The sequence below is a fragment of the Ursus arctos genome, unplaced genomic scaffold (assembly GCF_023065955.2).
Source record: "Ursus arctos isolate Adak ecotype North America unplaced genomic scaffold, UrsArc2.0 scaffold_24, whole genome shotgun sequence".
In the NCBI taxonomy this organism is placed as follows: Eukaryota; Metazoa; Chordata; class Mammalia; order Carnivora; family Ursidae; genus Ursus; species Ursus arctos.
This window is the reverse complement of record NW_026622919.1, coordinates 24970713-25024061: the sequence shown is the minus strand read 5'-3', so window position 1 is coordinate 25024061 and position 53349 is coordinate 24970713. Positions and strand designations below refer to the sequence as shown.

The 53349-nt window shown below is 54.2% G+C and overlaps 2 protein-coding genes across 3 annotated transcripts in view; one reads left to right on the top strand and one right to left on the bottom strand.

Moving 5' to 3' along the window:
- The window catches only part of ANKRD40 (ankyrin repeat domain 40), a 10535-nt gene extending 3033 nt beyond the window's left edge, over positions 1–7502 (top strand). Inside the window, exons 2-5 of one of the 2 annotated variants that reach the window (XM_026513157.4) lie at positions 1951–2099; positions 2479–2961; positions 4014–4195; positions 5045–7502. In XM_026513157.4, the coding sequence (XP_026368942.1) occupies positions 1951–2099; positions 2479–2961; positions 4014–4195; positions 5045–5191 (961 nt within the window). In that variant the 3' untranslated portion in view covers positions 5192–7502. The remainder of the gene's footprint in view (positions 1–1950; positions 2100–2478; positions 2962–4013; positions 4196–5044) is intronic. The other variant, XM_026513158.4, reaches the window with a different exon arrangement.
- Positions 7503–9006: 1504 nt separating this feature from the next.
- On the bottom strand, positions 9007–52680 carry ABCC3 (ATP binding cassette subfamily C member 3). Its single transcript, XM_026513154.4, is given in 32 exon segments — positions 9007–9632; positions 12193–12387; positions 15121–15287; positions 15884–16042; positions 16184–16330; positions 19205–19306; positions 20571–20697; positions 20860–21059; positions 22540–22850; positions 23143–23350; positions 23450–23597; positions 23772–23886; positions 24925–25117; positions 25430–25597; positions 29127–29231; positions 29233–29304; positions 29385–29511; positions 29754–29820; positions 30167–30254; positions 30632–30778; positions 30885–31088; positions 32134–32226; positions 32775–32936; positions 33035–33212; positions 36245–36436; positions 37660–37791; positions 38486–38547; positions 38756–38881; positions 40293–40430; positions 40647–40772; positions 41139–41315; positions 52595–52680. Coding segments are annotated over 32 exon segments (4575 nt in total). The 5' UTR covers positions 52625–52680; the 3' UTR covers positions 9007–9523.
- Between the last annotated feature and the right edge of the window lie 669 nt (positions 52681–53349).

The following is a 53349-nucleotide window of genomic DNA, read 5'->3' as shown; positions in this document are numbered from 1 at the left end:
TTCCCACGTCCATTGTAATTCAAGTGTGTGCATACCCCTTGCCTTTAAGGAACAAGTATAATGGCTCGTGAAGAAGTTGAAAACGCTCCGTGGCAGAGTTACCGCCGCCCAGAGCCACACAGGTCTGGGCTCTAAATGATGATCACTCAGGGCACAGGGTTGTGGCGATCGTGCCGTGTTGACTTAACCCCACTTTACATGGTAACGCTTTAGCTAGTTGGTTTTCCCAGAGCGTCTCAGACCCACTGGCAGTAAATTACCTTCTTCAGTCGCAAGCTTGTCACGAACAAGTGATTTACTACCAGCAAGTGAGTACTTTATTTCCAAAAGGGAACCTATTTTTCTCATCATGCGCCATTCATTTTTGAATGCTCACTTATCATTATAATTATTCACTTTTCAAGCCTATGGCACAGACAGACACACACACACACACACACACACACACACACACACACACACAGAGTCAGCTGCAGGTTGCCCACAATCAAGGATGTATTGGATCCTTCCACTCCGAGCAATGTCCACCTTGTTCTTGGTTCATTAGTCCAGTGATTAAGTACCTGTAAGTCCAAGCAGACACTTGCATATTTTCATGAGCTTCTGTTTCAGAAGTTGAGATCAAGCCTCTTCCCTTATTTCTCCCAAACTGGCAATCTTTTCTTCATAGTGTATGTCTTAAAGGTACCCAGATAATGAGTAATAGTGCGGTATCACTCTGAAATATCAGTGGATTGGCTCCCAGCCAGCCAGACAAGCTCGCTTTTTGTAAATCAGAAATGTTTAGGAGGCCAGGGCCAATCAACGTCTCCCTGGAACCAAAGGAACTTTCTGGATCGTTATACTTCCGGTTTAGTGATCTACCCCTCACTGCTGAACATGTCGTTCTGTTCTTTACCATATCGTATTTGGCTGTAAGCTCTGAGGATATTTACCTCCGTTCAGTTAGAGGATTGATGAGTGAGGACATTTCAGAATGGAGGGGAAAAAATATTTTCCTTCTTTAATATCACTCAGCTTTGGCAACTGGGGATGAATTTAGTAACTCTGAATCCTTTCATTTCTGTTAAGATGGAGTTTTTAACCAGCATGCTAATTATATTTCTAGGCGGTGTTAAAATAATAGCCCTTTAGAGTATGCGTAATCCCTTCCTATGTGTACAATAGTAAATAATTAGTTTTACTTAAATGAGTCTGATATGTTAGAAGAGTTTGTTCTTGAAAATTTTGGTCGTTGATGTACATTTTTAAAGTACCTTAGTAATTAGTCTGTGTGCAGCACCGTACGTTGGAGCAGATGAGCCTTCTGGAGAGAACTAGAGAAGCCAGCTTTTTCAAAAATGGAAATTTTAAAACCTTGTGTGTGTGTGTGTGTTTGTGTGTGTGTGTGTGTGTGTGTGTGTGAAGGAAAGAAAAGGAAAAGGAAAAGAGTGAGCAACTGAGATTCAGCTGGGAATATCTCCTATAGCAATAATAATTTTAGCAGCAGAGCAAGCCGTAGGTGATTATTAGCCTGCTAATATTTAATCTTCATGTGTCATTTGGTGCATATGAAGCAAGTTGTCATTGTCCCTAAAAAGGAATGTGGCACTATCAAAACATTTTGAAGAGACTGGGGCAGTCTAATGAGCGTTACTGAGGGGAGACCACTCAGCAGTACCATTAAGAGTTAGCTGCCCAGCCGGCCTCGTGGAAACCACTGAAATGAAAACTAGGATGAATTGGTTTTTCCCAAGGGCCCGGAATGAGATGTAGAAATAAATTTCAAGCATACTAAATATTTTGATCACCTGCTCTCTGAGAAGAAAAGTTGAGGTTGCCAGCCTGGCTCCCTGGTTCTAGCTGAACTCTTAATGGGCTTGCATTTATTTCCTGACCAGCACGTGGAATTTGAGATCCCGAATCCCCTCTTCTCTTGTAACTCACTCTTTTTTCCTTTTCTTCGGACAGGACCTGTTTACACTGGGCGTGTAAACGTAATCACGGTCAGGTGGTCTCTTACTTATTACAATCAGGAGCTGACAAAGAGATTCTTACGACAAAAGGAGAAATGCCAGTGCAACTGACATCAAGGAGAGAAATCAGGAAGATCATGGGAGGTGAGTCTGTGTGTGGGGGCAACCTTCGATTTTGTCAAACTAATTTAAGACTCGCAGTGTTATTGGCCGCATTCTTGATGCCAGTCAAACCACGAATCTGTTTTCAAAAGCAAAGATAATATTACTGTGCCAAGATAGTAATTCCACGTGCTTTCCAGACAAGTTGCTATTATCAGGTTTTATTTTTTTAATCTGTAAAATTTAAAGTGATAAAAATGGTGATCATAAACCTAACGAAATGCTTTGCTCTTCTGATTAATGCGGCAGTAAACACTGAACAAAATATGTCACATACCAAAGGACAGTAGCTTTCACAAGACTCTTTTCCTGGTGATTTTTAAAGGGCTGTGTAAATGTTATGCGTTTTCTTCTTTGTAAGTGGAGGAAGATGATGGTGCCGACAGCCTCCCCCAGCTGAAGAAGGAGTCAGAACTGCCCTTCGTTCCCAACTATTTGGCCAACCCAGCCTTCCCTTTCATCTACACCCCAGCGGCAGAGGATCCAGGCCAGCTACAGAACGGGGGCACCTCCACACCTCCACCATCGCCCCCTGCAGATGGCTCTCCTCCCCTGCTCCCCACCGGGGAGCCTCCCCTGGCTGGGGCCTTTCCACGGGACCACACCTCTTTGGCACTGGTTCAGAACCGGGACGTGTCTGCCCCCTCTGCCATACTCAGAACACCAGAAAGCACAAAACCGGGTCCTGTCTGCCAGCCACCGGTGAGTCAGAGCCGCTCACTGTTCTCTTCTGTCCCGACCAAGCCACCAGTGTCTCTGGAGTCTCAAAATGGGACATATGCAGGACCGACGCCAGCATTCCAGCCGTTCTTCTTCACGGGGGCATTTCCATTTAACATGCAAGGTAAGCCTGAGGCGGGAAGCAGCCGGCACTGCGGGGCAGCCGGTGTCCAGAGGTCTAGTGATGCACTTCCTCGTTGTTGGGGGGTGGAGGGGTGCATGGGGGGTGGAATTTATATATGTATCGAGAATCTGATCACAGACTCACACAAAGTTTGCTAGACTGGTATAAGGAGCTGTCTCTACTCAGATTCACAAATGGTTTACCTTTTGCCCTTTTACCTTGACATAGGTGTGTATTTTCTAAGAACAAGGATGGTCTCTTACGTAACCACAGTCCGGCGATCAAGTTTAGGAAATGTAACCTTGCTATAATACCATTCTCTAACCTAGGCCATATTTAGGTATTGTCAGTTGTCTCCATGGGGCCCTCTGCAGCTCTGTGCGCTCCCTCCACCCCTGCCCCCTGCCCCCTGCCTGGGGTCAACCGTTGCGTTTGGATATCCTATTGTTCCATTTTCCTTTCACCCGGAAGATTCCTCAGCCTTTCTCTATCATGTTGGACCTCAACATTTTTGAAGAGTCCAGGCCAGGTATTGTGTAGAATATGACCCCCAGCTGACCTTTCAGCTGTCTTACTGTGTTTATTGCAAGGGATTTCATCATTCATAGATACCTTTGGAGTCACAATTATTAAGTCCTTTTAGAGTCATTCCTATCCCATATCTTGCCTATGCCTTCCTTTCAGCTCTCTTCCCCTGACCTGCTCACGTGTGGTTTGATACCCAAACCCATTCGTCCACTTTACCTCCCCAGCTCCAGCAGCAGAAGTAAATTGTCCTTCTGCACACTGGATGGTTTTCTCCCCCGACACACCTCCCTTTTACTTTGTGAACCACAGTCTTGGATGTCAGGAGGACAGTGCAGGAAGTGCCAGCAGAGCCAGGAGTGGGGCTGAGCTAACCCTGCTGACGGGGCTGGGTTTTCTCATGGGGTGGTGCAGGCCTTCAGCCCAGGGCATGGGGAGGTATAACAGTCTTCTGGAAAAGATCTTAAATTTTATCGGCTGACTGTGCACGCACCATCCGTTAACATTTCTCCCTCTTTTTTTTCTAGAGCTGGTACTCAAGGTGAGGATTCAGAACCCATCTCTTCGAGAAAACGATTTCATTGAAATTGAACTGGACCGACAGGAGCTCACCTATCAAGAATTGCTCCGAGTGAGTTGCTGTGAGCTGGGTGTTAATCCAGATCAAGTGGAGAAGATCAGAAAGTTACCCAATACTCTGGTAAGAAAGGTAAGAAAGGTCTGTTAAGCACGAGTAGTTGGTGGTTGGTTTTTTGCATTTGGAAAATACCCAGCTTCCTCCTTGGCTGTATGAATCATAGTTCAGAACTGAAAAGAGACTAGAAAAGGAGCAAAGGGTGGTTTTCCAGAAGTTGTCACTGAGCTTTCTTTCCCTCTACTGGGTCTACAGGGACATGACATTTTTGAAAGTTGTAGGATACCAGAGAGAATTTTCTGAATTACCACTCACATGTACCTATTTTTGGTTGTTTGTGTAGTGATATGTAAGGATCACTTTAGCGCACTATCAGATATGGCCTGTGTTAAGAACCAGGTTAAATGATAGGGCAAATCCACATGGATACGTGTGTGGTCCTCCCAGCATCCGTGGCTTCTCAGGGCACCTGGGGAAAACGGATCTGAGTGGCCTCTCGCTTCAGGGGGTGCTCGTCCTGGAGCAGCTGCTGTTAAGGGCTTCTGCCTCTCTGCCAACCCAGCTCACGCCCCCGGGGACTTTCCTGCACTGTCACCCATAGCCTGCCACCGGGATCTTCCTCTTCTCTTTCCCCTCCAATTCCTTCCCCTCCTCCCTGTCCTCCTCCTCCTCTTCATCCTCCTCTTCTTCATCCTCCTCCTCTTCTTCCTCCTCCTCTTTTTCTTCTTCTTCCTCTTCTCCTTCCCCTCCAACTCCTCCCACTCCTCCTCCTCTTCTTCTTCCTCCCCTCCTTCCTCCTGCTTCTCCTCCTCCTTCTTTTTCTTCTTCACTTGAAAATGAGCTGAGATACTGGTATCAACACAACACACCAACCATACAGAGACAAGTGACTCCTCTGAATGTGTTCACCCTATTTTGTTTTAGGACAAAGATGTTGCTCGACTCCAAGACTTCCAGGAGCTGGAACTGGTTCTAATGATAAGTGAGAACAATTTTCTGTTCAGAAATGCTGCATCCACACTGACTGAAAGACCTTGCTACAACAGGAGAGCTTCCAAACTGACTTACTAATGCAGCAGGGACTTTTATCGAGGAGTATTGTGACAGTGCGCATGCCCTCTGGGCCAAGGACAAGCCATGGACTGTCATGCCTTGGGCGCCACTGGGTAGCATACACTAACATTCTGCCAAGGTAGGCAGCCCCTGACCTCCCCTCCCAGCAGCGGTGCCACTCTTCCAAGCCTCTTGGTGCACAAAAAACCTAGTGCTTGAAGCTGTGAACAGCTGAGAAGTGGTCTGGAGAGGCAGAAGCCGGCCATTCTCAATCCATGGTTGCGTGTCCGGGTCAGTGCGCTGTCTACGCAGACGCGGAGAGAGCGCCGAGCCTGTGTGCAGCCACTCCTGCGGGCGGTGCACATGCAGGGCGGACATGCTCCCTTGGTGTCGTGCGCTCCCGCCTCTCCTGAATCAGGAGCCAGCGACAGAGGAAATTGGGGAAAGCACAGGTACTGGGCAAAGAATTTTAGTGTGACTGGTGGCTGTGAGGTTTCACATACCATATTTATAAATGTTACTCAGGTTCAAAGTATTTAAGAATACAGTTACCTAGTTGTAAGTATGCTGTTAACCAAAAGAGCTGCCCCTCCTCCCCCCGCCCCCTTTCTCCTCTGTGAGCACTCAAGACTGCTGCTCTGGCTCCAGTCCGCCATGGCCTGGATGGTCGTCGCTGCATTAACGCTGTGGCCACTAGAGGGCTCTCCGATGCTTTCCAAAAGAGCAACCGCTATTCCCCCCCACCCCCCTTTTAAATCTCTGAGGCCATTCCTGTCCTCTCCATGTTTAATTGCACCGTCTGAGAAGAGCACAAACATTGCTGGCCCGTGTTCTCCACTTTCACTTCCCACTAGAAATGAAAAGCAATTTTTGAAACTGAATCTGTTGCTATTTTAAAGGTTATTGTGGGAAACCGAGCTAAAGGAGTTAGCATCTTTATTTTTGTATCAAAGATAAAGGTTATTTTGAAATTATTAGGATTTTTACACAACTCTGAAATCTGTTGCTTTTGTAAACAAATTGTTTGATCTTAGGGCTCCCCCACTACCACCACCAAGTCCACTTAACCAAGTCAGCTGTGAGTTTGCCAGGCTTTGCTCTGGAAGACACCTGATTGAACTCTTGAGCGTGGCGTACGAATGTTTTCCAAGAGCGCATTCAAGAATTCTTTTCCTTTCCTTCAGTGTCATTAATGTTCAAAGAGCCACTGTCTTGTTGAGACAAACAGCCTAACTTTAGAAATAGGAGCGGGCACACCTAGACACACCGGAGGGCAGGGGTTCGAAGCCGGCTGTTAAAGAGCGTCCCTGCTGTCTTAAGAAGCTTCTTCCCCATAGTGCCTATAGTTTCCAAAGAAACTGAACTTCCCAACTGTGTTAATTTTATTGGAACGCTGCGACTGATTGAGCGAGGACGTGCAGAAGATGTCAGTGGCGGGAGAATGTTGTGCTAAGCTTGTGGCCTCCTGCTGTGGCCTCAGGGCTGAGCTGAGGTTGAGGTATTTTCAAGGCCAGCTTCACGGAGTCACTGTGCTCGCTGACTTAACCGTATTCCACCAACTACTGATGGTGACTCACTCACCCTTGTACAATGTTTGCACCACTGAGTAAAGGTTACTTATTATCCCTTCTCTGAAGTGCTTTAAAGAGGAAACCTCCCTTGTGTTTCAACCAATCAGAAGCTAGTTTACCTAGACCTACTAACCTTTTTTCCTTCCCTTTGGGAAAAGTTACAATTTACTGATAACATGAAGGCTAGTTCTGTCCCAGAGGAAATAAGTCCAGTATTAATTTATGTCGAAATCACTGGGGTAACAACTCTTCTAGCCATCTAGATCCATTAGAGACTCAGAGGCCGCGGAGGTCCCTGCCCCGTCCCCCAAGGCGGTGGGTGGAGGAGTCGCTCCAGGGCATCCTCCCCCCCCCCCCCCCCGGCTTAGAGACCGAGGTTAGAGACGGAGGTGAGGGTGAGGGAGGGTCTTGGTGTCTCCGTGAGGGCTGAGCCCTCCACTGGCTTCTCTCCTCCTTTATCAAGTCTGTAGTCAACTGACTCCTGCGTCTGGCGGTGGGATGAGGCTGCACAGTTGATGGTAGGTGAGTTTAAAGTCTTAATCTATGCATTCAGAGAAATATTTTTATATGCTTTGTGTAATTTATAACAAGGACTTTTTTTTTTTTTAGCTTTGTTAACTGTGAATTCACCCCTCCTCCACCGCATATTTAAAGCATGTGTTCACACCGTGTGTAAACATTCACTGAAGACTTTTTTCTTTGTGCATTGCCAACTGTTCAAACATAACAAGTATTATTAAAATCAAATATTAACGGACTGAGCCCGTCTTCTTTCCTTTTGGCTTCCTAAGTAGCACAGCCCTTCTAATCCCAGGGGTTCAAATTCCTGGACAGTCCCAGGGACACAGTGCTCTAGAGGAAGACTAGAAGGGAGCGTTCCCCCTGAGCTGAGCTGCTCCCCTCCTGCGGCTGCTGCGGAGCTCGTGGCCTGTCAGTGGCACCTGGAGACAGCTATTTTGTGCAGTGCCCTTCCTCCCGGTTCACAGCAGTGAGCTTCATCTCCCCGGAGTAGCTGAGCCAGCTAGATGGAGGTCACCCCCTATAAACCACAGTTTTTGATTATCCTATTTACTTTCCACAACTGAGCCTCTCCTTTGGGCTGTCAGCACCTGTCAGGGCCTCGGTGAGCTCAGAAGCGAACTCCCGAGGCAGGAGAGGAAATACAGCCTTCAGATCTCTAGCCGAGCTCGCTGCCGAGGGGATCTTTGTTTCTGTTGGTTGAGGGCGGCCGGAGCCTCACACAGCAGACGTCATGCCAAATTGGCCTAATAAATCAGGGAGCACAGCAGAGACCTTTTCTTAGCACCAAGGAGAGGCAGAATAATTTGGGCATTTGTGCTTTCATACTCGCTTTATCACAAGGATGGAAGTCTTCTTCCATACACTCATAAACATCCTGGGCAGAAACAGGCTGCCAAAAAAAAAATGTGATTAACCTTTAACAAATGGTCCCGCAGCACAGGCCGACCCGATATGTAGAGGAGAACCAGATCAAAGGAGCCATCTCTGCACCCACCGCAGACCATTTAGGGAAGAAAGACAAACCCTCACCTCCAACCAGTCCCATCAGACAAAGCAGAAAGGTCAAGGGAGTGAGAGAGTCAGACCAGAAAACTTCGTAAGGTAACAAAGAAGAGAGATCCATTCCAAATAGAAGGCCTTATGCCAGATGGACTCTGACCCGCAGAAAATGAGCGCTCTTTTGGCTTGCTCAGGACCAAATGTAATTTTCCCCCTCAAGATGTGTTTACCAGCCCGGGACTGTCAGGGGCAGGGGGGATGGGGTGTGGCCCCCGGGCTGCTCTTTGCTCCCACATTGAGTTTTGGCCAGACGGGGGAAGATGAATGGCTTGGAGGCCTCACTGGTTATGGTGACCCATCTGGAACATTCTAAAGGAGCAAGGAAATGAAGCACCATGCCTGTCTCAGCCCCGAGAGGAGCAGGCTTGGAGGTCTGAGGGATGACATACACGAGAAGGTGTTCACGGCCGCCTTCCCAGGAGGCCTCAGGTCAGGTTTCAGGGGCTTTATTTCTCGCCTTTTTACAGTATCTGCACAACAGAGCAGGAACTCCTGGCAATTACCCAGTGAATTTTGGCTGTGAAGACGATATTTCTAGCCAAAGCTCTTGAGTCTGAAGTTTTCAGATAATCCTAGCCATGTGGATGTGTATAAAGTCTACCTCCACCTCTCCCCCTGCCTCCCCCAAAGGTCCTAACCCCCGAACCTAGTGACCAGAGAAAGGCTACGTCGGGGCGTACATATTGACCACGCAGCTTTATTTCATCAGTGTCCCGTTTTTTAATGGATTCAGGCCAGCACCCCAGAGTACAGGGCTCCATTCCTGAGGACGGCCTGACCTGGTAGTCTGCTGTTCCAGGAGGAAAAAGCTTTATTTAAAAAAAAAAAAAAAACAAAAAACAAAAAACTTCAGAGTAGAAAATACGAAAAATCATACAGAGTAGAGAGGTCATTCCATGAGATGATTGAAAACAGCCCAGTGTGGAAATAACACTAGGTTGGGAATCAGGAGACCCGGGCACCAGTCTGGGCTCTGCCTTAAACCAGCTGTGACCTCAGGCACACCGGTCACCTCTCGGGCCCTGCTTCCTCATCTAAAGCATTTAGCACAATTATTCCAGGAGGCACCTGATGGGGCAAAACTCCCAAAAAACGCCCCCAGCGTCTGCCATCAAGTCCATCTTGCAGACGTACTTGGTGTCTTTTTCTTTCCCGATGAAAACCAGGAATGGCCAGGAGGAAGCCCCGGGAATATATTTTAGGCAAGTCCAGCATCTCTGGCCATCGTGTAGAAGATGCCTCCGGCTGCAATGAGGTTGGCTGGAGAATCAAATTCAGCTATCGTCCCTTTGTCCAGGACAAGGATCCTAGCCAAAGAGAAGAAGTGGTCAGGACTCCCGTCAGCCTAGACCCGGCCTTTAAGTCCACTCCTCCCCTTCTGGGGACTGCTTAGGCCCTGCAGTGAGATGCCAAGCCTCCTGCTTCAGGCGACCCACCCAACACAGCCGCTAAGCCACACAGGCACGCTTGCAAGCCTGGTTATTTTAGCTGCTCCGTGTGCTCTCCTGGCAGATGGGGCGGTTTCTGGGATCAAACACAAGCTTCCTATTCATCTCTGCTAGTCGGGGCTCCGGAAATCTTCCCTAATGAGCCCTTCCCTCGCCGGGGTCACAGGCTGGTGCCCAGGGAGCCACGGGCCTGTGCGCTGGGCCCTGTGCGCTTCCATCTGCTTTGTGCCAACTCACAAAGGCACACGGCAGGAAACCAGGCTGTGCTGAGGCCTGACGCTGGAATCTGGGACTTTGCCGCAAACCTGTTGCTGCTGATGGGTGGATTCACTCACACACACACACACACACACACACACACACGCACAGAGTCAGGCCTGGGCCTGGGATTCGAATCCCCAGCCAATGAAGCACAGGGAGCACCTGGGGTGGGGTCAGCAGCCTGGCTCCCAGGGGGACGCAGGAGTGGAAAGGGCCCTCCTGAGATGCCCCGTGATGGGAGGGCGTGGCCGTACTCTCTTTCCTTACCTATAGGGCTCCCGGAAACATGTCCTGGGAAGCAGTGTGCCTGTGCACCTCTCTGCCTGGCCAGTGCCTGAACTGGAACCCGGGAGACTGCCCCTCCTCCCTTCGGTGGTTTCTCACTGTTCTTAGGGTAGGGACGGACTGCTTTACCGTGGTCCTCGAAGTGCAGCATAGTGGGGCCTGTCCCTCTCTCCTCCTCATCTTGGTTCCACTGCGCCCTTCACCCTGTGCACTCCAGCCTCATGGGCCCTCCTACCTCAGGGCCTTTGCATGTGTTGCACCCTTTGCCTGAAATTTGTTTCTGTACCCATCTCCTCACCCACTCCCCAACTCTTATCTTTTAGGGCCTGGCTGATACTTCCTCTTTTTAGGAGAGATAGTATCCTGGCTGCCCTGTATGGCTTGGCTTCCTCCGGTCTACACACATGGACCCCTGCTTCCTTCCTCCAGGCTCTGATTACATGTTCAATACATGATTATCTGATTCATTTCCACTGGTCCCTCTAGAATGTATGAACTCCCACCCTCCAAGGTTGGTTTGAGCCTTCTACCCTCAGGGCTGCTGGCAAATACCATTTTCAGTTAGGCCTGGGAACAGATCCTGTCAGCCCATCCTTGTCCCTCGTCTGGACCCAGGGTCCAACACCTCCTGTCCACCCTCTCTTCTCTCAGTGGAGTGCTGGACGGAGTGAGGTAGGGATGGAACAGACAGATGGCCGCATCGGGCATTCTCAGCCTGGTTCTCAAGCCCCTGGGGGCCGTGTGGGGACGCTTGTGAGAGAGGGACAAGGTCTGCCCTGTTGCCCTGTCCGTGGCGTCCTCCCCACGTCTCCATGCCTGTGGGTGTTTATGTTGTGAACGAAGTCCTATTGATAAGCTCTCCCCACACTCCTTCAACAGAGACTGGCTGCAGCGTTCTCCCCTTCATCCCTCTGAGCTCCCACGTCTCCGAGGGGGCCAGTCTGCCAGGCCAGCGCCGGGTCACTTCCATGAGGCCTGTAAGCCACCCAGCCCCTCACCTTGCCCTCCAGCACCACACCTCCAAACCACAGTGAGGTAATAGGTCTCCAGTTTTCCTTTTGGCTGAGTGGCTGCCTCCCCAGGGAAGACGTAAGATCTCAAGGGCAAGGCCCCTTCCCTAACCCTTAGACGAACCAGTGCCAGGGAGGGTTACGGAAAGGGGCTGGGGAGGAAACAAACACTTCCCAGGATCACCTGCCCTTGGAACGCTTCATTTCATCGACTCATTACAACCCCAAGACAGAGGTTCGGCCCCTTGGCCAAAGTTACACGGCTGCCAGCGGCTGCGGGGGCTGGACTCAGCCCTCTGCTCTCTCACCACAGAGCGTCTGCCTCTCATGGTGCTGTCAGGGTCCGGCCCCCCACAGCAGGGACCCAAGCACCACGTACTTCTCCCAGGGGCTCCCTCATGTGTACGCCCGGCTCAGACTGCGGGAGTGAGGTCCAAACGAGAAAGAAGGGATGGCGGTGTGGGCTCTCTAAACACCGGGGCTCAGGGAGTGCGGGTGTTGTCACCAAGGAGCCACCTCCACCTCAGAGCGTTCACAGAAGGCTGGAGGGAGGTGGCCTGGGCACGATCGCAATGCCTAGGGAGCCCCAGTGGGTCCCTTCCCTGCACAGCGGTAACCTGAAAGTGTCCCCTGTCCCAGAAAACGTCGCTGGGCACCCAAGTACAGATGACTCCACTCTGTCCTGTGTCCTGCCCCTTACCTGTAACTTGGGAAGCCCTGCTCTCCCCACTCCACCCCCCCGCCCAGGCCCTAGACAATCCCACGAGCTCTCCCGTGTCCAGATCAGCCGAATCTGCCTGCCCCTTCCCGGTGGCCTAGCTGACCCCGCCAGTCCCGCCCCCCCCCGCGTTCTGGCGCCCCACCTGGCGTAGTCCATGATGGTGTTGAGCCGGTGGGCGATGGTCAGCACCGTGCTGCTCTCAAACTGGGTCCGGATGGTGGCCTGGATGAAGTTGTCGGTCTCCAGGTCGATGGCTGCTGTGGCCTCGTCTAAAACCAGGATTCGGCTCTTGCGGAGCAGGGCTCGGGCCAGGCACACGAGCTGGCGCTGGCCCACGCTAGGAACGGGGAAAGCAGGCATCTCAAGCCAGGCACCCCCACCTGCCCCCACACCACCACCCCTCCCAGGCCCCGATCCCTGAACTGCTTCCATCTCTATTCCTTCCCCATGGCCCAGGACTGGCTTTCTGTCTAACCTCTCCCATTTCTGCCTCAGCCCCGTCCTCCCGGAGTACAGAGTCATCGAGGTCTGGACCCCACAGGGATGATGAGGGCCTGGGGTAGAGCCAGTGCTCAACAACATTGTGAAATCCAGTCTGTCTCTGGCACCCTCGGCCTCCTCTTTCTGTGCCTTTTTCCCTATCCTCACTCCTCAGCTAGTTTCCATGATGTTTCTCTGCTTTACTCTATCAGTCATTTACACTCTAGAGAGAAAACATTTAAATGGCGCTTCCTGGGTATGTCACACATTATGCCATCCTGCGGAACTTAATATCACACAATGCTCCCAGCTCCATGGGAGAATGCAAGCCAGGACTCTGTTGTGGGAACAGGAAGGGGCAGGGCAGGGGAGGACATGGGGACTCCTGTGTCAGGTTCCTGGGGAGGTGGAGGAGAGATGGGACGCATACCTTCAACCTCTTGCCTTGGAAGCCAGAGCCAGTGAACAAAGCAAGGCTGTGTTCCCAACCACAGAGGCTGCTGTACCCCCACACCCAAGGACAAATACCTCAGCCTTTCCCAAAGGGGTGAGTCACCACAGCCCAAGTGAAGGCCAGGCTCTCTCCCTGGCCCATTCCCGCAGCTAATGAAGGTTTTGGCAGCGGAGTGAGCCTCCAGCTAGAACTCAGGGCTGATTTATGGTAGGACTGGCACAGGATGCCGCTTATGCTTATTAAAATGGCTATAAGCTCAGCGAGGGGGGAGGGGAGCCAGCCCGGCTCAGACCCTGGAGTCTATAGGGATGGAGGAAATGCTCTAGGAGAAGTGCGGGTAGCAAGCAGGGGTAGGAAAATGGAGCAAACCCAGCTATGGAGTGCAGGGTCTGGAAGCTTGTGCTTGTCCCCCAGCCACCCCAACATGGCTGTGTAAGCGAAATCCAGCTGAAGGGCATACACAGTCTGCCAGGACTGCCTGGGGCGGGGGGCGGGGGCGTCCCACCCAAGGCTGTGATGCAGCGAGGAGGGGTTTGGGGCAAACCCCGTGCTCCCCTAGCCCTTGCTCCTCCCTTTGCTAGCTGAGCAGCTTTGGACACTAATTTTATACTGTGGAGCCTTGTTTCTGGCCCACAGCACCGCAGCAAAGATTAAACAAGATAGTGGGTGCCAAAGTGCTTTGAACACTACGAAGTGCTGAGCAAATGTAAAGGTTTTTGTTTTTGTTTCTGAGGTCTGGAGAGAGTCCATGGGTGTGGACCGAGCAGAATAATAGGAATAAGAATAGCTACATATCGCAGGAGTACGTCCAGGCTAAGGGCTTTCTTTTTCATCACAAGGACCTAAAGACTGTTCTGCCCAAACGACAGCCACTGGCCACATGTGGCTGTTGAACACTGGAAATATGGCTACTCTAAATTGGGATGTACCGTAAAGGTGAAAAGGACACATGGGAGTTCAAACTTACTATGAAAAAAACACAAAATATCCCTAATAATTTTTATATCAATTACTTGTAGAAATGATAATATTTTAGATATATTGGAATAAATAAAATACACTACTCAAGTTTATTTTACCTGTTTCTTTTTCTTTTTTTAATGTGGCTACTGGAAAAAACATTAATTACATATCTGTGGCTCACATTATATTTTTGGTGGGCAACACAGTGCAAAGAGGTATGGGACTGTTATTGTCCCCATTTTAAAGCAAAGGAAGAGGTAGAACAGAGAGGTTAAGCAACTTGCCCCCCGTCACAAAGCTAACACAGATAGGGGAATCGCAAGCCTTTAGACTTAGTAAGAAGTGACTTCTGCCCCTCCCTGTTGCACAGCCCAGTGGCTGGGGACATAACACTGGGGCTATAAGAGAGCAAAGATGGGGGGCGCCTGGGTGGCTCAGTCATTAAGTTGTTGCCTTTGGCTCAGGTCATGATCCCAGGGTCCTGGGATTGAGCCCTGTGGCTCCCTGCTCAGCCGGGAGCCTGTTTCTCTCTCTCCCTCTGCCTGCTGTTCTCCCTACTTGTGCTGTCTCTCTCTGTGTCAAATAAATAAGTAAAATCTTAAAAAAAAAAAAAAAATCAAAGAGAAAGAAAAAGAAAAAGAAAGCAAGAAAGCAAGCAAAGAAGGGCTTGGAGAGTTTACTTTGCTCACTCCTAAGCTACAGATGAGATTGCAGAGTCATCTTGGGAAATATCTATGATGTCCGTAACACACCGTAGATTTCCTCTTACCTGATCCACAAGCTTAGTACAGACCCCCCACCCCCACCCCAGGCCAAGCACAGCACTGACAATCTCACAAGACAGGACTGAATAGGGCTTTGGGAGCTCCTAGACCTGATTCAAATCCCAGGCATGCCTTCTCCCAGCTAGGTGACTTTGGCTCTGCCTCAGTTTCCTCATCTGCAAAGTGGGACCATCACCACATCTGGGGCTTGTGTGAAGAGTCAGCGAGACGGTGCACCACGCCTGGCACACAGAATACGTACAATATGAACGATGCCCCCTAAGCCCACCCAGGCAGAGATGGGAGTGGGGAGGGCCGGAGGGGGCTGGCCCGGACTCCGTGTCATCTGATGCCAGATCCTCTAGCTCGTCAGGGTGCTGTTCCTGACCCACCCAACCCCAGCTGTTACCTGAGATTCTCCCCACCCTCGGAGCACTGGAAGTCCAGGCCTGCCGGCTGTGAGCTCACGAAGGTGTGCAGGTGGGAAAGCTCCAAAGCTCGCCATATATCTTCCTCCGAGTAACGCCCAAAGGGGTCCAGGTTCATACGCAGGGATGCAGAGAACAGGATGGGGTCCTGGGGACACGACAAGGCCTCAGAGGAGGGCAGCTCAGGTCCCATGAGGAGCCACGGGCCCCAGGGCGGGGGATAAAGCAGGGGATTAGGTGGCAGCACTCCCGTTCTGTCCCCGGCCCTCCAGGAGGGAGGCCATGGCCAGATACATGCCTGTGGGGAACTGATAAACCCCAGCTTTGCCAATCACGAAGTCCTCCACCAAAGCAGAAAGCGGAGCCGCTAATCTGACTCCAAAGTGTCCGGTCAGCAGAAAAAAAAAAAAAAAAAAACACTCCAGAGGAACCAGAAAGACTGATACGTAATTCCGAGCTGTGCAACAGGAAGACCAGGGCAGAGCCCGTCAGAGAGTGGGGTCCCTGAACGGTCCCGTGATCCTGGTCTCCACTGGTGGCCCAGGAGGTCAGAGGGCAGAAGCTGACTGGGCCAGGCCACGCCGGACCCTTTCGGATCCATGACAGGTGGCCGCCCTGCGGCTCTGCACCTGCCGTGGGTCAGGGCTCCCAGGCCTGGACCCCAAGCTACAGAGCAGGGTGGGGCGTGTCCCCCAACCCCCCTAGACTGTTGGTCAGCGTGGCCGGTGCATGTCAGGCTCGTACCTGGGGGATGATGGTCAGCTGAGAACGCAGGTCGTGGAGGCCGATGTCTGCCACATTGAGGCCGTCGATGCGGATTTCCCCCTCCGCCGCTTCCAGGATGCGGAACAGGCAGAGGGTCATGGACGACTTGCCGGCCCCCGTACGGCCCACGATCCCCACCTGGAGGGGGTGAGGGGGCCGTCAGCCGGTGGGGAGGAGTCCGTGGGGGGTCTCGCCAGGCCTCCCGGGCTTCTGCGCCGCGGCACCTGCTGGCGCCCAGGTTCTGGCCACGTCCCACGCACCCCCGCAGCCCCCGCGCACCTTCTCGCCGCCGCGCACGCGCAGACTCAGGTTCTTCAGCACCAGCTCCAGGCCGGGCCGGTAGCGCATGGAGTAGTTCCGGAACTCCACTTCGCCCTGCAGGGGCCAGCCCGCCGGAGGGCGGCTGCCCTCCACCACCCAAGGGGCCTGGGCGCGAGGGGAAGAGGGGTCTGCATCAGGGTGCACCTCTTCCCCAGCCTGCCCTCTCCCGCTTGTCAGTCTGCCTCTCTCCTGAGGCCCCCTCCGTCCTCACCCATCGGGGTCCCTGGGGGAGAGTCCCTGGCGTCCCCTGTGGCCCAACCCTGTGGTTCAATGAATCCTTTATCTCTGCCTTTATTCCCTACAGAGCTCTGAAACCTTCCCATCCTGCCCTCTCCCACTCTCTCCTCAGGGCCTGAGCCGCCTCTCCCTGCCTGCCCTAGCCCCCTCTTTCACCATTCATTGAGTGGCTACTCTGTGACAGGTACTGGGATCACAGTGGTGAACACGACAAAGTCTTTGCCTCCTTGTGAGGCTTACATGTAGTATGGGGGGGGTGCATACCATCCACAAATAAGCAAATCTACATAATGTAGGAAAGTGATGAGTGCTGAGAAATGCTTGGTGTTATAGAAGTACAGGGTGGTCACGGAAGGCTTCCTGGAGGAGGCAATATTTAAAGACCCCGAAGGAGGTGAGGCAACAAGCCAAGTAAATTTCTGGGGGAAGAGCATGCCAGGTAGAGGAAACAGAAACTGGAAATGCCAGAAATGTGTTCTGGAGCACCATGACAAAGGCGAGAGGTAGGAGACAGATAATGGGTGGTCCCATCATGAAGAGCTTTGCAGGCCATTTTAAGGACTATGGCTTTTTACTCTGACTAAGATGCAGAGCCATCAGAGGGCCATGCACAGAGCAATGACATGATTTGATGTGTTTTTAAAGGATCCCTCTGGCTGCTATGAGAAGGGAGTGGGGATGATGGAAAACAGGGAAGCTAGTAAGGAGGTTCTTAAAATAAATTGGGCATAAGATGATGGTGGCTTTGATACAGGACCAGCTACCCTTTAGGGGGCCTGGTGCAAAGTGGAAATGTGGGGTCTCTTGTTTAGTAAATATGAAGAATGTCCAAGTGGTGACAGCAGAACATTAAACCAAGTGTAAGGCCCTTCTAAGTGTGGGGACCTATGTGACTGTGTGGGTCGTGCGAAGACAGCCCTGCTTTGAGACAGGGGAAGCCAGACTGCCATTAGTCAAAAAGCAAAGCAGCCAGTATAGACCATTCTCTAGAGGAGGTGTCAAAAGAATGGGCAGTGGGGTTGGGGGCAGAACTTCTCAGGCTATGGAGACAGGATCGTGTGTATGGACCAGGGGAAATGGGAATGTTAGATGTGAAGAGGGAGAATTTGAAGATCCCAGAGAGTGGGGAGTGAGGGGGTGATAGGAGATGCCCCGGGGAAGGCAGGGGAGGGGGAGGGGGCCAGAGTGGGAGGAACAAGCAGGCCAGGGGCTCAGTGGAGACTGATAGAGTGAGAGCCTGGGTCACAGAAGCCAGGCATGAGGGCCTTCCAAGAAGAAGGCAGGAGTCATTCTGTCTGAATGTCGCTGAGACGTTCAATTAGATGAGAACAGAAACGTGTCCCTTGGGTTTGGAACCAGGCAGGTCATCGGTGGAGTGACAAGGGCCAGAAACAGACTGTGGGAGGCAGATGTGATAAAGGGTGATAGGGAAGTGGGGAGAGCATATGGGGTTTAAAACAAGCTTCATGACAAAGGAGAGCAAAGAAACATAGGGAGAAGGGAGGTTGATTTGTGTGTCTAAAATGGAAGCTACGAGAGCTTATATTTGCCCGTGGATGGGAATCATCCAACACACAGGGAGCAGGCTGTAGGAGCGGGAGTATGTAATTAGGGAGGTGAAGTCTGAAGGGGCGGGTTTTGATCAGAGGAGGAACGCTTTCTACTAAAAGAGGAAGGAAGAAGGTGAACGGGCCACAGACACAGTGGAAAGTCTGGAGGCAGGAAGGTTGAAGGAGTTCATATCTCATACCCTGTTTTCTCACTGGCAAGTCACGCAAGGTCCATGGCTGAGCAAAGGGGAGGAGATGGGGGGTTGGAGGAAAGAAGGTCCAAAACAGATCTTTCTGGACGTGGGAATACATGCTTCTTGGGGAAGCAAAATGGGAACACGTAGCAGTGGTGTGTGGTCAAAAACTTGAAGTAAAACCAGTGGTTTTTCTCCAGCAATGTCTTAGCTGCTGAGCGCGAGCATGTCAAAGGTAGACAGAGTGGCTCCACCGGGGAGGGGTTTTGTGGGTGAGGACCACTGAGAGAGGGGAGGGCAAGGGAGGCAGGAGCATTGGCCCCGTGGGGCACAGAATCCAGGCTAGATGGGCTAGTGGACAGAGGGACAAAAGCAGGTCACGGGACTGGGGGTCCCAACGAGGACAAAGTTCTGGGACGGCAGAGGGTTTGGGGAATGTGAACTGGGAAGGCTAGGAAGGGTGGTCTAAAAACTCAACTTGAGATCTCAGAGAGGGTGCAGCTTCTGGGCTTGAAGAGGTCTGGGGTGTGACTATGGGAAGAAGTTAAGTGGACCAAAGTCTGCACACCTCTCCTCCCAGCAAGGGACGCTTCCTTTCCCCGCAAAGGGCATGCTACCCCACCCCTGCTCCTTCAACCCCGCTGATCTCTGGCTGGGATTCTCACCCTAGCTGATCACCCCAGCTGAATGACTCTCCCCTGTCTGCCTTCTCTGGGGACATCACCCCAGAGCTCTTGTCTTCTCGTGCGAAGCCCTGTCTTACCTCCTCTACGACATCAGAATCTGCTTGAGGATAGACCCTGTCTTGCTCAACTCTGGACCTGCTGGCACGGACCTCTGGCTGACGCTCAATAAGGCCATGAATGGATGAATGAATGAATGAACGAAGAGCCCCCCACATGAAGAGCTGGCCTTGGCATGCAGGGATGATGGGTCACCAAGCACCCCTCCCCAGCTATTCTAGAATCACCCTGCCCCAGGCTCATCCCAGTACCCACCTCGGTCTCTGTCTTGGAGTACTCCTTGACTCTCTCCACAGCCACAAGGTTGGACTCCAACTCTGACATCATTCGGATCATCCAATTCAGAGTCACTGTTATCTGGCCAAAGGGACTGGGTCACGGATATGGTGATCTCCCCTCCCCCTACAACGGCCGTGGGAGGAGTTCCGACTCCCTGCTGACGCTCCTAGCCTCTACACAGCAGGAGGGCCTGGGCAAGCCCATAGGTGTGCCACCTGGGGCTCTAATCACAACTGTATCTCAGGCAGTGACCTTGCAGACTTGACCCAGGGCCACCTAGCCCCCATAGCTCTCAAATTTTAATGTAGTTAAGAAAGACTTCCCAGGGAATCCTGTTAAAATATGGCTTCTGATTCAGTAGGTCTGTGGTGGGACTTGAGAGTCTGCCTTTTTTTAAAAGAGATCTTATTTGCCAGAGACAGAGAGCACAAGCAGGGGGAGCGCAGGCAGAGGGAGAAGCAGGTTCCCCGCTGAGCAGGGAGCCCGATGTGCTGCTGGATCCCAGGACCCTGGGATCACGACCTGAGCCGAAGGCAGCCGCTTCACCAACGGAGCCCCTCAGGCGCCCCCAGATTCTGCACTTTTAACGGGCTTCCAGGTGATGCTGATGCAATCAGTCCCTGGACCACACTGTCTATCAAGGGGTCTTGATAGCCATGCCGAGCCCTGAGCCCCATCCTAGCCCTGCCGTATCAGAAACCACATTTTCACATGATCTCCAGTTGATTCAATAGCAGAGGAAAGTTTGAGAAGACTCATTTGTCAACATCGTCTTTTGCTGACCAAAGCATTCAAGGCTTGAGCCCTCTGTGGCATTGAAAATGTGATCTGGGTCACAAAAATGCCCTGTGTAATTATTTAAGCCTTTGACAATACAGGCTGATATCGGGGTGACCAGCCTGCTCTCCAGCCCAGGCTTCTCTGTGTGCTTTCCCAGCAGGCCTGTGAGATGAGGTGTACTCCAGCCCTATACTTCCCTGTCCCACTACCGCTGTCCGAGCTGACCTTCTAAATTCTGCACACAGGCGGGACAAGCTCTGTTCGTCCTTTGGGGCCAAGCACCAAGATCATTTCTCCAACACCAAAACCCAAGTAGAGACTCTCCTCCAGGTTCTTACCACATTTGGGTCCTTCCTCCACAAAGACCTGTTCACCCTGCATTACAATCCCCTGTTGGTGGGACTGTCTTCTCTGCGCTCGACTGTGAGCTCACAGTCCTGGCGAGCAGAACCTGTGGCTGGTCCCCATACGGGGCAGAGCAAATGCTCAGGAGATGCTTGTGACACCTGTGTGGCCTCTGCCCCAGTTGCAGCCTTGCCCTGGGGCCCAGACCCCTGTGTACCTGTAAGGCATAGGACACAGAAAGGCCCACCAGCCCCGGACTCAGGTTGTTTCTGCCAATCACAGCAAAGAGTGCAGCAAAGAGCACAACACAGTTGCCCACGAACTCCACTTGGACCCCCAGCCACCTGGAGGGACAAGACAAGGAGCAGGTGCGGCAGGTGCAGAGAGGAGGTAATTTCCTGTAGAGGGGGAAGGAGGAAGTGGGACCCAGAACTTCAAGGTGTCTCCTGCAGAGATCCTGGTGGGAACTACCGGCGGAACAGGGGTTGGAGGACGAGGCTTCTGACCTGTTGGAGGCAATGTAGGCGTAGCAGCTCTTCTGGTTGGCGTCCACTTTAGCATCACTGATGGCCTTGAAGTCCTGGCTGCGGCCGTAGGCCCGAATGACGCTGGAGCCAGTCACCGTCTCCGAAAAGTGGGAGTAAATGGGCGAGCGGCTGATGGATTCCAGCCTCTTCAGCTGCCGTGACGTAGCCACATAGAAGCGCTGGCAGAGAATGGAGAAAGAGCTTGAGGTCAGCACCGTGGGACCCCTGACTCAGACCTGCATGCCCTCTGAACCCATCTGGACCTCCTCTCAGCCATCCCCACTCCCGCATAAGACTTTGCTTCCTTTCTCTACCTGATGTGGCTTCAGGAACTCATTCCACCCTTTCCCCTGGGTCAACTCTGCTGGGTCTTCCAGGCCGCTTCCTCCATGAAGCCTTTCGTGATTCCCTCTCAGTTCCTGACCCCCCTCACGCCCTAAGGGGCCTGGATTACAGTACCCACTCTGCTTGGCCTCCTAAATCAGTGACTATGCCTGTCTCCTCTGAGATGCCCCAGCAATGGGCTTACACAGTCAGAATATCACAAAATTTTAAAAAATAAGATAATTTTGTATTCTTTTTCTTAAAGAGCCCCTCCCCACCTCACCCCCAGTTTTTTAAACTTCAGCCCCACAGAAACACAGTTCTGCCTCCAGCTTCCATCCTCTAGTCTGTGGGCCCAAAGATGGCCAGGGCCTTACAGGTTGGGTATCTGAGAGTCCCCTGTCTCTGCACAGAGCACAGCCCAGATCACCTAAGCTTCTAGCCACCTTGTGGATTACCTTCAGCGACTGACTAAACTCATGGCAGGACAGCAGCTCAGCAGCACAAATGCCTTACCGTCAGCCCTATCTGAATGTTACCAAGTCATCTGTGTTAAAAACACATACGCACATATATGTTTGGATATGTATAAAGGAAGGGAAGGATAATGTGTCTCACACTGTTAAAAATATTTTATTTAAAAATAGGCAGCAAGGGGTGCCTGAGTGGCTCATTTGGTTAAGCGTCTGCCTTTGGCTCAGGTCATGATCCCAGAGGCCTGGGATCGAGCCCCACATCGGGCTCTCTGCTCGGCATGGTGTCTGCTTCTCCCTCTCCCACTGCCATTCCCCCTGCTTGTGCTCTCGGACTCTATCTCTCTGTCAAATAAATAAATAAATAAAATCTTAAAAAAAAAAAAATAGGCAGCAAGAAGGAGTTCCCGAGTCGGCCACAATTTACAAGGATTTCATTTTATCCTAGCAACAACCCTATAAGGTAGATTCTATGATTCTGTTTTACAGGTGAGAAAAATGAGTTTCAAAGACGTGAAGTAACTGACTACTGTCCCTAACCAAATCCAGCGGCGAACTGCAGTCTGATCTCCTTAAGTCCCAACCTGGTCGACTGTTCACACGAGAGCCCCGCCCGCATCAGCACCTCGCCTACAGAGAGCCCCGCCCACACCAGCGCCTCACCTACAGAGAGCCCCGCCCACACCAGCACCTCGCCTACAGAGCCCCGCCCACACCAGCGCCTCACCTACAGAGAGCCCCGCCCACACCAGCGCCTCACCTACAGAGAGCCCCGCCCACACCAGCGCCTCGCCTACGGAGAGCCACGCCCACACAAGAACCCCGCCCACACGAGTGCCACGCCCACCCACTGGCCGCAGACCTGCATCAAGACGTAGAAGACCGCCAGGGGCAGGGTGACCACAGTGAAGAGCGGAGTGCTGGCCACGATGACCACGAGGGTGGCGAGGGAGTTGTAGAAGGAATTCAGCAGCATGAGGAGAGTGGGGGCCAGCGCCTCATCGATGACGCAGACGTCTTTGGAGAAGCGGTTGAGGATACGGCCTGAGGGCGTTGTGTCGAAGAAGGACTGTGGCGAGCGCATCTTGTTGTGCAGCAGCGCCCGGTGAAGCGTGCGTGCAGCGTGGACACTGCCCACCGTCAGCGTGATGGCTGCCAGCATCACCAGGAGTCCTGTCGGAGGAGGCAGAGACGTGTTCGTGCACTGGGGCTGGGGGGAACATGCTGGGTTCAGGGCGGACAGGTGAGGGGGTAGGGAATGGCCGCGGTGGCTGGCAGGCTCAGAGATGGAGCTCCGCTAGGATGAGCTCAAGATGCCCAGAGGCAGGTGGACGGCTAGGGTGAGCGAGGGAGGCGCGGGCGATGGCCATGATGATGGAGGAAGACTCAGAGGCAAGGGCATGGTTTGGGGGATCCAGTGGCCCAGATGTGAGGAAAATACCTTACAGCTATCTCTCCCGCTCACCTTGCAGAATTCCCAGGGCAGCATAGACACCCAGCCTCATGGAGGTGCTATTCTGTCGGCTGTCCGCCATAGCCTCATTGGTCCAGGCACTGAGCCACACGTTGGCCCCAATGGCAGCCGCAGTTTGACCAGGATATAGGACGCAGATGGCCACCGTAGTATAGAACCCCATGGCCTTGGCATAATCCCACAACACACTCAGCTTCACCTGCATGCCATGGCAGTCAAGGACAGAGGACTCTCGTGAGCCCTGGGACTATGCGGGGCCTGCCCACCCTCTCCAGCCTTCCTCGTCCATCCTACTCACAGTGCCCATCTCTGCCTTCTCTTCCTGGATCAGCTTCCCCCTCGCCTTCGCCTCCTCTGCCTGCACTCCCTTCTCTGCTGAACCCAGGCGTCTCCGGGGCACAGGCCGGCCCTGGCCCTCGCCTTCCGAGGACATGACACTCAGCTGTCTGTGGAGGCAGCTGGTCAGGCCCAGGGAGGTGATCTCCAACAAACCCACAGGACAGAGCCCCAGGGGTTCGGGCTGTAGCTGGAGGCCCAGGCTGTGAGCGGCAGGGAGATTGCCCACCCGTGCCCCACCTGGTGGGGCTTAGGGAGGGCACCAAGAGCTCTCGGGAGCTCACCTCATAAACTGCTTCTGGACCTCATACATGACCGGCTCGTTATCCGTCAGGTCTGTGTGATTGCTCAGCGTGTCTTCAATCAGCAGCACCCCCTCATTCTCTGTGTCCTCCAAGGCTGCAGCAGCGTGGGAGAAAGGAGAAGTGGTAGATTAGCTCACCCTGCAAGCCGCTGGTGCTCCCCAGGCCCCACACCAGGGAAGACGCCCCACCGGACACGCAGGAGAGAACATGAGAGGTGTGAAAGGACAGCAAGAACAAGAACAAAAATAAATGACCAATTTTGTGCTGGGAAAAAATAAAAGGCAGCAAGAAAGACTTAGGTTAGACACAGAGAAAAACTTCCCATCAGGGACTATGGAGAAGGTCTCAAATACAAGGGTCAGGAGCTTGGGCTCTGGAGGCACACTGGCTGAGCTCAAATGCCACTTCCTCACTGCATGACTTTAGGCGGCCATGTAAAATGGAGATAATAATAGTACCCACTTCGTGGTGTCACTGTCATTGTGAGGATTAAAGGAAAGAATGTGTGTCAAGTGCTTAGCAAGGGGCGCAGCCCTTGTACATGTTCAACACATGATAGCCGTCTATGCAGCAGTAGGCAAGAAAACTCAGGAAAAGGTCTGTGAGCCAAAGTTCGGGGGTGAGGGGCCAGGACTGGACCACAAGGGGGTTCTTAGCGGCCCAGAGACTTCAAAACACTCCATGAGGACAGGGAATTTTCCATTTGTCCACTGCCATCTCTCAGTGCCAAGAGTAGTGCTAGGACATAGTAATTATTACTCAGTCAATCTTCGTTGATAACAAAATGACCTTTCCAAGCACTTGCATATTTACCAAATGACTTATCTGTGGAACAGTCTTGCCGCACAGACTGGGCCTGGGCCCTTATGCCCTTTGGACACATGGGAAGAGTGGGGCTCTGAGGCCTGAGCTGCCGATAAGGTCACACAGTGAGGGAAGAAGAGGGGGAGGCACTTGACGACATCCAGTTCACTTTCCCTCTTGGTGATGTCTGACTGTCACGCAGATGGTCCAAGTTCCTCGGAACCTCCCTTGTGTGACACTGGGCCCATACAGAGACACTCAGAGACCCTCAAGACAGGGGAGATGCTGGGAGGGCGCGGGGATGTGGAGGGTCAGGGACGGCGGATACCGGTCCTGCTGTCCTCCTTCAGGCTCTCCTTGTCCTCCTCAGGAGCATAGTTGCAGAGGAAGTTGGCAAAGGAGCCATTGCGTTGCAGCAGGCCTGGGTAGGAGCCCACCTCAGACACCTGCCCATCAGCCAGCACTATGATGAGGTCCATCTGGGGCAGGAAGCTGATGCCGTGTGTCACCAGCACCCGCGTCTGGGGAGAAGACAGCAGGCTACCATTTCCACCATCCTTAGCACATACCCCTGGCATAGGCACAAGGCCATGGAGTGAGTGTGAGGTGCCCGTATGCCAGGGAGCATGGACAAGCCCATCAGTGACTCACCCCATGCTCACCGCTGCTGCCTCTGTGCCTCTGGGGTGGGTCCCCTCTGCCACGCAACCAATATTCCTGCTTCTCAGGCCTCCTACTCTTCCAGGTCTCCTCCAAACCCCTTGGCCTCCCACCAGTTCTCTCCTAGGGTCCTAGGTCTCCCCTTAGCCCCCCCAACCTCTTGGAGGCCTCACCTTGCCTGCCAGCACACCTTCTGGCCCAATGACTTGGTCAAAGATATGCTTGGCCACGTGAGAGTCCACAGCTGACAGTGGGTCATCCAGCAAAAAAAGATCAGCTTCACTGTAAACAGCTCGGGCCAGACTGACCCGCTGTCGCTGGCCCCCAGACAGGTTAATGCCCTGGATGGAGGAGAGAGGTGGGAGGTGTGTATTGGGTAGAAGGGAGTCAGACAGGCACAAGGGGACAAGGGCCCTGTCACCGTCATTCAACAAAGCAGACCTCGAAATTCTTATTTGATATGCCTGGTCTCGTCCCTGTGAAGCTCTGAGGCCACAGAGGAAGAGGTGGTGGCTCTCAAGAGTCCCCCCCGGGGCAGGTGAGGACATCCTGCTCCCTTTGCTCCACTACCCTGCCCAGCTGGTTTCCCTGCCTGCTGCCTTTATATTCTGAAAGGCTGGAAATCCCCAGGGGATCCTTAATAGTCCTTTTAATGTCCCATCGCCCATCCAGTTTGCAGATGACTTTCATAACACTGATCCCATTTGATCCTCATGTCAGTCCTTTCAGGGAGGTATCATCAGCCCCACTTTCTAGGTGAAGAAATTAGAGCCCAAGATGTTAATGACTTTGTCCAAGGTCCTGAACTATTCAGGGCAGAAGCAAGAATGGAAAATCCTCAACAATCCCAAAATTCGACTCTGAGATTGTTCAGGACCAGAGCAGAGGTAAGATCTCTCCTTAAACCCATAATGGGGAAACTGAGGCACCTAACAGTGGGGCTGGGCTCAGAAAGCAGACCCCAAAGATATAGCCTGCTTTCCTACCTCCTGCTTTCCTACTTCCAGCTTTCCTCATTCCCTCTGGAACAGGGCCCAGCTTTTTCAGGTACCCTGAGCAACTGAGCCTGGGGTGGGTGGGGTGGGGTAGCAAGTGTGGGATGGGAGCTGGAGTTACTGGGGAGAAGCAGGGGGTGGACTGAGGCTCATGAGTGTGCCTGCATTCAACTTGAGTTCCTACTATGTGCCGGGCACTAAATTGTGCTCAAATTGAGACACACTGTACAAAATAGCTGGGCTGTACTCTTCAAAAATGTCAAGGTCCTGAAAGACAAAGCCTGAGGAATTATCCAGATTGACAGAGAATAAAGAAATGTGACAAGTAACTGCAACTCATGATCCTAGATTGGATCCTCGCCCAGGAAAGAAAATCGCGAAAAAAAGACATTTCCTGGAACAAACGATGACATGTGAATACAAACAGTGAATTAAATAATAATATTGTACCGATGTTAAATTTCCTGATTTTGATAATTTGACTATAGTTATGTTAGAGAATGCCTGTTTTGAAGGAATATGCACCAAAGTCATTAGTATTAAAAAAAAAAAAAACCCAAAGAGCTAAAACTATAAAACTCTTAGAAGAAAACACAGGGGAAAAGTTTTCATTGGATTTGGCAATGATTTTTTGGATATGACATTAAATGGACAGGCAACAAAAGTAAAAAAGATATATTGGATCATGCCAGAATTGAAAGCTTTTTTTTTTTTTTAAGATTTTATTTTTAAGTAATCTCTACACCCAATATGGGGCTTAAACTCACAACCCCAAGATCAAGAGTCACATGCTCTTCCAACTGAGCCAGCCAGGTGCCCCAAATTTGCAAGCTTTTGTGTATCAAAGGACACCAGCAACAGAGTGAAAAGGCAACTTTCAGAATAGGAGAAAATATTTGCAACTCGTATATTTGATAGGGGGTTAATATCCAGCATATATAAGGAACTCCTACAAGTCAACAACAAAAAAACAAACAACTAGATTAAAAATGAGCAAAGGACTTGGATAGACATTTCTCCAAAGAAAATACACAAATGGCCAATAAACCCAAGAAAAGATGCTCGGCATCGTTCCTCATTAGGGAAATGCAAACCAACCCTTCAATGAAATATCACCTCACACTCATTAGAATGGTTGCTCTCAAAATCCAAAACCCCCTCTCCCAAGGAAAGAATCGTGCTGGCAAGGATGTGGAGATGGTGGAAGCCTTGTGCGCTGTCCGTGGGAATTTAAAATGGTGCAGCCAATGGAAAACAGCATGGCATTTCCTCAAAAAATTTTAAAAAATGGAATTACCATGGGATTTAGCAATTCCATTCTGGTATATGCTCAAAAGAAGTGAAAGTAGAGTCTCCAAGAGATATTTGCACACCCGTGTTCATAGCAGTATTTTGTCCACAATAGCTAATATGGTGGAAGCGACCCAAGTGTCCACTGACAGGTGAAGGGGTAAACACAATGTGATCTACACACATAATAAAATATTATCCAACCTTAAAAAGGAAAGCAATTCTGACACAGGCTAGAACACGGAGGAACCTTGAAGATAGGATACTACGTGCAATAAGCCTGTCACAAAATAACCCAGACACTGTCTGATCCCATTTATATGAAGGACCTGAAGTAGGCCAACCCCCTAGGGCCAGGAAAGAGAGCGGCAGTTGCCAGGGGCTAGGGGGAGCGGGGGGAATGAGGAGTCGCTTAATGGGTACAGGGTTTCAGTTTTGTAAGATAAAGAGTTCTGGAGATTGGTTACACAACCTGGGAATATACTTAACACTACTGACCTGTACAATTACAGATGGTTAAGATGGTACACTTTACAGCGTGTGTAAGTTTGGCAACAATTAAAAATAAATTAATTTAAAAACAAAAGCTTTCACTGATGCCCCATGGTTTTTAGGGCAAAGGTCAAAACCTTAACCAAGATCTTGAAGGCTCTGCCTTGCCCTGTACCCACCTCTTCCTAACCTCCAGTTACATCAAATTGCACCAGAATGCCGGTCCACTCACCATTCCTTGGCTCACACCGTCAAAGACTTTCCATCACTGTTGGTAAAAGCCCGCAAGGCCCTACATGACCTGGCCTCCCTGACTCCTCACTGGCCTCGTTGACTCCTCCTCACCCCTGCTCCCTCCTCTTTGGCCACACTGGCTTCCTTGCTTGTCCTGACTGCCTCAACACATTCCTGCCTCAGGGCCTTTGCACTTACTGCTCTCTCTGCTCCAAATGTCCCCAGATATGGACCACTTCCTCACTTTGTCTAGGTATCCCATTCTCAGTGAGGCTTTCCCAAGGCACCTTAATAATACGGCTCTGCATATATTCCTATGCTTTCCCGTTTCATTCTCTCCCCTTAACATTTACCTAATCTACTATATATGTCACATATTTATCTTGTTTATTATCTCTTTCCCCCACTAGAATGTAAGCGATATGAAGGCAGAGAGTTTAGTCTGGTGTATTCGCTGCTGTATAAGACTTTCTGGCATATGGTAGAGATGTAACAAAATCTGATAATGAGTGAATGACTGATGAGCTCTTCCTCCTCAGTAGTTAAGATTCAGCTCAAAAGTGATGCCTTTCCTTAGGCAGCTCCACCTTCACCGCCCTCCTTGACCCCTTGCACAAGCTTCCAGCCTGGCCGCCAGGACATTCTACAACCCCTACCTGTTCCTAAGTCAGCCTCTCCCATCAGAGATCCATCTCCCCAGTGCTGAGCACAGAGCTGAGAGATTCACATGAATGTGGGAAGGAAGAGAGGAAGGGAGGAAGGAAGGGAGGGAGGGAGGGGTGCATATATAGACCTGAGCTGGGCCGAGGTGGGCAGCTGTATGGGCTGACCCCTTAGAGGATGGGAGGGGGCCATGTACCTTCTCTCCAATCTCTGTCTTGTCCCCGCCAGGCAGCATCTCCAGGTCAGCTAGCAAGGCACAGGTTTCCAGAGCCCGTTGGTACCTCTTGGGGTCCAGGGCTCGGTCCGAACAGGATGTTTTCCTGAAGCGTGCAGTTCTGGATCCAGGCCTGCTGGGGCACGTAGGCCACGGAGCCCTGGCCAGAGGAGAAGTTACCTCGGAGTCCACTCAGGCCCTGGCCGGGCAGCCCTTGCCAGGAGTTCTACCCTCTCTCACCTTCACACACACCGTGCCTTCCAGTTTCTCCATCTCTCCCAGCAGGGCAGACACCAGGGAGGACTTCCCACAGCCCACGGGCCCCACCACGGCCACCAGTGCCCCTTTTGGCACTTGGATGTCTAGGCTGAGGGCAAGGAGGCCGGGAGCCCAGTCAGAGGGAGGGATCAGGGTTTTGGTCCCCCAACCTTCCACCTAGAGACCCAAGCCCTCCTCCCTTTCAGACACTACCCTGAGAAGCGGAGGCTCTCCCCGCTTTCCAAGGCAAAATGGGGGCTCAGGGTGTGTGTGTTGGGGGGGAACTGGGTTCTGCTACTGATCTGAACTTTGGCCCATTTCAGGCCACTGAGAAGGGACAGAAGTTGGTACCTGTGCAGGGTAGGGGGCAGGTCCTGGGCCCAGGTGAAGGTGCCATTGTGTATGGTGACAGCATAGCCTGGGAGGACCAAGGTGTACAGGGTCAGGGTCAGGGGGTGCAGGGCAAGGTGGGGCGGATCCCTGGGGGGAGGGGCCAAAGGGAGAAGGCAGGAAGCTTGGGGTGGAGGAGGGATGGGGAGTCCTGGGGCGGGGGCAGGGAGCCCTAGGAAAGGAAGCAAAGTGGGGCAGGCCTGGGGGAGGGATGAAGTAGACTGCAGGGAGAGCCGGAAGAGGGAGAAGGTGGCGCTGGTGGGAAAAGAGGAAGAAGAAAAGTCAGTCACCAGAGGCAAGTCAGAAGCTTAGAACAGAAGATTTTCTGGAGCAGGGGCGGGGGCAAGGGCAGCCCAGGTAGAGGGTGTCTGGACCTGGGGTGATGGTCTTTCTTTCCACACACTGGGGGTCAAGTTCATCTTGGCTCAGGAAATGCTGGATCCTTTTCAGAGACACACTGGTCTGCAGGAGAGTGAGTCAGTCCTGGAAGCTACACTCCTCCTTCCCCCACCCCTCCCTACAGCCTCCCCCACCCCTCCCTGACTTCCTGAGAGAGGCAGGATGTCCTAAGGGCCCAGATGGGGTGCTGGGGCCCCTCCCATGACTGAGTCTTCTCTGGTTCCCACTGCCAAAGTTAGGGTTTAGGTTGGTAAGAGGAGGTTGTCTTCAGAGCTCAGGTTTCTGGGGACCTCACCTGTCTCCCTCTGACTCCAAATGACCCCTGATGCTAACGGTGCCAAATATCCACGCCCTGAATTCCAGGAACCCTCCTTGATTACTCCCTGACCCTAACGACCTGCCTGAACTCCCGCAGAGCGCCCAGCCCCACCCAGGCTTACCTGGATCAGGCTGCTGATTAATTGGGGCAGCATGTTGAGGGGAATCTTTAAAATATTGAACAGGGACACGGACACAAAGGCCTTCTCAGCATCCAGCACATTGTTTGGGTCCACAGACACATACACCCCAAGGGTGGTCAGGGTCACCTGGAAGGGCGTGGAGGGTGGGTGTCAGAATGGAGTCTGTTGGGCCCAGAGGGCTGGGCTGGCCAGGGGGGAGGCGGGAGACCAGCCCCAAGGGGGACAGCCTCACCAGGAAGGGGGTGCAGACCCAGGTGAAGGTGGAAATGGCTTGGAGGTACGCAGACTTGCGCAGCAGCCGGAGCTCGTCCTCGCGGATGCCCTCTACCTTCTCCGAGAAGCTGGGCTCCCAGGCATACAGCTTCAGCACCTTGATGCCAGCTAGGATCTCACTCATCAGCTTGATGCGCGAGTCCTTGAACTTCATTTGCTCTACCTGCAGAAAGAGGGGCAGTGGGGTGCCCTGCTCCCCTTCCCAGACCTTTCTCGACAGGGGCTCCCACCTCCCGTGCACCCACAATGCACTGCAGCCATTCAGCCGGCTCCCAGGCCTCCTTCCTCCTCCTGCAGGGCCGGGGCTGCCCCTCAGCCCCGGGTGCCCCACCCGGCCTCCCCTCCTCCTCCGTGTGCAAAGGGAGAGGGACAAAGGGAGAGGGAGAGAGAGAGAGAGACTCTCCAGCACACTCCTTGCTAAGCGAGCAAGGAGCCCAATGACGCGAGACTCCATCCCACCACCCCGAGATCATGACCTGAGCTGAAATCAATCAAGAGTCAGACGCTTAACCAAGTGAGCCACCCAGGCGCCCCAGTATGCATATTCTGAAGGGAAACAACAGGATTCTGTGAGAGAGTAATGGGGTGGGGACTGGGAAATCAGAGTTTATGCTGAGGAAGATAGAGGAAGCTTGAGCAAGCAAGGAAGGAATGAGGTGCGTTCCAGGGAACAGTGCATGGGGTGGCCCAGAGGGACGCATAGCCTGGCACTTTGGGGAAAAGAAAGAAGGTCAGAGGGGCTGCCGCTTGGCCATACCCCAGGGGGTGAGGGCTGGCAGGAGAGCAGGGGCCTGGGGGGTGGTCATAGGGAGTTTGTCATTTATTCTACATGCAGGGGGAAGCTACTGAAGACTCCAATAAATATTTGCAAATAGAGGACTGGACAACTGGCTATTCACACCGGGCACAGTGTGGGAGAAGGCTCTCATTAGACCGGAAGACACAGGTTTGAGGCCCTGCTGGGCCTGATTCTGGACTGCCCTCGCCTCTCTGGGCTTTGGTTGCTCCGATGTGAAGCGAGAATGTTGCTAAAACCCTCTCGGGGATCTTGTGAGGATAGAGTGAGCTAACGTCTGTGGAAGTGGCTTATAGCCATCCTTACTCAGTGAGCAAGGCAAGGGAGGGGCTCGAGGTTAGTGAATGGCCTCCCCCCTGGGCAGGCGGCCAGGTGATCCAGGCAGGAGCAGCGAACCCATGGTAGCCCTTACCTGTAAAGCACGCATCTTCATGGCCACAGCTCCATTGAGTGGGATCAGCAAGACCATGAGAGCCACCCCCGCCAAGATGGAGGGACCCAGGTTCTGTGGAGACACGGGTGGACTGAGAGGACAGATAACTAAAGTATGTGCACAGAACCCCACAGACAGATGGAAGCCTATTGATCAGAAACACGGAGTTGGGCAGGAAGCAAAAGATGGTAGTCTTTTGCTAAAGGGAGAGCGAAAAGCAGACCTACAGAAAAAGCCCAAATGCTGAGAACATGGACAGAAGCGGCCAGCCATCAGATAATGACAACAGACAGGGACAAACAGGCAAACATGGAAGGCTGGCCAGACACACGGGAAGGCAAATACAGACCGACCGACAGTGACAGCCAGACTCGCCCCCACCCTGCCTCCAAGTCCCTCTCTCTCCTTCCCTGGGATCTGGGAGAAGGCTAAGCGCAGAGGCTGGGAACGCTCAGCTGCAGACACCAGCATCCTCGCAGTCCTGTCCCCGACCCAAATATGTAGGGAAGCTCTTGTGTCCATCATGCAGCCCTCTGCTGACCCAGATTTGCCCTCTCTTGTCCTTTCTTGGCGGGGTCAAAGTCAGAGGAAGGGGGCAGAGGCCTGAGCTCAGGAGTCACCTGCCAGAGGAAGTAGATGGCCAGGATAATCTGCAGGGGTGCGGACCACATCAGGTTGAGGAAGGGAGCGAGGTCCATGAAGCGCTGGGCGTCCACAGACATGAGGTTGACAATTTCTCCCACAGAGGACTCCCGTTTGGCTGAATTGGTGATAACCAGGGCCTGCGGGTGGACAGCAGGGTAAGGGGCAGGGCCCGTGAGCCTCTCCAGCACTCCCCAAGCTGGCCTCTGGAGCCGCCCGCTGCCCTGTTCCAGCTGACCTTCCGATAGATGACACCTGTGATCGCCATACGAAGTTTCAACGCCGACACAAAGATTAAGTGGTAATACTGGTGTAAGATCAGAGTCTGCATCATGGAGCATGAGAACATCAGCCCGGCCACCAGGAAGCCCCACCAGGCGGGGGCCATGGGGTTGGAGATAAACCTGATTAGGATGCTGCAGGGAGGGAAGTGAGGCATGAGGGCGGGGAGGCTCCGCCAGGCTGCTCCCTCTACCGCCGCTCTCCCCTTCCGCCCTCAGCCTCCACTCTGGGCTGCCTTCGAAACCTCCCAGGTCGGGGCTGCTGGCCCCCCACGCCCCCACCCAGACCACCCCCACAGCCAGACTCAGCCCAGTGCTGCCTCAAGACCACGACCCACCAACTTTCCTCCCTTCTGCCCTCCCCTCTTCCCTACCTGCCATGGCCCCGCTGCCTGCCCCTTCCATCGCTCTCACTGCCAGCCTAACTGCCTGCCTTTCTTGCCTCTTGAACCACATGGCAGGAAGAAATGTCACATGTTCACAGATTAGACTTTCCTGCATCTTCTCCTTGGAGGCTGAGCCTACCACATGACCCCACAGACTCACCCCCCTCAAATCCAAATTCTACCCTCTCCAACATCAGCGGTCCCCAGGGCTGCTCAGTGACCTTCCCCAGGGCCCTAAGCCACCTCTTGTCCCCCAGCTCCCTTCACCTCTGTTCTCTTACCTTCTCACTGCCCGCACTCCCCACTCCGCTTGGTAGCTACCCACTTATGTCTTGCCACTTAACCACCCAGCGAGAACTCCCTTCCAACCACAGCCTTCCCTCCAAGCATTTGCTCTCTTTCTCCTCTGCCTCAGGAGAGCAGGTGTCCCTCTGGCTTTCCAAGCCCGGTCCTGCCCTGCTGAGCCCTGACCACCATCCACTTGGTCAGGAACACGCTCCATCACTGCTCCCCTTTCTCCCGATCATTGATAGAGCCACCTCTGCTGGCGGCTCTGTACCTTCACCTATTGGCTTGACCAAGTCTCTTCCGTGTTGGAACAAACCTCCCCTCGACCCCGTGGAGCTGCTCCCATAGCCAGGCCCCTCCTCCTGCTGTGTGTTGACTGCGTCTCCCGAAAAGATGTTCAAGGGCTAACCTCTGGCACCTGTGAATGTGACCTTATTCGAAGACAGGGTCTTTGCAGATGTAATCAAGTTAAAATGAGGTCATACTGGAGTAGGGTGAGCTCTAATCCAGTGACTGGTGTCTTTATGAGAGAAGAAAGGGATTTGCACACAGAGACACAGATGGGAGTGTGCACACGTGCGCACACTCACGCGCAAGCACACACACACGCACAGGGGAGAATGCTGGAGGCAGAGATTGGAGTGATGGGTCTAAAAGCCTAGGAACGCCAGAGATTGCCGGCAACCACCAGGAACTAGGAGGCCTGCCACAGATTCTCACTCAGAACCTCTAGAAGGAGCCAACCCGCCAACAACTTCATTTCAGACTTCTGGCCTCCAGAACTGGGAGAGAACGAATTTCTGTGGTTTTAAGCCGCGCAGTTTGTGGTGATTAGTTACAGCAGCCGCAGAAATTGAATGCATTTTCTTTACAGGAAGTTTCTAGATCTCCATGGCCCTGCTCTCCAAGGCAGACCCCCCGCTCTAGGCCCTTGCCCTCTGTCTCAGCCTCCATTCTTGGTGCTCATGAGCAAACTCTATGTTGCCTTCCTGCTGCACCGGAAGCCATGCCTTGTTCCAGAAGCATTTTCTGTTCTCTGCTCCATGATCCGTTCTCTCCACGACTCTGGCCCCTCCAAGCCAGTCTTCTGCTCACCCCTTATCTGGGACTCTGTCTGGGGCCCCTACATGAGCCCTCTGGGAGAGCCCGGCCACAGATACAGGACCCTGGGTTTCTACCCAATGGCTCTGAAAACATGGTCTCCAGCTAGCTGGGAATGTCCCCTTGGGGGCCTCCCCACACCTCGGGCCCAACGTCGCCAAGACTCAACTCACCACCTTGCCCGGTGCCCAGCCCCTTCCTTCCACTGCATGCATCGTCTCCGTGAAAGAGATTCGTCCCCCTCCAGTTATCCAGGTCAGCACCCAGGTGGCCCCTGACCCCTCCCTCATCCCCAGCAGTGCCTGAGTCTAGTCTCATTCCTGGCCTGGACTCACCTCTGACCTGATCAGCCCCCTTCCATCCATCCATCCACCCCCCACACGACTGGCTGAGATCCTTCTGAAATGCAAACCAGATGCCCCTCCCTGGCTTCAAATCTTTCAAGGATTTCCTTAGCTCTCCCTCTTTCCCCGTCCCTCTGGTCACCGTTTGCTCCAGAATTCAGAAATACCTGGAGTTCTTGAGTCATGCCGGTTGAGGCCTTGGTCATTTCGCATGGGCTGCACTCTCCCCCTTCCTCACCTAGTCAACTAGCACCTGCCGGCTCTTCCAAACTCAACGACCTCCCCTGCTGGCAGGGACATCCCTGCTCCTGCTCCTTCCCAGGCTGGCTTCCCTGCCCCTCCCGTGGATTTCCAGACACGTGATTGCAGCTCTGCCTGCACTCCCTTCTGATGGGTTTACACGCTGGTTTCTCCCACAAGACTTTAAGACCCTGTCTTATTTAGCTCTGTATCCCTCGTGCCTGGCCCGTTCCGGTACACTGGGAGCTCAATAAGGATTTTTGAATGAGAATGCAGACACGCATGAATGGAGGAACAAGGTGTTGGGGGGCTCAGCTGCTAGGCGGCTGTCCTTCTTACCCCCTCTTTTGAGAGCTCTTCCCAGTCCGAGCCACCCATGCGACAGATGACAGAGCCTATCAACGGGAAGGAGCACCACAGCTGGAGTTCAGGGCCCTGGACTCCATCCTGACCAGCTGTGTGCCCTGGGGCCAGCTTGCCTCTCTGAGCTTCTGCTTCCTCCCGTGTTTGTTGGCTTTGAGTTTCCCTGCTTCCTCTCTTGTAAAATGGGAAGAGGGCCACCTCTCCGTAGGATCGTAGGATCGTTGGGGGGGTGGTTTAAAGACAGGTTTTTAAATGTGAATCAGGAAACTGAGGTGCAGGGACATCGTCACTTGCCAAAGGTCACACAGCGAGGGGGGATAGGCCCCTCGGTCCTGGTCTAGGATTCATTTCACTGCATGTTGTCCCTCGGGGCTCAGTCCTCAGGGACAGCCAGCAGCCCCCACTAGCCCAGGGAGGGTGGCAGCCAAAGCGCACGTGGTCAGACCTGAGCAGCTGTGGGTTGACGAAGGACAGCAGGTCCTGGATCACCTTGAGGCCTATGCTGATGAGGAGGGTAGAACAGAAGGTGGCCAGCAGGGCCCGCAGGAAGGAGGGCTGCCGGGGCCTGGCCCGGCCCCTCAGCAGCACCTCATCTTCCTCGGACGCTCTCGTCCCAGATGCCGCCGCAGCCTCGTCTCTGGTTCAGGGAGGAAGGAGCCGTGGGTAGAAACGGGCACGTATGTCCCCAGGAGCCAAGCACCAGCCGGGGCTGGCGAGGAGCAGGGGGAGGGGGGACCTGCTTTCTTGGCTCTCAGGACTGGGAGAGCGATGGACACCATGACCTTCCAGGTGCGAATTCCCCCAAGTGACTCTATCTTCAGGTGCTTGGGGACCTGTCATGGGCTGTCCTCACTGCTACCCCAAGGGCTCTAACTCCAGCGATTCCCAGTCCTCTCGTGGCCTCCGCAGGGCAGGGTGGCGCCGGGGAGGCTGGTGACAGGGAAGGGAGACATGGGCGGGGAAGGAGAGTGACCTAGTCACTGGGGAGCCAAGCAGGGAGGGGGAAACAGGGAGAGGAAGAGAGGGGGTGCAGCATACAGACTGCGGGTCCGTCTGTCTTCTCCGAGGATCCAAGCCAGGGAAGCCAAGACACTGAGGACGGAGCCCAAGTCCCCGGCTCCTCCACCAGCCAGTGGCCAGTTAGGGGCTCTGGGTTGAGCAAGCCCTGAAGTCCCAGGCCCCTGGTTATGGGCCGGAGGGAAGGGGGTTCAGTCCTGGGGTCAGACATGGGGAGGGAAGGAAGACTCCGAGCTCCAGTTCTGGGGTGGGGCAGTTGGCCAGTTGGCCAGACGGGTTCCTTGTCCTTGTGCAAAGCTGCCAGTGGGAAGACCCTTCAGCCAGAGGGACACCTCCTCCAGCCCCTGCCTCCAAACAGGAGGACGCAGGATGGAGAGCAGAGGCTGGCCTCAACCTTCTCCCCCCGGCCCCCTCCCCTTCTGAGGGAAGTTCCTGGAAACCACTTTTCAGGCTGGGCAGAGTAACGCAGCTGTGGGCCAGACCCTGGGTGTGATGCCAGCTTGGCCACCAGCCACTAGGGGACCTTGAGGGCACTGTCCAACCTTCCTTCTTCCACGTCCCCATCTCTGGAGACAACAGAGCCTCCCCCGCAGGCTGCTAGAGACTGAGTTCATCTACATGTTTAGGGCCATGCCTGGGACAGACTAAGGGTCACAGAAGTGTCAGCCAGTCTCTGGAGTCAGTAGAGCTGACGGCCTGAGTGTCCCACCTCAGCAGCCCCCTGCCCTCTTCTCCCCACCCCCACCCCTGCAATCACTTCAGGCTAGCAGCCTCCCCTGCAGGAAACTTGGGGGGTGGGTAGTGGGGCGCGGGAGATATGGGGGACCCCCGGGAGGGCCTCACCGCTTGGCCTGCTCCTGAAGCTTCTTCCACTCCTCCAGCAGCCCCTGCACCAACTTCTGCGAACAGTCGTCCTCCTTCAGGGACCAGAGGTCCTGCTCCTCCAGGGGGCGCCGGTAGCCAAGGATGGCCATCCTGGGGCGGGCAGCAGCCCCACACAGGGGCAGAGCTTAGCAGCCTAGAGCTGGGGACCAGGGTCTCCAGAGCCCCAGGGTCTCCAGAGGAGGGTCTCCCTAAGGTGCTGTGGCCAAGGGCGGTGTGTCCTTTATTCCCCCAGGGAACAGGCTGGAGGTCACTGCTTCCCATGTCAAGTTCGTACCTCAGCCCTTTCTCCCCCTCCTCCCCAGATGCCCCGTTGACCCTTGGGGCCTGGTGATGAAATTCACACTGACTGGGGAGCCGGGAGAGGACAAGGCCGGGTGGATGGAGTCCCAGAACCAGGTGCCTCCTCCGTGCATCACCGACACAGTTATTCTCCTCAAGCCACTCGGTGGGGCGGCCAAGGAGATGACAAGCTGCAAGCTTATCCCAGACTGAAGAGCCGGGAACTAATTACAGCTCCCATCTAGCCCCCTGGGCCTGTGCCTGTGATGTGACAGATGCCGGGCTGGCCTGCAGCTGGGACCACAGCTGGGCCAGCCCGGCCTCTGCACTCAGCCCCCAGCCCAAACAGACAGGTTTCCCTGTCCACCCCTGCCCGCAGGGCCCTCTGGGGTCAGGGTTTGGGGTAGGGGAAAAAAGCCAGGCTCAACTTCTGGCCTACTCCCCTTCCTCCCTACCTCCCTTTTCCTCCTCCCTCTGGCCCTGGCAGGAGGAAGAGCCAACTCACTTTGTGAACCACCAGAAAGACAGGCGGGAGAGGAAGCCGGCACTGAGTTCCGGGCAGGGATTCTAGAAGATGAGAGGGTAGGACAGGAAGAAGCCTCTCAAAGCAGAGCAGAGGGAGCGGGAGCCCTTGTTCCTTCCTGCCCCAAGCCCCAGTTGCGCAGATGACATGGGGATGGAAGGAACTAGAAGGGAAAGGGGCTGCTGGTAAGGGCTGGGCTGAGGCGTGGGCTGTGGAACCCCCACTACCATCCAGCTTCCATGGAAAACTCACGGGGTTGACATTCTTTGGGGAGAAAAATGGCGGCTTCTCCCTGAAGCCGGATAGGATGAGTGCAAAGAGCAGCAGGGCGAAGGAGACATAGAAGGTGGTGAAGCGGAAGGGGTCTGCGATCTTGCCCTGTGAGGAGAGGGGGAGGGCCATCAGAGGCTCGGGGAATTCTGGGCCCACAGTCCTGCCCCGAGGGGTCCTCTGGGGCGTCCGGCGCCTCTGGGGTAGGAGGCAGCATCCAGGTGGCACCTGGGTCTCCCACCCAGAGGGTTCTGAGAGATGGGGAAAGGTCACAGGGGGCCACTGTTCCGTGAGGACTTGCCAAACACCCCACCTCCATCACCTTGTCCAACCCTCCCTACAAGGTAGGAAATCTAATGATACCCCATTTGCAGTCGAGGAAATCAGCCTCCAAAAGCCTAAGCAACTCACCTAGGATCACACAGACAGTAAGAGGAGTGTTCCAAACATAAGAACTAGGAAGATCGGTAGGAGAAGAAAGGGATAAAGAAAGGGGGGGGGGTGATCAGAAGGGGGAATGAAGCATGAGAGACTATGGACTATGAGAAACAAACTGAAGGCTTCAGAGGGGAGGGGGGTGGAGGAATGGGATAGGCTGGTGACGGGCAATAAGGTGGGCACGTATTGCATGGTGCACTGGGTGTTATATGCAACTAATGAATCATCGAACCTTGCATCAGAAACCAGGGATGTACTGTATGGTGACTAACATAATGTAATAAAAAAAACATTAAAAAAAAAAAAAAAGAAAGGTGGGGTGATCAGAAGGGGGAATGAAGCATGGGAGACTATGGCCTCTGGGAAACAAACTGAGGGCTTCAGAGGGGACGGGGGTGGGGGAATGGGATAGGCTGGTGATGGGTAGTAAGGAGGGCACGTATTGCATGGTGCACTGGGTGTTATACGCAAACAATGAATCACTGAACTTTACATCAAAAACCAGGGATGTACTGTATGGTGACTAACATAATATAATAAAAAAATATTATTAAAAAAAAAAAAAAAAGAGGAGCGTTCCGAGCCTGCCCTTTGATGGCCTCCCCTTGACATGGAGAAACACCCACCCCATCACCACAGCGAAGGTCAAGACGAAGCCCAGACGACTGAGGGGAAGGGAAGAAAGGGGGAGAGCGGGATAATGGGACTTCCAGGTAGAACGGAACTATTCATGCGTGTCTGCACCCACGTGTTCATGACCCAGACGCTGGCAGATACCCCGTCAGACACCGCATTTGGTGGTGGTGGTCGTGGCTGCAGAACAGTCCCTTGCACTCCCGTGAGCATTCTACAAGAGCTGTGTCGGGCCCCAGTCCCCCGTGTTACACGGGCCCTCACCCCAGGCCCCCAGCCTGCTTCCCCAAAAAGATGCAGCAAATAGGGGACAACACAGAAAGGACTGGACAGAAGGGGAGGTCCTGGGAGCAGGGGAGGGGCAGCCGGGGACCCAGCAGTGACCTCGAGCCCTGAGGCCATCCCCCAGACAGGGTTGCCCCCGGCAGGTTCCCCTCCTTCCCTTTACCTTTGCCATGGCCGAAAGGATCTTGGAGCGGAAGGGGACAATGGCACAGACCACACACAGAAACCAGAAGATGATGAGGACCCCTGAGGACTGTACCCCCCGCAGCCGGTCATACTGGATTAGCAGGGTGGCCAGCAGCTGTGTAGGGAGGGCAAGGAAGGCTGGGCCAGAGCACCCACACCTGGACCAGCCTCTGTCCTCCCCACCCCACGTAGCCAGATGTTTTGCGATCACCCCATCCTCTTCCCACTGCTATGGTGTCTAGCCCTTTCCCGAGAGCCCACTGTTCCCCCATCACAGTCCCACAACCCGCTGGAGACCCTCCCGCATCCGCTTCCTGGGCCCCACACTGACCATGGTGATCCCCACCACCAAGGGGGTGACAAAGAAGATGGGGGCAGGGGCCCAGCCATGGACCAGGCCGTGGAAGGAGTAGAAGAGGTCAGCCCAGGAGACGCACCACAGCAGGACGCCCACGGCCTACAAACAGGGCACATATTGGAGACTCCAATCTCTAGAGGTAGGCACAGTTCCCACCAGAGAAGGGCCTCTTATTCTGAAACCACCAGACCTGCCCTAGGTCTGGCCCTGGAAGCTAGGCTGGGCACCAGAAGCTTCCCATGGGTGGGGAGAACGTTGGCGGAGAAGCTTCCTGAACTTCCGCAAGCAGAGACTATCTCATTTGACTGCAGACCCAGCTGGCAGGCTGCCATGGCCCTGGGTGTAGCTAGGAGACCCTGTCCAGCCGCTCATGGTGGTTTGGGGAGGGGGGCAGGAAGGAGAACCGTGAAAAGGAGAACCTTCCAGGTGCCAGCCCCGCCCACAGGAGATCCCGGAGCCCCTGACCGTCTTGAGCCTGGAGAGGTGGGAGAGGACGATGTAGCCTCGGTCATGGTGCCGCAGATAGAGCAGGTGGCAGGGCAGGGCGGCCCACAGATAGACGCAGGGCGCCCAGGCCAGCAGGGAGTTCTGGAAGCAGGGAGTGAGGTCCGGGTTGTCGGTGTGCACAGACAGATTGGAGTCCTGCGGTCAGAGAGAACAGCTCAGTGCTGCGGCAGCGGGCTGCAGAGTGCTCCCCCCACCCCCGAAGAAGGTGACGGGGTCAGACAGGTGCTCCCCGAGCTCTGGGGTCAGAAGGCACGTGAAGCTGACAGAGCGCCGGTGTGCACTCGAGCAGGTGCTGGAGGTGTGCGCGCTTGCCTACGAGGCCCCGTCACCTGCTTCCTCATTTTCCTCCCTCTCCGATTGAGGGATAATTGAAGCACAATAAACTGCACCCGTGTAAAGTGCACGACCCGAGGGGGTTGGCGGTTGTGCGCACTGGCAAAGCCGCCGCCACAGGACCGATGCCGAATATTTCCATCATCTCACGGGTTCCCTTGTGCCCCTTTGCAGCCCGTCCCTCCCAGGCAACCACTGCTCTGCTTTCTGTCATTCCAGAGTTCCACTCTTTTTTTTTTTGTTTTTTTAGATCGATGTTTTATTTTATCCATGTAATCAATTGATGCATAAGGTTGAAGAGCCCACTTCTCTAAGCCTCTCCCAGGGAAGGGATAGGGGGCTTCTCTGTGCTTTCTTTGCTTCTCCTTGAAATTCAGGAAGGCCATCCATCACTCCACCTGCCTCACTGGCTAGGCTGAGCTCAAAGGAGCAAAGGGATAAAGAGAGAGCTTTGTAAATCACAAAGCCTCAAGTGACCAACCAACCATCCCCATTTGGCACTGTCCTGGTTTGAGCACTGAAAGTCTCCTGTCCTGGGGAACCCCTGAGTCCGGACAAGACCCCTTCCCATCTTTGAATAAAGCTCCACCTACCAAGCCTTGCAGAAGAAGGGGGAATACATTCAAACACGAATTTCAGAGCGGTCGTTTCTTCCAAGGCCACAAGCGAACTGATCTTTTATTCCCCTCTTGTAAAGTGTTAGCTATACTTTCCAGAAAGCTCAGAAAATATAAGCAAGGAATAAAAAAACCCCACCCACAATCTCATCCATGTGCGGCAAGGGTTAACCCGTGAGGGTATAAAACTCCTTACTTCCTAACTGCCAATGTAAATAATCCCCGTTTTTATTTTCGTCTACGTTATAGACCTTCACGTAACTTAAAAAGTCCAACCCTAAAAATGAAAACGGTACCCTGCCTCACCACTCCCCACCCCAAGCTCATTTTCCAGGGGTAAATATGTCCACACTGGCTAACCTTGTCCTGGCGTCTACTCCCATCGTTTAAAGCAATCTGTTCTGACTGTTTTTGTTCGATTTACTAATTGTTTGATAATGAGGCCGCACCTGTCTTGTCCTTTCCATCTGAGTGTCCTCATCCTTCCAGCGTAGAAACCCCACAGGCTTTTGTTAAACCAATATTCAGAGTTGAAACTTTTGACTCTGTCAATGTTCACTAAGACAAGCTCTATGTCTTTCAAGCTGTGTGACGTTGGGCAACGTGCTTAACCTTTGCCTCTCTGGGCCTTGGTCTCTTTGAGGGTAACGTCGGGATGATACCATCTCCCCCCTGATGCCTCCCACCCTGGCCCCTCAGCTGTCACACTAGCCCAGGCACTCACTTCCCCCTGAGCAATTTCCATGGGATTCTGGTCCCTTCCCTTCTGAGTCCTAGGAGCCCAGATCCCTGCCCGCACAAGGAGTCTTTTCCTTCCACCTGGCTGATATCCCCCTCTTGGCGTGGGAGTGCCCCAGGGCTGTTCCTCCCTCTTCTCCATCTGCACTCCCCCGCGCCACCTCCCTCCCCCCTGCCCCGTCCCAGCCATCCCATCTAGTCCCTTCTACATGTCACAGTGACTCTCCTTACCTTCTCTGCTCTTTCTTTTCTCTACAGCACCCGTCACCTCTAACACATGATGTACGTCACTGGCCTATTATATCTTCTCTCATCTCTTCCTGCTGCCATGTTATCTTTACTTCATTTACTGATGTGTCCTAAGCACTTACAACACTGCCAAGCACATGGCAGGTGCTCAGAACAAAACGTGGTTAAATAAGTTAAATGAACTATTCGTTGAATAAATGAATGAATGAACAAAAGGATAATATTACATTTTCCCCTAAACCTTCAGTGGTGCCCTAAAGCCTAGAAGACAAAGTCCAACCGTGTTACTATGGCACTCGAGGCTCCCAGCTGGCCTTGAATCATCTGTCCATGTGAACTACTGAACTATCCAGGTGCTTCAGGTCTCCCACCTTAAGAAAATAGTCACGGAGTGGTGTGCACACCCTGCCTCCCCTTCCTCTGCTTCCCTTCTACTCTCGAGTTCCATCTGGGTCAGCCCTCTGCCCTCTGATGCCCCCGCCTGCAGCCGAGAGAGGACTCTTCCTTTGTGCCCCTTGTTTCACGCCCACGAACCTGCAGTCTTTCCTGCTGCTCATGGAGCCAAGTCCAAGCACCCCCGGGGTTTTCTTCCCACTGCCTCTTTCCCCTGCTGCCAGCTCACATCACACGAAATCTGTTCCGAGGGTCCCACTCCTACCCCTTTGCTCAGCCTGCTTTCTCTCTCTCCCACCTGTCAAAATCCCAATAACTATAGGGAAGGGGTGAGGGGCCAGGCTTAGGAGCCATGTGGAACACCCTTCTTCTGAGTCAGCCCCTAGTGAGGGACCCACCTTTCTGGAGCATCGTTTTCCACTCGATGAGGCTTTGTTGAGAGTGTGCTATGAGTCAGACAGGGGTTAGGTGCACTTATGGCAGACTGGTCCCTGCCTTTAAAACTTTGGCGAGCACGAGGTCCAGGGACACGCTGCCTGGGGGTATTATATTCAAGCGCCAGTGGGCAAAGTTCACCCCAGCCCAGTACATCTTGTACTCTGGAGCCCTGCATTCCGTAGTCTCTCAAGCTATGTGAGCTAAGGACCCAACGAACCCTTGCTGAGCAACAGGCATGCTGGCCCAGGGCTGGGTACTGGGTCACAGAGCTGGGCACCCCCTAGGCCTGGTCAAGCACCCCAGGGGGAGGGAGGCAGACACATCTAATCCAGCTCTTTTCCCTTTTTAAAACACTTCTTGGGGCACCTGGGGGGCTCAGTCGGTTAAGGGTCCAACTCTTGATTTCGGCTCAGGTCATGATCTCAGGGTCGTGAGATCGAGCCCCATGTCGGGCTCCCGCCTCTCTCCCTCTCCTTCAGCCCCCCGCCCCGCTCGCATGTGCACGTGCTCTCTCTCTCAAATAAATCAATCTTTGAAACATTTATTCAGCTTGCAGGGCAACATGCTTAACCTTTGCCTCTCTGGGCCTTGGTTTCTTTGAGAGTAACATTGGGATGGTACCATCTCCCCCCTGCTGGCTCCCATCCTGGCCCCTCAGCTGTCATACTCATTATAAAATTACCGAAAAGTGCACACATTGTAAGTATACACTTCGATGGATTTTCACGCACTGAACACACCTGTGAAGCCAGCACCCATCTCAAGAAACAAGGCATTGCTGGTACCTAGCTGCCCCCTCCTCGGGCTCCCTCCCAGCCCCTGCTCCCTGCAGGGGATGCTGTCCTGGCTTCTAACAACGCGGGCTACTTTTGCCCATTTGGGGTCTTCCTATAAAAGGAAAAGATACAGCTTGGATCTTTCACGTCTGGCTTCTTTGTGGATGTCATTCGAGGGGTGGAGTGTGAGTGGGGATTCTCCCTCCCCATCTCTGCATGGTGGCCCGTTCATGCCACGGATTTATCCATTCTGTGGCTCATGGGCAGCTGCACTGTTTTAAACTTAGCAAGTCCATTAAACCCATCCACTCAGTCCCCAGCCAGAGAGCCTGTCCCCAGGCCACCCCTAACTCAGACGGTCAGGTCTCCAGGCCTGGAGCGCGTTTCCCACCCCACTGGGTCCAGCCTGAGCTTCCCCTCCTCTAGGAAGCCTTTCTGGGGCACCCCTGCCTCTGACAGGACTTTCCCTTGCTTTACTCTGCATGTGGCAGCCAGGTAAGTGACTGTTACCCGAGAGCGATAGAGGCCCCTTATGTCCCAGCCGGCTTTTATTACAGCACTTAAACGTGGTCATTATCTGCTCGTTGTTTCAGAACAACTTCCAGGAGCAGAGAGGAGGAACAGTGTCGGGCCTGGCTCACAAAAGAGAAAGCAGGCTTCACCTGCTCTGGTGACAGGGCCACCAGGGCCTCGTGACACCCAGCCTGGGTTTCCCCCTACCTCCGCCCCTGCCCCTGGGAACACATCCCATCAGGCCGGTACGCAGGAGCAGCCCGGATGCGGGCTGGGTGATGCCAGATAAGGGAGCGTGACGTAGCTGGGATGGAGCCCGAGTTCAAGGTCACGGCAGGGAATCGCTGTATGGATGTGCACGTGGGTGGCATGGCTTTCTGAGGAGCCACGGAAATGGGGGTGGGCTCCTTCCTCGCCCCGAAGCTCAGCCTCGAGCGTGAGTCCTGGGAGTGACGACCGCCTCTCCGCCGGCTTCCCACAGGGAGAGAAGGAGCAGCACTTCGCCCTGCCTCTCACAGGGCAGCACCTGGAGAGGCAGCCGCTGGAGCGAGAGGCTGCTGGGACCTTGTTCTGGTTTCATAGACAAGTGGCCTGATGGCAACGATCGAGAGATCTCGGGGGCGTGAAGCCCCAGAGGGCTGCTCCGACCCACCGGGAGACCCAGCCTGAGCTCCTTTCCCTTTCCCCACCTTGGCAGGGCCCGTTCCAGGGGACATCCTCCGTGCTCGTGTCCCTAGACTATTCACCCCAGAGCCCTTGCTAGGACATCAATGGGACAGGTCAGAGACAACACGCCCAGAACTGAACTCCTGCCCATCCCCTCCTCAGCAGCCTGCCCACCCTGAGGGACGGCCTCTGTTTCCCTCTTCCAGGTCCCAAATCCTTGGGGTCCTCCTTGATTCTTCTCTTCCTCTCACATCCTCCACCCAACCATTGAGCAAATCCTGTCCACTCCACCTTCAAATCACTAGGCTGAACTAGATGGAAATGCTCTATTCGACGGTTTCTATCTACAAAACGGCAACTTCGCCAGGCTCCTCCGATAGATCCAGAGTCTGACCACTTGTCTCCACCCCGCTCCCTCGCCTAGATTATTGCCTTAGCCCCTCTCTGGCCGTCCTGCTCCCAGCCCTGCCACTTGCCCTGGCAGACTTTTCCAGCACAGCAGCCAGAGGGAGATGTTGATGAAATCCAAGTCAGACCATGCCACCACGTCAGTCTCGTGGTGCAAAACAGCTGAAGGCTCTCCATGTCCCTCAGAGTAAAGGCCAAAGTCCCGTGTGGCCCTCAGGACCCTCTTGTCTGTCTCCCCACGTCTCTGACTTCATGTCCCCCACTGCCCTCTGTCACTCTGCCCTCAAGGTGGCAGTCCTATGCCTCGTGCTCAATACCTGTGAGTGCTCCTTCTCATGGAGGTCCTCCCTGACCTTCCTAATGAAGGCCGTACCTCACCCCCACCCCCACCCTGTCCCCGCACCCCATCCCTCTTAGCCCGTCCCATTTCCCCCTTGCAGCGTACTATAGAACTGAGTGATGTGCTATGTCTATTGCTCGTCCGTCTGCTCCCCCTGGAACACGTGCTCCACGAGGACCGGGTATTCCCCACGGCCCGGAACAGTGCTTGGCACAGAGAAGACTCTCATACGCCTTTGGGGAACACAGGAATGAGTGAGCGGACAGAGGAAGGAAGGGTGCCGTCCGAAGCTCAGTTTCTGCAGCTGAGGGCCCGGGGGTATGGCATGCTTTCTCCCTGACACCAAGGCCACAGCTCTTGGCACCCAAAGTCAAGTGCGAAGGACAGGGTGGGGGGAGGTCATTCCTGGACCCCATGGTGCTCCCTGCAGCCCTGCTGGGCAGGATGGAGGATCCCTTCTTGAACCACTACCACTCAGCCTTTCCTGGGGGGGAGGGGGAGCGCCAGCTGCTCTGAGCTGGACTGGGAGCACGGACCCACAGCCCCTCCCTCGCTGTCACCACACAGTTTCCACGGTGACAACAGCTTCCTTAATAATGAGAATCAACAGCTGGATGGGGCTGATAAGGTCTGACACCCAGAATGGACCGCACAGGGGAAGGCCCCTCCGGCACGGAGGCTGAAATCCCTGGAGACCCAAGCAGGGGGCAGGGGGGCCGGAGGATGTCTCCAGCTGGTCACAGCCCTCTCAGGGACTTTCCAGCACCCCCCATCCCCTCCTCCCCATCGCGGCCCCAGGCTTGTTGACAGACTCTGTGCTGGGGAGAGTAATTACTTCCTTAATCCTGTGCAGGAGGGAGAAGGGGGAGAAGGGATCAACTGACAAGTTCATTTATCTCGGCAGAAATGGAGGTGTGCAAGGGGCAAGGGCCCGCTCCGATCCCAGCTCTCGCTCGCTGCCCTACTGTGGCAGCAACGGCAGCCTTTGCAAGGGCCTCAGGGTGGGGGTGAAGCCCGCCATGGGCGGGGGGGGGGGGAGGCCCTGCCCCTGCTGGAGGGGGTGCCGTGGCCACCAACAGCGACTTTGGTTATTTGAGCACCCCTGTGCCCGGGGATTATCACCTCGTGTTCACAAGAGCTGAGGCCCACGGCTCGCTGGGGAGTGACCGCCCTGGTTCCCATGGGCTGGCCCCGGGGCTTGGACTCAGGCAGCCTAGCTCCAGAGTCCCCGTCCCAGCTCTGTGGCACTTCCTCTACACCCCGTAGGGCTCATGACATCCCACAGGCGTCCAGATCCACTGAAATGTTGAAATTCTCCTTTCAGCTAACGCAGCCCAGCCCCCAATCACCCCCTTGCTGTGGTTCTTCTCCCCTGAGATGAGGGGGAGGGGCTGCAGTTCTGGGAGCCACTGGGCTAGAAACCTGAATGCCCAGTGAGAAGGAAAGAGATCCAATCCAAGGCTTAGGCCCTTGTTAGCACCCCCGGTACTACCTCCTGGCCCTGGCTCTGGAAACAGGAACAGCTCCGGGCAGGGCAGGGAGAGGCCTGGCCATCCAGCAGGGGCACATCGAAGTGTCACCCCCCTCTCAGGGATCCTGCTGCACCTGCTGCCCGGGGACAGGCCCCGCCAGGGAGACGAGACCCAGGCACTCTGATCCTGTCTCCTGCATGGGTCAGGGGGCAGGCGCTGTGGGATCCTCTCTCCCTGCAGAGGCCAGCCCTGGGCTCTAAGACCATTTCTCAGTCCGGGGGCCAGCAGACAGCGTGGCAAAGTTCCCTCCCAAATGCTACTTCTGACTCACTTCCTTCCCTAAATCTCTGGCCCTCAAGACCCAGGTCCAGGGGCTGTTGGGGAATAGCAGGGCTGGGGAGAAGCCAGCCTAAGGCCACAAGGGACCACGGACCCTCCTGCAGGAGCTAGGAGCTCAGCGGCTCAAAGCGGTCCAGCCCAGCCTTGCTGTCCTGCAGCTGGGGTGGAGGGAGGGGATTCTAGAGGCCCTCACCTGGCAGGGAGGACTGGGTGCTTAAGGGGAAAATGCTGGTGCTCAGTAGGCTGGAGGGGTGCCCACCTTCCACCCCCCTGCCTCCCTGATAGGCCTTGCCTCTGCCAGTCTGCCCACCGCTTTGCAAGTCATTACTTTCATTTGAGAGTCAAAGTACATTGAAATCAGAGTCCATTACTCCCATGCTCTGGTAATCACCTACTCGGTTGGGCAAAGACCCAAAAAGAAGCCGGAGTCCCTTATACCCTGTTTGGAGGGCTGTAATCATGACCACGGCCCTGAGCGTAAGGATCGGCCTCCCAGAATCAGCACTGGGAACCTGGACCTGAAGGGGGTCCTGGAGCCCTCTGAAGCTCAGCTGGAGCCCAGAGAGGGTGAGCGATTTGCCAAAAGTCACAGAGCTAGTGAGTGACAGGATGGAACTAGCTGGACCAGGGCAGGAGACAGGGAGCTGAGGGCTTTGCTTCCCCTTCGGATGGGCAGACAGCCAATGGAACGGCGAGCGTGCCAGTGCCTGACCAGTGGCAGACTCGTCGGTCTCTACCAAGAGCTGCTGCTAGGCAAACTCCATGTCTGAAGCAGAGAGAGAGCCAGGGAAAGAGAGGTCAGGAAATCTCAGAGAAGGAACCGGTGAATCTTCTCCTGGCCACATCTTCCCTCGTCCTAATTGGTCACAGAATTTCAGGGTGGAATCCCAACTCCTTCCTTGTCTTGAATCCCCTCTCCAGCATCCCTCCCAAGCGGTCACTCACCATATGCTTGCATACCCTCAGTGCTGGGGAGCTCACTACTTTTCAGGCAATCGGTGCCATCTTTGGACCGTTCTCATGGTCAGGACCTTCAGATTTCTGAGCCCATGTCAGCTTCCCCAGCGCTTCCTGGGACATCAGATCAAGGCTAATTTTGCAAACAGGTCAAGACCTCCTGAGGCACTTGTACTCTCTTTACCACTTGAGCTCACCCCTGGGTCCACTGCTCATCAAAGAAGGTAATTCTCCAGGGAGGAGGCAATGGGCCAGCCAAGAAAGGGACACTACCACCTCTTTATTCTAGAGGCATCTTTGCTCTGGCCTCATCAGCCCGGGGCACTTCGGTGATAGTTCATTCATTTGGAATTTATTGCCACAAAAATTCTCCAGGCACACTCAGAGATGCTGGTCATCTACCCCAACGTGGCAGACGTGAGAGAAAGTCAAAGACAGAGAGAGACCGTTCACCCAGAGAATTCTGTGTGTGAGCACCCGGCTGTATGTACACAAGTCCAGGGGCTCAGGGACCCTTGGGAGTCTCCTGCCCTCTGACTCAGCTGGGGCTAAGGCCGATGGATTTAGCCACAAGATCCCCGGCAAAGAAATAGGAGCCCCTGGCCCCACAGCCCTGTAAGCCCCTTTCGTCTAGGCCTTCCCAGACCGAACTCCCACTTTGAACCTCATTTCTCTTTCACTTCCTTCATTCCCAGGAACATCAGGACCTGTCAGTCCCCCACAGAAAGTTTTGTAGTTCTCAAAATCATTTTCCCTTCCCCGCTCACGTGATCTCCACAGCAATCTTGGGAGGCGCTTAGGAGATGGGTTATTCTCCCATTTCACAGGTGGAATGACTGAGGCTGTGCGGGTAAGCTAAAAAAGGCTTGGAAAACAAGCGGCCCGACAGGCCTGAACTACTTTCCACAAGATGGGTCCCCTGCAGGCCCCTGAGATAAAAGATTCGAGGACAAGTCTACCCGAATAATATACAATCCACATGAGATGCGAACTAGCCCACCATCAATGGAGGCATCCAGAACTCCGGGCTTCAGGCCCTCCCTGGTCTCAGCGCTGCAAACTTCTAGCAGAGGAGCTGGGAGCCTTCCTGCCTTCTCCCCAGCCCACCTCCTGACTCCAACCACGTTAGGCTGGGTGCAGCCTGGCACGACTTTCTGGAGTCAGAAGGTCATGTGGAAGATGGAAGGTGTTTAGACTGGGAGGAGGAAGAGGAGTGATCTCCCTGTCCTTTGAGGTATCCAAGCAGAGACCTCCACAAGGGGTTCATCCTTTGGACATAAAATAGATGAACTGCCTCGCATGAACCCTGAGGTCCTCAGAGAAAGTCCAGACAGCTCATGAGCAGCAAGGAATCTAGGGGCAAGGGCCTAGAAGCCCCAGGACTCACAGACAGTGGCCAAGTTGGAGCCATAACTCAGGGGTCTTGCTTCCCAGTCCAGCGATCGGCCACTTACCATTGTGTGACCTTGGCAGGTTCATTCTCTCCCTGGCTCTCAGCTTCCCAAGCTCTGGAGTAACGGCTGGACTACAGCGGCTTCAAGCCCCCAAGTTCTACGGAATCTCTTAGATTCTGCAATATCATGGAAAGGTAGAGCCAAAGGGGCCCTAAGCGTGGAACAGGAAGGGAGTCAGGGGTTCCTCACCTCCACGTCCTCAAAGCCTGTCTCTGGGCAGTACTAGGCTCTTGGGGTTCACCGTCCCCCCAGGCACAGCGCGCCTTTGCCCTTGAGGCTTGGGCGTATTTGCCCCTTCGAGTTGCATGTCCTCTGCCCGGCTAGCTGAGACAGGGTGACCTTGTTCTGGCCATGCCAGCCAGGCTCCCCAGGGAGCTGTGAAACACAGTAGGCTCATGAGCCCAGGCACAACCTCTAGACTTGGTGACCAGTGATGAGTCCAAGCAGGATGACGGACGGGGATTCCGTGCGGATGGGCAAGAGGGTTGCACTGTCTTTGATTAGTGACCCAGAGGGAAAAAGAGATCCTCAAAGATACTATCTTATAGGTACTCCATTGTAGAGGTCCTGAGTTTGAAACACCCCAAGAACAGGGCTCCCGACTGGGTACGCACACTCTGTACACACACACACACACACACACACACACACGCATCCACACCCACACAGAGCACACCCGTGGAGGGCACACCCCGGGCACACGAACATCGGGCACATAGGTACACATACTTGAAATGGAAAAAAGAGTTAGAGATTGAAAAATCAGAGGCCCTCAGGGCACCTGGGTGGCTCAGTCGATGAAGCGTCTGCTTTCAGCTCGGGTTGTGATCCTGGTGTCCCAGGATCAAGCCCCGCTTCGGGCTCTCTGCTCAGCGGGGAGTCTGCTTCTCTTTCTCCCTCTGTGCCTTCCCCCAGCTCCCCTCCCCCCGCCTTGTTCTCTCTTTCTCTCTCTGTCTCTCCAATAGATAAACAAAATTAAAAAAAAAAAATCAGAGGCCCTGGATTTGAGGTCAGCCTAAGCTGGGCATCCCTCACATGACCATGGACAAGCCCCTTGAATCTGAGACCATTTTCTGAGCTCTGTTTTCTTCTAACTGGGTGACTTTGCAAGTCCCTTCCTCTCTCTGGGCCTCCCTTTCCCCATCTATAAAAGGATGGCTCAGTTGGTTAGGCATCTGCTTTCAGCTCAGGTCATGGTCCCAGGGTCCTGGAATTGAGTCCCACGTGGGACTTCCTGCTCAGCAGGGAGTCTGCTTTTCCCTCTGCCCTTCACTCTCTTGCTCTCTCTTCCTCTCTCTCTCTCAAATAAATAAATAACATCTTTAAAAAAAAAATGGAGAGGGTTGGAGGGGGACTCCCTGCTTCCCAGCTTCTCTTAACTCCAGAGAAAAGAAGGTGGCAGGATTGCTTTTCAAGAAGAGCAGAGACAGCTTCCCAAACTACCAGCCGGGTTGAACAGGCAGGCACTCTGGATGCTGGAGGGAGGGTGCAGGTGTAAAGGTGGACAACTGAGCTCTAGTACATGTGGGGGCATCTTCCGATTCGAGCCTCCTTCCCCAGGCTCTTTCTGCGCCAGGAGGGCAGGACAGGTCCTGGAGGCCCCCAGGGACCTGGCTCGGGGCAGCAATGGCCAGACCTCCTCCCAGCGTCGCATCGCCCCCTCCCCAGGGCCCTCGCAGGGGCTGGCCGGTGCACGCCCTCAGGCCGGGACACCTCCTTACCCAGAACGTGGAGCCGCACAGGCCGTCCATGGGGCCGAGGCGCCGCGGCCAGGAAGGCGAGTGCGGCAGCCTGCCCAGGCAGGACCCAGCAGCGCCCCAGCCGCCTCCGCCCCCCCACAGCCCCCGCGCTCCGCCCCACCCCCCCTCCGCCCCGCCCGCTCCGCCTGGCCCTGCCTTTGGCTCTTTGGGTGGAATCTCTTTGTCCTTGCGAATTGCGACAGAGCCTCCCTGAGACTGCGGCTCCAGGAGGGACTTTGGGCCAGGAGCGTGGAGAGCCGCTGATACAGTGACGACTCCTTCGAGTGGCCAGTGGGCAGCGCCGGAAAGATGTCCCTCCAGATACTGAGGCTGATGGGGCTGGAGCAGGGTCCGTGTCCAAGAGGCATAACTCTGACGGGCCAATAAGTCATAGAGCTGTGGAAAGTGACTTAGCAAGACGTCCTCCGTGAATATATCCCTGGTGAGGTCAAGGTCATCTCTGGACCTCAGTCTTTGCATCCGTGAAATGGGAATGCTTACATGCCCAGCCGATGGGGAGGTCGACCTCTCTGTCCGGGAGTTACCTGGGAACTGGCAGAAACCAGCACATGACGCGAGCTGGTGTGTGCGGTGTGCCTAAGGACAGGAAATAGGAGGGGGGCCGAGCACCATACAGACGGTGGCTTCCCATGGTTCTCTTAAATTGCTGCCTTCCTAAGGTTCTGTGGCTCCCCGATCTCGTGCCTGTTGCTGCCGCACCCCTCTGTGCCTCTACT